Source organism: Sus scrofa, chromosome 5 (assembly GCF_000003025.6).
Source record: "Sus scrofa isolate TJ Tabasco breed Duroc chromosome 5, Sscrofa11.1, whole genome shotgun sequence".
Lineage (NCBI taxonomy): Eukaryota > Metazoa > Chordata > Mammalia > Artiodactyla > Suidae > Sus > Sus scrofa.
The window spans coordinates 66082120-66152722 of record NC_010447.5 but is presented as its reverse complement, the minus strand read 5'-3'; the positions used below and the strand labels follow the sequence as shown (position 1 = coordinate 66152722).

Below are 70603 nucleotides of genomic sequence, written 5' to 3'. Positions count from 1 at the left end.
CTCTTTCTTTAGTCAGTTTGTGGTAAAAAAAAAAAAAAAAAATCTCTTTACTGCTACAGCCATTTTGTGACCATGAGGCAAAAAGCCTAAGGGCAAAAATCAATGTGCTCAAGAGTGGAAAAGTGGAGGAATCTGGGTCTCTGATGATAGCGAGCCATCGAATTATCATCCAACTCCAGAAATGAGCCCAGGACTCCTCCTTCTGTGATGAGAAACGTCGTTCTATGTAACCCCATTGAATCAAGGTCTCTGTTCCTTACTGTACTATTTCAACCAAGACACCTGCTATGCAACCAGCTACATGACAGAGATGACAATACAGTGGAGTGCGCAGGAGGGGACAAAGCGAAGGAGAGGTCAGTGGTTGAGGAGAGAAAGGAGTGAGAGTCCAGGGACAGAGGAGGAGCACCATGAGGGGCAGGGGATAATTACAGCACCTACATCCTACAAGGGGGAGAGGCAGGAAAAAACACAGCGGAATTAGGATGAGACGTGTACAGATCCATGACAGCAGCGGCAGAAGGTGGTGGGAAGGTTGGCAGGGGGTGTCTCTGTCTGTGGATTGACTGACTGACTACCTTTGTGACGGATGGCTTGTTTGACGGCTACTCCATGGCGGTCAGGACGACCCCAGTGCCCAGGACTTGGGCAGCTCTGACCCTCAGGGTGAGAAAGAAGCACAGAAGCGAGAGCCACTTGCCCAGGGCCTCTGGGGCAGAGTCTTTACAGAATGCCCCCTATTGTCCGAAGGGGAGCCCTGACACCTGGTCCAGACCTATCTTCCGTAGACAGAACATGAAACAGAGCTGAGTTTATCAGCTGTAGTCACTTTGTTGCTTTCTTGTTACCAGCGCAGGGAGTTGCAGGAGCCTCCCGTTCCCTCCTCTCTCCTCCTTCCTTCCTTCCTCCTCAGCCCTTGGATGGTGCTGAGGATCCTGCGTGCTCCCTGCCTTTGATCACAGGGTCCCTTCAATGGTGGGATCCTTCTTTCCCATTGCCTCTCTGCTTGTTAGGGTCTCCTCTTGTCCTTCAAGACTGTCACCTCCTCCAGGAAGCCCTCCCCATTGCCCCCAAGTGGAAATTCTTTCTGGCATTCAGTGTTCCCATTGCCCTTGGCTTGAACCTCTGTTTTCCTAAGCTCGGCAGAGGGAGGCCCATATTTGGGGGGCCTTTGGGGGGGCTCCTGGGAAACAGGAACATAGATCCAGAAGGAAATTCACTGGTAATTCACAAGTAAACACCAGACCTGCACACAGTCTGTCCCATGTGTGAGCAGGGGGTGCGTCCAGCGGATGCAACAATGACCCACCCCCGCCCCCTTCCCTTCTCAGATGACCTCAAGGCAGAATGACCTTGGCCGAGTAGGATGTGCACCGCTAGTCCTCCCCACCTCCAGAGGGTAAGTGACCTCACCAGCCCCCAGATAAATGTCCACTTCCTTTCGGGCCACCTCACTCCACCGGCCTCGCCCCCGGCCTGGCCTCTCTCCTGCTCGGCAGCCTTCCCTCCCGGGCTCCAGGCCCAATGTCTAGCCGCGCTCCTTCTCTTTATCATCCTCCTTCTTTATCTGCGTTGTTTCTTTCTCCGTCTGCCCACCTCTGTCAGACGCTGTCCTTGTCCTTCCTCGCCCCCTCGGCCTCCCAGACTGAAACAAAGATCCTCCGAGAGGAGCAGGTCCCATCAGCTCCTGACACACAGGGTGGCTGGGAAACTGACCCGAAGGACAGGCGGCTTCGGGGTCTAGAACCAACCCCTAGAAACCATCCATGTTCACCAGACCTGACTGGACCTTGGAGGCGAGCCGCTGGTCAGGGTCCAAGAAGCCAGGGTCGGAGATGCAGCCGGTGGCCTTGCTAGCATCTGAAACTGGTGGCGTTAACTCTTTTGAGTGTGCGCCCTGATCAGTTTTTAAAATCGAGCAGTGCCTCAATATAAACATGCCTACCCTTCCAAGTCAGACAGCACATGAAATCGTTAATTGTGACAAAGAATGGCCTCTTCTTATCCGTTTTCCATTCATCTATGGTATTGAAACCCCTAAATTTTATTTTATTTATTTTATTTCATTTATTATTTTGTTGTTGTTGTTGTTGTTGTTTTTAGGGCCATGCTTGTAGCATATGGAAGTCCCAGGCTAGGGGTCCAATCAGAGCTCCAGCTGTCAGCCTACACCACAGCCACAGCAACGTGGGATCCAAGCCTCATCTGCAGCCCTCATCACAGCTTGTGGCAACACTGGTTGCTTAACCCACTGAGCGAGGCTGGCGATCGAACCTGCGTCCTCATGGATACTAGTCAAGTTTGTTTTCGCTGACCCACAATGGGAACGCCATGAACCCCCTAAATTTTAGCTGGACACATAGCCATCCAAGATGAAGACCATATTTTGCTTGCCTGAGAAGCTAGGTTTAACCATGGAGATTAAGTTCTGGCCAGTGGAACTGGAGGGGATGCGGGGTGTAAATTCTAGAAACTGCCCCTTCTCCCCACTTCCACCAGGCTGCCCCCCAGAGCACAGACTTGGTAGCAAGACACCTTGGACCCTGTGGAGAAGGATGAGATGGAACAAAGGCGAGGCAACAGGCGAGGTGGAGCCAGGGTCCTGGACTGCCTGGGGGAGCAGAGACCTCAGGCCAACCTGGGCCACCTGCCTCTGGACACCTCCATCTAATCTGCATCCCGCTGTCCTGCGGCTGAACCCACCATGCTGTACTTTGATAAAAAGGATGTGTACATCACTTTACACACACAACATCAAGACTAGGAAAAGGATGGTATTTTCAAATAAGCTTTTTTATTTTAGAAAAGTTTAGAAACTACAGAGAATTTGTAAAGATAGTTCCTAGAGTTCCCATTTATTCCCAAATTGTTAACATCTTCCATCACTATGATAGGTCTGTTGCAACTGATGAACTAATACTGATACATGATTTTTTTTTTTTTGTCTTTTTATCTTTTCTAGGGCCACGCCTGTGGCATGTGTAGGTTCCCAGGCTAGGGGTCAAATCGGAGCTGTAGCCGCCGGCCTCCACCACAGCCACAGCGACTCAGGAGCAGAGCTGCGCCTGCAACCCACATCACAGCTCACGGTAACGCTGGATCCTTAACTCACTGAGCAAGGCCAGGGATTGAACCTGCAACCTCGTGGTTCCTAGTTGGGTTGGTTAACCACTGAGCCACGATGGGAACTCCAGATTTTTTTTTTTTTTTTTTTTTAATGGCTGCATCTGAGGCCTAGGGAAGTTCCCAGGCCAGGGGTCAAATCAGAGCTGAATCTGCCAGCCTACACCACAGCCGCCGCAGCACTGTATCCGAGCCACATCTTTAACCTACACCAAAGCTTGCAGCAACAGTAGATCCTTAACCCACTGATTGAGGCCAGGGATCAAACTCGCATCCTCATGGTTACTAGTCAGGTTCTTAACTCGGTGAGCCACAGCGGGAACTCTGATACATGATTATTTTAAAGCCCCACTTTGTAACGGTAATTTTTAAAAATAAAAATTTTTGGAGTATAGTTGACTTAGAAGGTTGTGTTCGTTTCAGGCGCACAGCGTCTTAGTCCTCTCACTCGTCGCTTAGCTCAGGAATGAGGTCCTGAGAGGGGACACCCAGGGAAGGGAGGCCCTAGAGTGTGAGTACCGAGCAGAGGCTGAGAAATGGCTGAAGTCAGCAAGGATCAGTCCAGAAAGCTTCCTGGGTTTGATCGGGAAAGACAGGAATGATGGAGAGCAGCATCTGACCCGTCCAGCCCTTGTGCAGCCCCCAGGACTGGGCAGGGAGCAGAGGTGGAGGCGCTGGCAGTGAGGCGGAATTCAGCTTGTGACAGGAGCATGGGCTGGGAGGCAGCACAGAGCTGGGCTGAGTCAGGGAGGTGGGTGGTGGGCTTGTGCCCTGGGTCTGGGGTACTCTCCTTCTCCAAGAGCCGTCTGTGGTTTATTTATTTATTAATTTTTTTGAGTTCCGAGTCTCTGTCTTTCTGCTGAACTTGTGTGTCCTGGCTCTCTGTTAAAGAGTGGGGTTTTCCTTGACCCTTGGGAGCCTGGCCATGGATCTGGAGGGCGGCCACGATCTTGGAGAAAAATCCCAGCAAGACCCCCCCCCCTTTTCAGGACAGGCCAGGAGATAAGAGCTATGGGAGGCAGAGGGGGTGGTGGAATCAAGGGCTTTTCTGGACTCACTGCATATGCTGCACGTCCCTTACTGAGAGTTTCTGGTCAAATTCTGATTCCCAAGTCTTATGTGATGGGGCAGGGAGGATGCCTGTGGATTGAAGGAGGCTGGGAAGCAGGGCTCCTGGGGTCTTCTGCCTCTGAAGGGAAACGAGCCCACGGAGTTGTGCTGGGTCACCCAGCACCCTAGTCACCTCCTAGGTCTGGATGTAGAAACAGGCACAGGACAAAGTCTCGAGTAGTTGTGGGTGGAAGGAACATAAGGACACATGGTAATGATACTGAAATGACTTTTTTTTTTTTTTTTTCTTTTTAGGGCTGCATCTGCAGCATATGGAAGTTCCCAGGCCAGGGGTCAAATTGGAGCTACAGCTGTCGGCCTCTACCACAGCCACAGCAATGCAGGATCCCAGTCACATCTGAGACCTACACCACAGCTCACGGCAACGCCAGATCCTTAACCCACTGAGCGAGACCAGGGATCGAACCCACCTCCTCACAGACACTATATTGGGTCCTTAACCCACTGAGCCACGAGAGGAATTCCTGAAACAACTTCTTTATCTGTCTGGCCTAGAGCATCACTGCGGATGAGACTGGGTCTGTTCCTTCCGCATTTCCACATCCAGTTCAGGGCCTGGTGTGCAATATATGTGCCAAATGATGTGTCCATTCAAACACACCTCCTTCACCCGCAGGGGCCTGGGTAGCCTGAGCCATGGGCCCTGCTGTTCTTTTCGTGGCACCAAGTTACAGATTCCTCCTGGACCTCAGTTTGGCTGCTTTTTGGTTCTGCCAAGGCCTGGGGACAAGAAATGCCTAGTGTGAGGATTGGCTGGTTAATATTAAATATGACTGAACCGTGAATGTTTAGGGAGGTGGGTGATTAGAATAAGGGTTACAGTAAGAGTGTGGAAGCATTGGAGTTATGCGGGGGCGGGGGGGGGTCCATAAAAATGACGGAGGACATTAATTCCATCTTGAAGGCTTTGACTTTTATCCTCTGGGCACCATGGACGGGCTTAGTGTGATGGGTTTGAGTGGTACTGCTAGTCCTCGTGTGCGCCTTCCCTTCCACAGGAGGCTGCCTGGAGCCGGGGCTCAGCCAGGTCACAGCTGACCAGCCATGAGCGGTGGCTCTGTGGCTAGAGCTGTCTCCACTGGCCCCTCGTGCTTGCTCTTCAGCCCAGGTGAGCCACCAGAGGGCCTGGCATGGATGTACCTGGGACACAGGAATGATGCGGCTGGCGCCTCCTGATTCCCTGCCCACCTGCTGGGAGGTGATGAAGCCTATGCATCCTCTGCATCCCCGTGGCCCCATTTATTCCCCAGGGTCACATCTGGTTTTCTCTGCGTCTGTGTCCAGCAGGAGACTCTGAGCTGCAGGGAGCAAGGATGCTGGGACCTGAACAGAGATGGGGGGTGGGGGTGGTTCCCATCTCCACAAGGAACCAGGAGAAAATCACTGTGTATCTTGTGCTGAGGGTCGGGGACAGAAGGGCCAGCTCGCCCAGCAGACTTCTCTCTGTGTTGGAAGGGCAGAGCACCCCTTTTTGTCCACATGTCTAATCACATCATCCCAAATGGACCATCTCACCCTTGATCTAGGTGAGGCCATAGCTGTGTGCCGGAGGTGATGTGGGAGCTTGGGGACCAGGAGGTCAAGTACGGATGCTATGAATACGCTTGAGCCCTGGCGGGAGGATTAGACCCAGGAGGAGGAGTCGGCTTGGAGCTCCCACTAGGAGAAACCAGCTGGCTGCGTCCTTGGGAAAGGTCACCCAGATGGCCGAATGGGCAAGGGGACAGAGCTATGGGTTCCCAGGAGGTTCAGTGGACCCAGAGCAGGGGCGGGAGCGAGTCTGGAGCTGGCCCTGAACCCACTCGTCCCCTCTTCTCACTCCCACCTCCTCCCATCTCCCATTGCTCTGCTTTCCGGGCCACTAGAAAGAAGGGTCTGGGCGGGAGTGACAGCCTGAGGAAGAGGCTATGGGCAAGCTCAAGTGTCCCATTTCTGGAATCTCCTTCAACACCCTCGTAAAGATGGGCTCCAAAGCTCCGGCACGAAATTTTATTTTTAATCCAGAACAAAGCATAGCAAGTTAGCATCTTGGTAAGCCATGGCTACGTGGCACAAATACATGATTTGTCAAAGGAATGTTTAAAAGTGTTTCCTTTGTGGAAAGGTCTCTGCTCCCCACAGCAGACTGTGAGGATTCTCGTTAGGTCGCTGTCCTGTCAGTGTTGGGGACACCACCTCCCACCTGTCTACCTCTTCCCTCCTTGCAAGGTCTCCAGAGAAGCAGCCAGCAGCCCCCAGAAAGTCAGGGACCCTGGAGCTCAGCACAGCCAACTCCCATCAGCAGCCCTTTCCCAGCATCCTCCAGGCCACCCCCTCCCGCATCTCTTCTGGGCCTCTTTGCCCACATGCCGCTGGGATCCTCCGATGGAAGGCGCCTGGCAGCTCCATGGGTTTCCCAGGCAGCTGCTGCTCCCCAACTCCTAAGGGCTGCTAACCTTCACCCTGACGCAGCCATGACCCTTGGGCTTGGAACCAGAATCATCAAATTCGTTTTCCTCTTTTCCTTTGAAGGGGGATGGGATGGGCTAGTTTCTGGGAAGCAGCCAGGCAAAAGCAAGGAAGCAGCCTGGGGTTCAGCTCTCCCCGCTTCCCCGAGAAGGGCCAGCTCACTTGCCCGAGGAACATACCAGCTTTCCCTCTATCGCCCACCTATCAAAGCCTGGGGCATTGGCGCTATGGTAATAATTGGCCCCAATAATACAAAATCGCGAAGAACCCCAAATTCATTGTGTGGCTGTGGAGACCTGGATAATTCCTTTTTTTTTTTTTTTTTTTTTTTTTTTTTTGTCCTGCAGCTGACTTTCCTGAATCTTTTGAATATTAAAATCTATGCATCTCATGGACAGGACAGGAATGGGGGGAAGCTGGTTCCTGCTGAGACCTGGCCTCGAATAAGTCTCAGAACCACGTGGAAATGTTTGAACGGCTGGTCTCGAGAAATCTCTTTAAAAATCACAGGAACTGGGAGTTCCTCTGGTGGCACAGTGGGTTAGGAACCCAACACAGGGTCCATGAGAATGTGGGTTTGATCCCTGGCCTCTCTCAATGGGTTAAGGATCTGGCATTGCCACAAGATGTGGTGGAGGTCACAGATGTGGCGTGGATCTAGCGTTGCCATAGCTGTGGCTGTGGTGTAGGCTGGCAGCTGCAGCTCTGATTCGACCCCTGGCCCCGGAACTTCCATATGCTGCAAGTATGGCCCTAAAAAGAAAAAAATAAAAGTCACAGGAATTGAAGAGGGCCCATTGCTATGTGTGTTCTCTGCTTTGAAGACCAAACCAGAGTTATAAAGCAGTGAGGCTGGAAGGAGTCTTGAGACCATGGACTCCGAGTCCCAACCTACATACGAGGAAGCCAGAACCGACTGGGTAGGTAGGGGCAGCTTAACCTGACAGCCCGTCTGCTCCTCCTCATAAAAACTTTGAGTCATGTGCCCTTTTACCCAGAAACCAAGGTGCTCCCCCAGCTCCCCTCACCCCCCAGCAACTCGGCTCCACACACAGATTCCTGCCCAGCTGCTATTTTTCTGCACCTGCTGGGTGTGTCCTTTTGGTGTCATTCGGTACATTTTAATGACTTATTTCCCCTATTAACCTATAAGCTCGAAGAAATCAAGTCCTACGTGTTTCTTCTTGTAAATTCCACACTATTGCTTCATGACCTAGTGGCTTCAGACTAATGGCCCCCCAACAGCCATTAGGCTGCATTTGAGCCCCCATCCAGGGTTCAAATCCTGACTCTGCTACTTTCCAGCCACATGCCTCAGGCAAATGACTAAGTCCCTCTAGAAGTGGCACCGAGGGAAGGCTCCAGTCCTCGTAATTGCCAAAGGCACCCCAAAACACACAATGTGAAAAGTAAAAACAAGGCAGAGTGGAACGCAGCTTCAGGACAAATCTCCTGGCACCACTGCAACCATACATTGAAATGATTAAGATTGGGCAGCTAAGGGAATTCCCATTATGGCTCAGCGGTAATGAACCCAGCTAGTATCCATGAGGGCTTGGGTTCAATCCCTGGTCTTGCTCAGGGGGTTAGGGATCTGGCGTTGCATGAGCTGTTGGTATAGGTCACAGACGTGGCTCAGATCTGGCGTTGCTGTGGCTGTGGTGTACACCGGCAGCTGCAGCTCAAATTCAACCCCCTAACCCAGGACTTTCCATATGTAGTGTGTGCGGCCCTAACAAGACAAAAAAAAATTGGGCAGCTGCTATCTCTCCCCAGGCTCACCATCCTCATGTGTAAAAGGGAAAAAAATGACATCTTCTGAGTTGGGGGGAGGTTCCGTGAAGACAGTCCAGGTAAAGCCCTGACCACCCAGAAGACTGTCCAGTCCACGTTAGCTCACGTGCTGACTGGGGTTAGTATGATGACAGGCAAAACCTGGTCCCTGCCCTCAAATGCTCACAGATGCTGAGAGGAGGCAGACAGGTGGCTCCATGATGAAAAGATGGATGTCGCAACAGACAGCTGGAAGGGACAATGTCACCTCAAGCCCTTGGAGGAGGTCTGGGGAGATTTCACAGAGGGGAAGATGCTACAGCAAGACTGTGCAGCATGAATAGGAGTTTCCTGGGCAGACATGTGAGTATCACACTAGCCAGAAGGAACATCCTGTGACAAGCCAGAAGCTTTCCACCTAGCGCCTCCAAGGTGTGTGAGTAACTACACGAGCACAGCAAGTGGTGGCAGACACGGAGATGGCTCCAGAGCCAGCGAGGCTTGGGTTCTGCTCACGGCCCCATCCCTGACCAGCTGTATGAGCAAAAGCCTTTACCTCTCGGAGCCTCAGGTTCCTCATCTGTGAAAAAGACACAGTAAGGAATACCTGTCACTCGGCAGGTGGCACTGCTTGGTAACCTGTGCCCATGCCCCCCGAGCTCTCCCAACTGCCAGGGCTTTGACTGGAAGCTGTGAGATTTGGGGCTGCGCAGGTGCAGGCCTCAGAGCCACGTGGAAATAGGAATCCTTCAGGAAAACGTCCGGAGGGGCTGAACCCCTAAGAGCAGGGGAGGCGGCAGATGCCCACGAAAGGAGCTGGTCAGGAGAGTCTGTGAACTCGGAGACAACATCCACAGTTTGTGAAATTTAAATGAGGTGAGTGATGAGAATAGAGATGGAGGGTGCAGACTCTACCAACTAGATTTGCGCACGCGCGTGCGCGCGTGCACACGTGTTGATGTGTGTGTGTGTGTGTGTGTGTGTGTGTATCAAAGGAAATACATGGCATTCATACTCTTGTCCTTGCTGAGGTTTCCTTGTGGGCGGAAAACGGACCCAACCCTCTCCTTTCCAGGATGAATAACCTGAGGCCCAGAGGAGCAAAGCTGGACCCCAAGACCCCAGGCAGGAATGCGGCTGGGGTGCAAATGACCAGCAGAAGGGTCGAAACAAGTATTAGGGACTCCTGGGGCCAGTGAAGCCAACGACATTGGTCCCATGGCCCTAGGTAGACATTACTGAACTTTTGGGTTTTTATTTATTTATTTATTTATTGTCTTTTTGCATTTTCTAGGGCCGCTCCTGCAGCACATGGAGGGTCCCAGGCTAGGGGTTGAATGGGAGCTGTAGCCGCTGGCCTACACCACAGCCACAGCGACGCGGGATCTGAGCCATGTCTGTGACCCACACCACAGCTCACGGCAATGCTAGATCCTTAACCCACTGAGCAAGGCCAGGGATCGAACCCGCAACCTCAGGGTTCCTAGTCAGATTCGTTAACCACTGCGCCACGACGGGAACTCCTGAACATTTTGGTTTTAAAAGCCATATTATGTGCTATTTAAATGTCTTGAGATGCTGTATCCTGCAGAAGGGGACGTGGGCCCTTTTTTGAGAGGCTAGTTGATGTCAGGGTCCAGGTTCTAAAAACCACCACCCAGTGTCTAGGAGGGTAAAACTGTCCAGAGGGCTGACTGTGACCACCCAGAGTCCTCAGTGGCAGTGGTCACACCCCAGGCAGATGTTTCTGTCCACTCCACATCACCAACCTGCACCATGACCCATGTTCCTGGGACACTGTGAGGTTCCTGCTTGGCGGGGGGCGGGGGGGGCAGGTGCATGGAGAGTGGAGAACGGAGGGGAGAGAGAGAGCACTGCTAGAAACTAGAAAGTCTTCTCCAGTGGTACCCTCAGAAGGTGGACTCTGAGGGGGAGTGAGTGTGGGGGTGGTGGGAGTGGGGTATGGGTGTTGGGGTCCTTGTACACCGGGATCAGCAGGTGAGTCCACGATCTTCCATGGGATTCTAGCCAAGCCAGAAGCATCCTTCACTTGAGGAAGATGCAGCCAGGACAGTCAGGCTGGACCCCATCCCCCTTCTGGTCCCGGGGTACAGTGTGCACCTAGAGAGGCCCCGCACCTCTCCAGCATCCCACACACAGGCTCCCCGAGCCCCACCTGCCCCTGCTCAGAGTCCCCCACCTTGCCTGTGCTGAGAGCAGGCAGCAGTACCCGGGCCTGGCAGGGCTGGCAGAGCAGGACTCTGACCCACGCCCCCACCCCGCGCTCCCTACCCTCCAGCTGTCGCCCCCCCTCCAAGCCCACCATTTGGCAGAGTGCAGCCCCACCCCCAGCCCAGTCTGGTCCAGCAGGCGCGGCTTAAGTTTCCACAGAAAATCTGACTTTCCTGGGGTTTGGAGCTGGCCGGGCAGGGAGGGAGGCGGATGGTTTCGCTGCCACTGCCGCTGTTCCAACTACTGCTGGCTTTGGGACCCCCTTTCCTCCCACGGCTTCTGGCAGGGCACGTCCCTGCCACTACAGAGGCTTGGCAAGTCCTGGCAGGAGGGGGCGGGGTGGCCTGTTGCTGGATCCTATTTCTCATTCCCTGAAACTCAGAATAGCAAGCATCCCTCTTAAGGGTCACTTTCAACTTCTCAAAGAAGTTTCTAAATTTTATTTCACTCGATCCCCATGAGTTCCCCAGGAGGCAAGCGGGATAATTAAGATTAACTGCTTTCAGTCAAAGGAGAAGCACAGACCAGAGTGGGTGAAATGACCGGCCCAAGGTCTCATGGCTGGGTTGCTGGCATTCCCCAGGCCACGTTGCACTGCCACGCCCTCTCCAGGGGGCACAGAGGTCACAGCGGAAGTGTCTTTGCACTTTTCAGGGCTTCCCTTTGCATAAAAGAACCTGGAGGTGCCCCATGTGGGGAGTACATGGAGCAGTGGAGGAAAAGTAATTCACTCTTGAGCAGCCTCGCTACGTCCAGGCACCAGAAGCCGCCCTCCTCCCTTCTCGCCCCAACTTGCTGGAAACACATGCTCTGTGATGATTTCTGTGTCCTGGGCAAATCTTTTGATCGACATGGAAACCCAGAATGAAAGATGCTTTCTCTGTGTTTTTCCATAGGCGCGGTGGGAAGCTTCAGAGGGTAATGGAAATTAGAAAGTTTAGGGAGGATGAAGGCAGAGGAGGAGCAGACACGCACGTGTGAGCGCGAGACAGGAGTTCCTGGGCTTTGACCAGGACGTGCCTGCCTCTTGGCGGTTTCGTGTGTGGACTTAGTGACTTGATCCTGCTACAGGCTTGAGAGGAGCACCCTCCCAAGGTAACAGACAACTGCCCAGCCCTGAACCACAGGACCAAAGTCACTGGGTCCAGCCTGTCCCTGAACTCTCCCAGTGGTGAGCCTGAACCCTGGTCTTGCAGGTTTCCGGAGAAGGAGGGCCTTGATCCATCCTCAGGTCTCTAGGGTCTACTTTGAGTCTAGCCTAAGCCGTTCCTGCTGCATTTTCGAAAGACCTTTGGGTCTCCGTGGAGAGAGAGCAGGCAGGGTGCCAACAGGCAGGAAATGAAATCACGAGGCCGGTCATTTGCCTCTTTCTTTCCTCTCGCCCACCCCTCCTCCGTCCCCATCACCCTGCTGCCCTTGCCCATGGGGCTCCTCGTCTGATGTTTTCACCGTGATGAGCTTGGTGCCTTTATGTGCTATAGATTTTAGCCGTGAGCCTTCAGGCTTCTCTTTGCCGCCCTGACAAGGGAAATCCCGTAATGAAGGATTTCACGGAGCTCTGCAGGCTGGGAGAGGCTTTTCTTTCCATCTGTCATCTTACTTCACGCCTTGACCTTTCTGTTCCCCTGTGAGGCGGTACCAGGAAGATGCTTGGGCTGGAGAGTGAACGTCTGGGTTGGGCCATGGATGGGGTGGTGAATGAACCACAGCAAGCAGCCTGGGGTTGGGTGACGTTGAAACGGCACATTAAGGGCGAGAGCGCTCCCTTTAGAGTGTGGAAGGAGGTGGGTGGGGTTTAAAGCAAGGAGAGAGGCTCCAATGAGAAGGGGGTCCTGCATGAAGTGGGGACCACAGAACGGTCTAGGAGCCGCAGGGTGGCCAGACACTCACCTTTACCAAAGAAGCCGAGGCTTTGGGCTCCACCAGTCTGGGTTTAAATGCTGGCTCCACCCCTTGCTCGATACAACCTTGGGCATGATGTCCTCAGGTCCCTTGATGCCCTGAGCCTCAGTTTCCTCATTGGGAAGTCAAGGGTGGGGACACAGCGTCACTGGCTGCTCTGCGGATGGAACAGGCTACTGTCCGAGCCGCAGTCGTGCACCTGCAGGGGGGCAGCACATCACCAAGGACGCTGGGCACCTGTCAGGGCCGGGGAGTTTGGAAGATGACGGAAGCCAGAAAGCCCAGAAACCCCCCCATCAGGGTCTCAGCTCCGGACAAGCAGTTGTGGGAAAGCAGCTGGAGACTTCGATGGCCACGAAGAGCCACCTTCCAACCAACTTTCCCATGTCGAGTGGAGGGGGAAGCTGGAAAAAATGCCAGTCTCCAAGACTCCACCAGCAAATACCCGCCCGGCCCTGCTTTGCAAAGGCCAAAGCCTCCGAGATGCACAAGGATTGTGATTGTTTGAAATGCTGGTAACATTTCATCTTCCCAGAGACCTTGTTCATTTATCAGGGTTCTTAAAACCCTTTTGTTCATAAGCTCGTGGTGAGTACAAAAAACATTCTATCTAATATCAGAGCACAGCTGTTCCCCAACAGACAGACCTGGGGAGAAAGCCCTTAAAAGGGGGGGAGGGGGGCCCCCACCAAACATGAGAGAAGGCAGTCGGAGCAGCCGCCTGACAAGAATACCCTGTGTGGGGATGTGTGAGAAAGTCGCCCCAGCGGCAGTGCCCCCCCACCACCACCCCCCGAGAGGGAGGCTAGGCCCTGAGTCGGGGCTCCACCTCTCCATCGAGTTCTTGGCAGCTGCACTGAGGCCCCAGCCAGGGCCCCTAAAAATGTTTGAAGTAGGTGTGGAGTCTGGAGTAACATCTTCTTAAGGGCCAGTGTGGCTGGAAAAAAAAAAAAAAAAAAGCCTAGTGGAAAACTCTGTCCATCCAAGGCCACAGAAGACCAGGAAATATTTTCTAAAAAGGGCTTTGATTGCTCCTGAAAGCACAAGACAGAGTGAGCAGGGCCAGGCCAAGGCAGGGACTCGGTGACGCTGGCCATTGGCTGGGGGAGGTGGGGGCAGACAGGTCTGGAGTCTTGGATTTCTTTTCAGCTCTTAATTATTTTGTCGGAAATCGGGTAGAACTTCACAAGTTCGGATAAAGGAGAAGCTCATCTGTGTTTATGAAATACCTGGAGAGTGGAAATTGCTTTACAAGGAATTTTCTTTCACAATCGAGCCACATTCTAAAAGGGAAAACGTGATAAAGTGAACCGAGGTGCATTTTCGACACTGAAAATACAGTCCCCTTCTTATCGATGCTAGTACATTACCGAAGGTGTGATATGCTAGCATACGACACAGGTGGGGTTAAACGTGGTGCTGGGTGGCCCCGAGAAAATGTCTCAGCCCCTCTGTGCTGGGATCCCTCAGTGGAATGAGAAAGAGGGCACCTACTTCTTAGGGTTGCTGTGAAGGTTACGTGCACTTTTCTATGAAAAATGTTTCGAAGAGGCCGAGAACCTCTTGAGCCCCCCTAAAAGTAGAGGCCATACTTTTAATGAGATGGAGGATGTCACCAGGAAACAGGTGGTCCCACCTCGACTGCGAATTGGATCCCATAAGATCTCCAGGCCTTGGTTTCCTCTGTGGGAGGCAAATGACACCTGTCTGCTCCCTATGACATGAAAGCCATGGGTCAAAGAAACTTGGGAACTGGGATCTGTAATTGTTATTTATCTGTAATTTATGGTGTAATGAATTTCCTTTCCATCGGCAAATCTTCTCATGCAAGAACTTTGAATGAATAGCTAATCATTTTACCTGATACCTGAGACCCACCCTCCATCTGGATCCTTATTCCAACACAATCTATTGCAAAGGAGACACAGAGAGACAATCGGGGAAATTTGACATTAGGGAATCATCATTCATTTCTGTTATAAATATGTCCTTGTGGGAGAATTCTTACACGGGGACACAGGGAATGTTTCTAGATGAAATTGCATGACGTTTGGGTTTGCTTTAAAATCATCTGTGCGGGAGGGCTATTTGGGGATAGGTGTAGATAAAAGAAGATTGGCCATATGTTAATAATTGTAGAAGCTGGGCGAGGGCACATGGGAGTTATTTATGTTATATTCACTATCCTTATGTTTGAAAATTTGCCATAATAACAGGGAAAAAAAAATACCAAAAAAGTCCAGAAGGGGATCAACAATGAAACACCCACTGTGACAGCTGAGCACAAGGAAGAGGGTCCTTACCAGGGACGCTCGGGTAGTTGGGCTGCCAAGAAGATGCCTAGTTAAGGGAGAAAGCTGGAAAGTGGATGGCCTGCCGCAAACAAAGCTGAAGTGACCAAGTCACTTCATTTCTCCAGGCTGCTGTGTCATCTCCTATCAAGTGAGGAGAGAAGACTCCACTGCCCCTTTCAGCTTTAACATGATGTGACTTTCGAGGATTTCAAAAAACGAAGTCCACATCACCAGATTTTTCTAAATGGAATAGACAAATCTCACTTTCAAGTGAATGCTGCCATTTCAAATGTATCAGAAATTCTCTCAATTTGAAAAAGCACTGTGGGAGACTGTCTAGCCAAGCACAAATCTTTTGGTGAAGTGTGTACCCTCTTCCCCAATTTATTTGTGGTTTCTGATGTGCTTGTTACAGTAAAAGGTCAATGGACCAAAGCCTAAAGACTTTGGAGAAGTTCTTCCAAGCTCTATTTCTGTGAGCTGCATGATGATGTGAAAAGAATCCTTTATGTTTCAATTCTCATTACAAAAAAACAAAACAAAACAAAACTCTCAAAGCCAGGCATCCACTTTCCCAGCTCAGCAAGCACGGAGAAACAAATGTCACCTTCCTAGTGATCTTGGTGAGAGGCTTCTTCTGGCTTGAGGTCACTGCTGGGCTCCAGGTCTTACCACCCAGATGTAGACAGAAGGGGGTGTGATAAAGTCCAGTCTATGTGGTTGCCTGGGCATCTTTTGGAAGATGCATTTTCAACATCAGTCTTCATATGAGATGGTTTTAGCATCTATCGCCTACAAATGGAGGACAGAAGGACAAAAGAGCAGTGAATACAGTGTTTGGGATCAGCTGAGTTGGTCAACCACTGACACAGGCTGACTTCCTGCCCGTCTCAGGTTTCTCTGTGCCCACATGTTCATTCCTAGCACTTCTGACGCCAAATACGTGGGCTTCAGCCCCACACCAGTCAATACTCCCAATCTCTGGGTGTCCTACAATTCAATTCCGACACTAACCACCTGAGTGAGCACAGACTCCAAGGTTAAGGGCTCAGACACTTAAGACTGCAGATGCTAATCATAAGACCCAGGTTGCCACCAGTACTGCTGACCTAGCGGCTACAAGAGCGGGGGTTCCCACAGAGCCTTCTCAGGTTCCACCATGGCCAGGCTGGCTCAGAGAACTCAGGACGAGTTTCCTTGCCAGGATTATAAGGACCTTATAAAGGATACACATGAACAGCCAGAGGAAGAGGTACACAGGGTGAGGTCTGAAAGGATCCCAAGCACAGGACCTTCTGTCCCTGTGGAGCTGGGACCCCCCCACCTTCCCAGGTTCAGTTGATTAAATCATCAGCCACTGGTGGGAGTTCCCGTCATGGCGCAGTGGTTAACGAATCCGACTAGGAACCATGAGGTTGCAGGTTTGGTCCCTGCCCTTGCTCAGTGGGTTAACGATCCGGCGTTGCCATGAGCTGTGGTGTAGGTTGTAGACGCGGCTCGGATCCTGCGTTGCTGTGGCTCTGGCGTAGGCCAGTGGCTACAGCTCCGATTGGACCCCTAGCCTGGGAACCTCCATATGCCGCAGGATCGGCCCAAAGAAATAGCAAAAAGACAAAAAAAAAAAAAAAATCATCAGCCACTGGTAATTGACTCCATCTCCAGCCCCTCTTCCCTCCCAGGAGGTTGGGGGATGGGGCTCAAAGTTCCAACACTCTAACCATGCCTTGGGCAGTTGGGGTGACCAGCCCCCATCCTGAAGTTATCTAGGGACCCACCGGTGGGGCTCTTTAAAACAAAAGACACACCTTTTGCTCAGGAAATTCCAAGGGCTTTGGGAACTCCATGTTAGGAACCAGAGACAAAAACCAAATATATATTTTGTATGGGGGCACAGCTACCCCACAGACTTGGAATTACAATTTTCCAGGACAGGGTTGTTAATCTCTCACTTCTCCCAAGAAGTGCCTGGTTTGGTCTTAGCAAGAACTCAACACCAGTTTGTCCTCTCGAAAGCACCTGCACTCCCTGATCACCAAAAATGCAGACTAGACACATCTTTGAACAAATCCATAGGCAATACTCTGTGCAGGCGCGAGAGGAGGTACAGAGGAGCAAGAAGGTCCCCCACAGACGGGTCGGAGATAACCCCAGACTCTGATGCCCGCCCGCGGGTCTCCACATGACACTCCATCCAGTACCGGCTGGCTCCTTAGCTGCCAAAGATGGGGGCCCCCATTCCTTCTCTGTAACATGGTGATAATAACATCAACTCGTAGGGGTTTGGGGAGGATTAAATGAGATAATGCCTGGAAATAGCGCCTGGTACAGGCTAAGTGTTCCATAAATGTCTTGTGAGCGTCTGTGAGATATATTCATGCAAGAGACTGCTAGTGCCAGGGGATGCCACAGCAGACAGGTGGCAGGACATCAGATGCCCAAGGCCAAAAAGACAGTAGGGAAGGTACGTTTGCTGTAAGAACTGAGTTATTGGTGAGAGAGGTGTGGGACTGACTGGGCTGGCTTCCAGAGTGTCTGAGGCTTCCAACACCTGAACGTCTGGTCTGAGCCTCAGCCTGCTGGGGACCCCTTCCCTGAGTGAGCATGGACTGGCCCAGACATCAGAAAGCTCTGAATTCTATGGGGCCGAAGGGGATGGCCGGTCAGGGAGGGCTTCATGGAGGAGGTGACAGTGGAACCAAGGCTTCAAAGATGGATAGGGTTTCGGGAGGTTAGGGGGCAGGGACAATGAAGAGGGCAGCTTCAGGGTGGCCCACCTTCTCTCCTTAGAGGCCCCTCCTCTGGGCAGGGTCCGACGCCACCTCTACCAGGGCTGAGCAAGGAACACCGTTAGGGACGTGTCCTTTTTTTTCTTCCTGAGGTCCCACTGCTGCTGCCCAAACAGAAACCTACTTTTTCTTGCCTGGCTCTTGGGAGAGCTGCTACAGCCCATCTCAGCTCTGAGGGCTGAGGTCATGCCAGCCCTCCCCCTGGGCTCTCTCCTCTCCCGAGGACCATGTCCTACTGGTCTCCTAGAAGCCACAGCTCATCTTGGTGCGCTGCCCAGCTCGAGGGTGCCAACCCGCCAGCGGGTTCTGAGGCCTTCCCTGGCCAAATCCCAGGCTTGTGGCTGCCGCCTCATCACCCTCCCCACCCCCCTCCACCCCCAGAGCTGCAGGGATGCGGCCGCCCCTGGCACCCCTCACCAGCTGAGCTCAGAAACTTTATTCTCAGAGTCCTGACCTCCCACCCCGGGGCTAACACAGGAGATTTCAAAGGAAAGACAAAACCCAACCTGAGGGGTGCCTTCCTATTTCATCACAAGATGTAAGTAGTGAAACATAACCCAGCTCTTCGACTTATCAGCTGGGTGAGCCTGGGCAAATGCCATCCCCGGCCCCCCGTCTCGGTTTCCCACCTGTTAAACAGTGATGACCGTCCTGGAGTTCCCACTGTGGCTCAACAGTAACAAACCCACCTAGTATCCATGAGGACGTGGGTTCCATCCCTGGCCTCGCTCAGTGGGTTAAGAATCCGGCGTTGCCTTGAGCTGTGGTGTAGGTCGCAGACGTGGCTCAGCTCTGGTGTTGCTGTGGCTGTAGGGTGGGCCAGAGGATGCAGCTCCAATTTGACCCCTAGCCTGGGAACCTCCATATGCCTCGGGTGCAGCCCTAAAAAAAAAAAAAGAAAAGAAAAAAAAACAAACAGGGATGGCGGTCCCTGTATTAATCACCTACGTGGACTGAACCAGTCATTTATAAAAGAAGTATCTGAATGGTGCCTTGCGCAGAGGGAGGGCACGACTCGTATTACACTGTGGTTATGACTATGCTTACGGGGGCAGGGGACTGAATCAGACATCACTGGAGACATTGCTTAACCTCCGTGAGCTCCGGTTCCTGCATCTTCTTACAATGGGAAGAACCACTGCACCTACTTCATTGACCGTTGGAGGACAAAGAAGATGCTGCTGCCCAACGGTTTTGCGTCAGTGAGTCATGCTGTACTTGACATGTTCTTAAGTAAGACAAAGGTTTATAGCATACAAAAAAAAAAAAAAAAAGCACGTTGCCTGCCTGACCCCCAGGAAACCAGGAAGCAAAATGATTTCCTTTCAGGATTTCCTCTATCTGCACAACACACAGACCTCTGTCCACCCTCTGGGAGGGTGGCTGCTGTGGGTACCAAGAGGGCATGGACCTGCCACGTGGCTTTGAGGGTGAGATCAGGAGCCCGGGCTTTGCTTTTGAAAGACTGTGGTTCAAGTCCCAATTCTGCCACTTACCGGCTGTGGAATTTAAGTAAATTTCCTACTTCTTCCTAGCCTCAGTTTTCCTCCTTTCTAAAATGGGATCCCTGAACACACCTCACCACGGAGGAGTGAGAAGTAAGTGAAGTATTCATAAGATGCCCAGCACACTGTCTGGTAGATATTACATGCTGGATGAGTTTGAGCCATTCTTATCCACTCTGGGTTTCTCAAATCCCTTCTGAAGACCGCAGGGCACTCTGTTCAGGAAGTATTTTTAGGGCACAATCTGCTCTCCTCTTCATTTTTCAGGGGAAGAAGGGTGCGGCCCTGGCCTGAGCCCCAAAATGCCTCTGCCCAGTGCCAGCACTGCTGACGTGTGTATCCACCATCCATGCTGCTTGGGGTCATGATCCTCCTCTGGCTGCAGTCGTCATTCTCGTCCCCATCAACACCGCTGCTTCTGCAGAGCTGTGAGCACGCTGGCGCTGCTTCTTCTGGCCAATGGCTTCTCTCTCTGGCCTGTGATTGGTACCCCCGAGATTCCAGCCCAGCCCAGGCATGCCAGCTATGTCAGCGTGACTCCGGTTGTGTGCGTCTGACATCCACATGGCTCCGTAGAAGGCAGGCTCCAGCAAACGGTTATTTGGAATGCTGCAAATATTTGATGGCTGTCAGGTTATCTTTTTGGGGTTAGGCCATTAAAGTCGCATCTAATGTTTTAGGAAATGAAGGAGAATAAACTGCACGTGGAAATTCATGGGGCACAGAGAGAATTTTTATGGAGGCAGATGCAGAGGCAGGGACAAGGAGATTTTTTCTTTTCCCCCTGAAACTTTGTAGTTTTTCTTCCACGTGGCTATTTCACTTGAACTCAAAGCAGAGACAACCCCATAAGATGAAGCAGAGAGATGCCACAGTAACAGATTCAGTAAACCTGGGGCTGCTGGGTCACTTATAAGGCACGTGGCCCGACCTACCTGGTTCCCATCATCCCATCAGAGAGCCGTTTGCTCTGTCCTTAATCTCTACTCAACCTTCAGCACACATCCGGGAAGAAAAATCCTTTTCCAGGAGTTCCCACTGTGGCACAATGGGATCGGCGGGCATCTCTGCCACACTGGCTCGATCCGCAGCCTGGCATAACAGGTTAAAGGATCCGGCATTGCTGCAGCTGCAGTGTAGGTCGCAGCTGTGGCTCAGATCTGACCCCTGGCCTGGAAACTTCCATATGCTACGTGGCAGACAGAAAAGTAAAAAAAAGAAGAAGGAGAAAAGAAAAACACTTTTCCAGACAAAGCAAAATCCCACCTGTGTGCCTTTTAGTCCCCGCCTAATCCCTCCATCCCTGTGCTGTCCGAGGTGACCAGGACCCAGAGGTTCCAGCCACAGTGGTCAGTTCTTGGCCCTCTGAGAAACCATGAGCTTCCTCACTTTAGTTCCTGGGCTATATCTCCTTTGCTCAAAGCATCCTTCCTTCCCTTTCATACCCAACACCACTCACCCAAACAAATGGCCTAACGAAGAATCCAACCAAACGACAGGCACGCCGCCAGGCTGTGATGGGAAAATGGGCAGACCAAGCATCAGAGCCTTCCTTCCTCCACACCGGGACTCAGGTGCTGCCTCCTCCAGGCAGCCTTCCCAGGCCTCCACTCAAGTGAGCCCCCCTCAGCCTCCCTCTTCCTGTACTCCCATGACACTGAGACAATTCCTATCTTCCCAAAGCTACGTGTGTGTGTGTCTACTCCCCTGTAGAGAAGGCCGTTGAGGATTGGGACCGACCTCCAGGTGTTCATTTTCTGTCCTGGACCACTTTTGAGGCTGCAAAATCAAGACCGCAAGACTCTTCTCTTCCCTGAGCGGAGGAAGGATAAAGCAAGATGAAGCCTCGGAACATTGCAAAAAAGCAAAAAAAAAAAAAAAAAAAAAAGTGGTAAAGGGAGGCGCCCAAATGCCTGTTAATTATAGGAAGTGGTTAAATTATGATACATTCTAACTATTAAAAAAAAATTCTACACTTACAATGAAAGAAGCAGCTCTATACCCAGTGGCATAGAAAGACTTCCGGGCGGGGGTGAGGGGGAGCTTCAGGAACTGTAAGAATATCTCACGAGAGAGCCCCCTCACAACCAGATAATTGATGAGACAATGGACAACAAATAGTACAACCTGATTCTTTTACAGATAAAAAAAGGAATATATTTGAGCACATATATGAGGCCTGTAGCTAAAGTGCAAGCAGAGTGTCTGGTTAAACAGTCGGGGCTCAATATACCATATTTCTTATTTTTTGAAGTGACTTATCCAAGTTATCAGCAATTGGTTACTGACCAAAGAAGATGAGAATCCATGTCTTTTAACCACCAGTGTCATTCTTTCCATTACTCTTAGCTTTTTCTTCGATGGCAGATTCAAGATGAAGGATGCCAGATAACGGCTTAAAAAAGGTGGTAAGAAAGAAAGGCTATTTAGTCTCTCTCTCCCCCAAAGCCAGGAACCCTCCTTAGAACCCAAAGTGGGGGAAACACTCATAGAAGGAAACTGTTGGAATAAACACTAGACAAGGAATTTGCAAACCAAGATTATGGATGTTGGTCTACTATTCACCAGCTCAATGATCTAACCAGATTGAGTTTACTCATCTATAAAATTAGAGATTTGGGAAAAAAATCGTCTTTGTTTCCTTCCGACCCTGAAGTGCTATGAAAGTAGGTTCTGCTATTAGCGCTGCAGTAGATTTCTTTACAAGAGAACATAATTGAGTTCTAAGGAAACTTTTATAAGGCAAAGGGCACATAAAAATTGCAAGTAAGAAAAGACATGAGAATTGGCTTCATACATTTGGAAGACTCTCTAGTCACAGAGGGGTTAGACTTACTTTGTGAGGATCCAGAGGGCAGAAATAAGAACAGGGAGTAAAAACCAACACAGGCAGTTCCTACTCAAGTGGGACTTTCTTTTTTTTTTTTTTTTTTGTCTTTTTGCTATTTCTTAGGCCGCTCCCACGGCATATGGAGGTTCCCAGGCTTACACCACCACCGGCTTACACCAGAGCCACAGCAACACGGGATCCGAGCCGCGTCTGCAACCTACACCACAGCTCACGGCAATGCCGAATCGTTAACCCACTGAGCAAGGGCAGGGACCGAACCGGCAACCTCATGGTTCCTAGTCGGATTCCTTAACCACTGCGCCACGACGGGAACTCCCTAGTGGGACTTTCTTGTTTTGCTTTTTAGGGCCACACGTGCAGCGTGTGTAAGCTCCCAGACGAGGGATGGAATCGGAGCTGTAGCTGCTGGCCTAAGCCACAGCAAAGCCAGATCCAAGCCTGTCTGCGACCTACACCACAGCTCACGGAAACACCGAATCCTCAACCCACTGGGCGAGGCCAGGGTCGAACCCACATCCTCATGGACACTAGTCAGATTCTTAACCCCCTGAGCCACAACGGGAACTCCCCCAAAGACTTTTTTCCATGTATTTTGGGGGCTCATTTATTAGGGGCACATAATGTTTGTAATTGTTAGGTCTTCCAGATGAATTCACCCTTTTATCAAGTTCTTTTTTGTCTCTAGTAGCAAATCTGTCTTAAAGTCTATTTTGTCTGGTGTTAGTATAGCCACTTCTGCTCTCTTTTCATCAGTGTCTGCATGATATGCATATATATCTCTCCATCTTTTTAAATTTATTTATGTCTTTGAATTTAATGTTTTTGTCTCTTGTTGACAGCACATAGATGGATTGTGTTCTCTTTATCTATTCTACAACCACTTCCTTCTGATTGAACTGTTTAGTTCATTTGCACTTACTGCAATTACTGATAAGGTAGAATTTACATCTGCCATTTTGTTATTAGTTTTTCATATGTCTTCTGCCTTTTTTGTTATTCTGTTTTCCACTGATGGCTTGTTCTGTGTTAAATAGTATTGTCAAGAGTGCCACTTAAATTCTCTTATTGTTTCATTTCCCTTAAAAAAAATTTTTTTTTCTTGGCGGGTGTCCTGGGGCTTACAATTAACATCTTAATTTAAAACAATGGTTAACACCAACTTAATTTCAATAGCATACAGAAATTTTACTCTCACACAACATTGTTCCCATCTTATTCCTTTGCGCTGTCATGATCACACAAATCGTCTCCTTAAATGCTATAAGCGTATCAATAAAGTTTTATATTTATTGATTTATGCATTGGCTTTTAGATTAGACAGGAGAAGAAAACTGTTACCAAAAAAGAAACTGTATCTATCTTTTACATTAACCTATGTAGTTACACAGTGCTTTTCGTTCATGTAGATTTGGGTTACTATCTAGTGTCCTTTCATCTAAACCACAAGAGCTCCCTTTAGTGTTTATGATTAAAAAAAAAAAAAAATTCTGCCAGCCACAAACTATCTCAGTTAATTTGCTTATTTTAAAATGTCTTAATTGCTCCTTCATTTTCGAAGGATAATTTTGTCAGATATAGCTTTCTTGCTTGACAGTCTTGGTTTGAACTTCAAACATGTCATCTCATTGCCCTTTGGGGTCCATGGTTTCTGATGAGAAGTTAAAATTATTATGATCATTGGATGTGATACGTTGCTTTTTTCTTGCTGTTTTTAAGATTCTCTGTCATTTGAAAGTTTAACTATTATGTGTCTAGGTGTGACTATCCTTGAGTTTATTCTAGTTAAAGTTTGTTGAGCTTTTTGAATATGTAGACTAATGACTTAAAATAAACTGGGCAGGTTTTCAGCCATCATTCTTCAAATTCTTTTGCCACTTTCTCTCTTCCCGCTTCTTCTAGAACTCCCATCACATCTATTTTGGTATACTTGATGGTGTCCCACAGGTCTCTGAGATTGTTCATTTTTTTATCCTTTTTTTTTTTTCTTTCTGTTTTTCAGACTGGATAATCTCAATTGGTTCATTTTCAGGTTAGCTTATTCCTTCTGCTAGTTCACATCTGCTATGGCGCTCCCCTCAAAGTGAAATTTTCATTTCGTTACTACACCTTTTAACTCCAGGATTTATATTTTAATTCTCTTTAATAATTTGTCTCTTTATTGATATCCTCTATTTCCTATAATTTAATTATTGAGAGAGGGTTTCCCTACTGCTTTGAGCATATTTTTATTTAACTAACTGATTTAAAATATTTGTCTAGCAAGTGCAATACTTTCTATTGATTGCTTTTTTTTTTTTTTCCTGTGTATAAGCCATACTTTTCTGTCTCCCTCTGTGTTCCATAAATTTTTATGGAAAACTAGACGTTTTAAATAACATAAGGTAGTGACTCTGAAAATCAGATCCCCCCCCCACACACACACTCTCTCTCTCTGCAGGGTTTATTGTTTTTATTGCTGCTATTGTTGCTAATGTTTGCTTACTCAGTGACTTTCCTGAGCCAATTCTATAAAATCTGTGTTCTAGGTCATGTATAACACCTAAGTCTCCATTTAGTTTGCTTCATTGTCAGCTAATGATTAGACAGAGATTTCCTTAAATACCTTGAACCAGTATGTCCCCTAGCCTTTTCCCAGAGACCCAAAGTCTGTGTGGGGGCATGCCTTCAGCAACTGGCAGGAAGTTTAAAACTGTGACTTAACTATATCAGATTCTGTTGGCACAGAATCCCAGTGTCAGCTGGTGATAAGTAATTAGGTCTTTCTCGGGTCTTTTCCATGTACATGCAGAGCTCATGGGTATCACCTTCACAGGTAGTTGAAATCTTAAACAACTGCCGCTGATTGTTTTGGGCGAACATGCTGAGGATAAAGTTGTTCACAGAGAGCAAGCTTTAAGTCAAGTCAAATAATGACAAGCCCTGAGAAAGGAGCTTTCCAGAGAACTGTTAGATAAGACAAATAATGACATTTCTCTGTCTTAAAAAGGCAGCTTGGAAAAGTGACAGAACAAAAGGAAAACCTACTTTCAGAGGCAAAAGTAACAGACAGTGGTAGTTGGCTGAAAAGCAAGGCACCCAGTCCAAAAGTTCAAGGTAGGAAAAATCATTAAAACAGAAATGACCAATAAGAAGTATCTAAAGCAAGGGAGTTCCCATTGTGGCTCTGTGGGTTAAGAACCCAACATAGTGTCCATGAGGATGTGGGTTCAATCCCTGGCCTCACTCAGTGGGTTAAGGATTCAGCATTGCCACAAGCTATGGCATAGGTCACAGATGTGGCTCAGATCTGGTGTTGCTGTGGCTGTGGTGTAGGCCTGCAGCTGCAGCTCCAATTTGACCCCTACCCCTGGAAGCTTATATGCACCACAGTTTTGGCTTTAAAAAAAAAAAAAGGGGGGGAGTTCCCGTCGTGGCGCAGTGGTTAACGAATCCGACTAGGAACCATGGGGTTGCGGGTTCCATCCCTGCCCTTGCTCAGTGGGTTAAGGATCCGGTGTTGCCGTGAGCTGTGGTATAGGTTGCAGACGCGGCTCGGATCCTGCGTTGCTGTGGCTCTGGCGTAGGCTGGTGGCTACGGCTCCGATTCGACCCCTAGCCTGGGAATCTCCATATGTCTCGGAAGCGGCCCGAGAAATAGCAAAAAAAAAAAAAAAAAAAAAAAAAAAAAGGGCATCCAAAGCCATTCGGAATTCGGAAAACAGAATCCATCTGTCCATTTGTGAGCCACAATAAAATACTGATGGAAGAAATAAGAAGAATGGGTAAATCATAATAATATAGTTTAAATGAAAAGAATTCATGCAAAGTCTTAACTTCTTTAGTTTCAGAAGTGAGAGGTGCTATTTTAGTCCCAGACTGTCACTGACAGGCTGTGTGATTACGGGGTGAGATGCTCTCCCTTAGTTTCCTAAGGAAGAATTGGAGCTTGTTTCCAAAATTTTAATAATTTGCCTACAACCTCCCAGATTTTTAAAACTCATACCTATATGTTACTTCTTCAACTTATATAATTTTTAAAAAATGGATTCCTTTTTAAACTTAAATACTGTTACAGTATTTGCAAAACTGTGAGTTGGATATATGTTACATTTTTTCCCTCATACTCATTAAAATAAACCTCAAAGCCTTTGCATAGAAAATGTTGCTCCAGGGACCAACTACTTCCCTTTGGTAATCAATGGATTCGATGTGTAAGGTTCTTTTCACTTCTATGATTGTGCAGATGGGTTTTCTCTTGTCCCTTGCACAGGCTGGATGGTTCCCAAGGTTGGAAGATTACCTCGTAATACATGTCTCTCTGAGGATGAGGTAATAGGCAGTTTAGAATGGACTGATTTGAGATAAATACATTAATAATTCCATAGACTCCTAGAGCTGCACTGATTCTGAGAGAACACAACCCAGTAGAGTTTAACAATAATAATAACGACCCCACTTAGCTTTATCTCAGTGCCTACTGCATGCCAAGACACTGTGCTAAGCACACTACACGCTCAGCTAGGTAGATGTTATTCTCCCCATCTTATAGAGAAGGACATCTAGGTTCAGAGCCAATGAGTGACCCATCAACCCTCTGTAACATCCCTAATGAGTTACTACTCTAGGTCCTTTATGTGGTCACTGAAGGTAACCCTTGCTACATCGGGGTGGACTGCAGAGGCAGCTCCTTATATGAGCAGAAGTCTTCCTCCTTCTAATGTTTTATCAGAGTCACTAGCTTTGTTCCCTGGGGCCACAGAACATAGATAAGGTAAGATCATCCGTAGTTTAATTCACCCAATTTATAGTCAAGAAAATGTAGTGCAATATAGGGTTTCATTAATAAAACCAGCCTCCAAAAAATGGAACAATCATTTTCTCTTTCCTGTCTAGTGTGTCCTGTCCTCAGTGGGACCAGGAGAGTGGGGTAAGAGCGGTAAATAACGATCCATGGCCCTAGAATTTTTTTCTCTGTCCACCTTGACCATCTGCAGGCTTCTTTCTTTTTTTTTTTACTGCCACACCTGCAGCATATGGAAGTTCCTGGGCTAGGGGTCGAATCAGAGGCACAGCTGCCAACCTACACCACAGCCACAGCAACCTCAGATCCAAGCCACATCTACCTACACCACAGCTTGTAGCAATGCCAGATCCTTAACCCATGGAGCAAGGCCAGGGACCGAACCCACATCCTCATGGACACTATGTTGGGTTCTTTACCTACTGAGCCACAACGGGAACTCCAGCAGGTTTCTGAAGTTGTTCCAAGTTGCTCTTTCTCATTGGTGACACACTGCGAAAGACACCACGCTTTGAGACAGGTATCAGTGAACTAGTCAGGATCTAGAGGCAGAGAGACCACTAGTGAGGGGCCGGCACCCAGTGAAACAGCTGAAGAGAAGTGGATGAAGGGATGGCATCCTCAAATATCTGACCGACTGTGAGCCGAAACTAGAGAGATGGCTAGTCTTGCCTTGTTCCTGTGGTCAGAGACAGCCCTTGTTGGAAGAAATTGCCAAAAAGCAGGAACTTTGGGGCCCCTAACTAGCTATATGACCTTCAGTAAGTCATTTAACCTCTCTGTCCTTCAGGATTCTAATGGCACATGGTTCTTGGGAAGATCTTATAAGAAAAAGGATCTCGCTCAGGGCCCAGGCACTCACCAACGTTGCTACGTCTAGATGCTGATGACACCTCTTGCTCAACCAGAGAAAGAACATATAAACTTAGACAATGGAAATACCTTACAAGACAGGAGTTCCTCATCAGCAGAAATGTTTGAGCAGAAACATCATCTTTATCTGTCAGGGACTCTCTAAAAGGGTTCCTCTGTGACAGATACGGGTGTGGACTGGGAGACCTGTGGAGATCCCCTGTAACCTTAAATTGTTGTCATCCCGTAAGGGTCCTGCCCCAAGCTACACAGCTTGTGGCACCAGGGGGACTAGAACCCACCTCCTCCAACCCCAAGTCCAGTGCTTTCTCCACGATGCCATACTCCACATGTAAAACAAAACCAAAACCAAAACAAACAAACAAAAAAAACCCTATATAGAACACCACCCGGAAACTCTCACAAATGTAATTGTTTATTAATTACTAGCGTTTCTCTTTTTCGGTAGCCACACTTTTAAGAAGGGACCGTGTCTACAAACACATAATTTTCCAAAGCAAATAATTTACATCTCAGTGAATTTTACTGGCGTACAAAAAACCCCAATGACTGAAATTTCTCACGCGTTCAAAGCCACGCAAAGTGGGACAGAGCGGAAAGCTTTCCTCGCTTATTGCTAGCTGTTAGGACCTGCCAGAGAGCAAGGAGAGCTGTCTTGTCTAGAAATTGCAATGCTGGGAAATTTGCTTTGCTTCCTTTTCACTGAGGGAGCCACATGATGCTCCATGTGCACCATGTAGCCTAAAACAAGCCTCACAGAGGGGGCCCACAAGGCTCTGAGCTGTCACTTAAGCTACTTAAGGAAGGAGCTGCAAGTTAGGCTTTGCTCAAAACTCTATGTCATATGTGCCTTCATGGGGGCTGTGTTTGAGTTGTAGGAATAAGCACTTGGTTAATATAACTTTGTAACCTTTTTACAATGTTATGCCAATTTCTGCCATTTGCCAAGTGACCCAGTCATACAAACATATACATTCTTATTCTCATATTATCTTCCATTACGTTCTAATGTAACTTTTCAACTGGGCTTTCCTTAGGCACCCCGGAAGATGATGGATTTCACATATTTGTACATTCTATGTAGTCTGGAAGACTGCCATCCTACTGTACTGACTTAGGACAAAGAAAGCAGCCTTCTCCATCAGCTGACAACGTGCATCAAATGCTCACCTATGTAAGAAACTGAATTTAAAAGGGTTCAATCCAAGATGAGTCAACATCTCCCAAATACCTAAAGAGTGAGACTGCACATACCTAAACCCACAATTTAAGACTTTTTATGTAAAACATAAAATCCATAAACGATGCGATAAGATATGATTCCTACTTTGATGATGACGATGGTGAAGATAAAGCTGTGGGAACTTTAAAAATTAAGGGCTGAAAGGGAACTGGATAATCCCTTACTCCAGCTAGCCAATTTTGTAGATGAGGAAGAAACGTCAGAACTGGAAATATTTAAGCTATCCCCGGGTCACATTGCTGGCTGGTGGCAGAGTAGGCAGAACACACATGTCCTGATTTCTAGCTTAATGCCATTTCACCAACATGGTGCCAATGACAAGGACAACATCTTCTGCATCAATTTTAGGAGACATCGAGGTCATAATCAGAGGTCTACATGCTGCTGTCAACATCTGGGTGACTCAGGACAAGTAAATGAGCCACTCTGATCTCAACTTCCCTAATCAAAGGAGTAAAACACTAATCAATACTCTTTCAGATTCAGGGAGGGTGCATTGAGACGAGAAACAGATGCTCTGGGAAATAACAGCGATTCCAAGAAAGGACTGCTCACAGACTGGTGGACCAATGAAGGGACTCTAGCTTTGGCAACTTTAAAAGGACCAACCGAACCACAGACATATTATCCAGACATCCAACCAACTAATTCCAAAAGATTATTGAAATGAAGAACATAATTCAAGAATAATTTAAGAACATAATTAAAAAAAAACTATACAATCCAAGAAATAATTACTTTCCTAAACTGAGTTTTAAAGAAAAGTTGAATTTCCATGCCCCAGCTTTAAGATCGGTGCTTTAGGGTGGGTAAAACATAGCATCTCATTCTATGCCTTTTGTTCTGTATTTCGGTCATTTTTTTAAAGCATTCACCAATGGGAGGCTAATTCTTTCCCAGGCTCCATCCCTGGACAAGGTGCTTGTCCAGGACAGGGACTGTATCATTCAACTCTTTTTCCTTCCTGCCTATCTCATAAAACATTTGTTTCGAGCCCACTACACAACGGTGTGGCCCCCGGGGAAAGACTCCGTTTTTTATCAGTCAAATGAAAGAATAAAACACAAAAGCCAAAGCCATTCTCCAAAAGCACAGACACCTCCGCATATTTGACACTTCCATTAAAACCATTTAAACTCTACCTTACAGATCTGAAGCGTGCCCCTGACATGCTTTGCTGTATCTGTGCAGAGACCTGCGATGTTATCAGTTTAGCACATATGTGATTGCTCAGCATGAATAACCTGGATGAATACTATATAGAATTTCAGCTGCAGACTCCCAGACACAGAAGGCACATTCTACATGGGGCCAAATGTCATGAGGGTCCACAGCCTGTTCCCCTGTTTCCAAGCAAGACTGCATGTCATCTATAGCAGAGAGCCAAGCTGAAAGAGTTCCACTCAAGGAAACAGGCAGCCTAGGTAAAGTCCTAAGTATCTAAATAGAAGATCAGACCTTGATTCCTTGAGGTACTATGTGTTTTTCATCCCAAGTGTAGCAAATTTCACTGGAGTTCGATTACTGACTTACTTAAATCATTTGCTAGATGACATGAAATTGCTGGTAATTACACTACAAAGAGTAATTATCTGAACTTTTCTTGTACAGAGGCAAGGAAATTGGAGCCTTATTCTATATTCTGTCAGGGTAATTTTTAATTAGGTATATACCACTTTACTGAAAAGAGAGAAACATTGGAAGAATATATATTCAGAAGTGGGGGGGTTAAGAAAAACTTGCTATTTGCCACTTTATTGGAATTATACAATAGGCGGTTTGCATGTTGCTGCTGCTTCAAAGAACTAAGTTTCCTGAGTTTAAATGATTTCAGGAAGATCCCACACTAAACGGCCTGTACAGATCCAATGCGTGCTCTTAGATACCGCTCTCTCAAAATATTTCTTTAAAATAATATTTCACAAAAAGAAACAAAAAGGAATAACATAATATTTCACCATCCTGAAATGAGTGGTGCTGTAAGATGCCAGATGTAAGACATTTCATCCCAAACCTAAGGAAACCCCTGCCATTTCCTCCAGGACATCTTCCTTGACACCAGGAAAAACATTTGGTCCTGAATTTGCCTTTGCCCGGCTGCTCTCAAAAATGGAAACATACGTGGGCACGATGAAGGAAAGGATTTCGAAGTTAGACAAAGGACTTTTCCTATTCCTTTTAAACCCAGTGCATTTTTTTCTTCCCTTAAATGAGCGGTATATTAAATTTTGGTGACTTTCTATTTTCAAAAGAGAAAAATTGAATGCTTCTGGTGTTATTTCCCAGGACAAAAACTTCACTTTGGAATCCATAATTTCCTTACAATCTGATGACAATTTTTAAAGAAAAATAAAGCGAAGGCTCACACACACTCATGGAAAGAGGAGACAGAGGAATTATAATTATTCATCATCACCATCATTAAATAGAGCTTGAAGGAACGCACCTCTATACACCCCAGAGGAAAAATTATTTGGTTTAGAGCTGATGGGACCACAATGAAAATGTGATTTGAGACGGCTAACAGCAGAAGTAAATTAGGATTTTCTGTTCTAATTTCCCCTTCCACAGAAACTCCTCTGCTCTGGATTTGTGCTTTTCTAAGTTGTTTACACAATGCATAGGCTCAGACTTTGTTTCAAGTTCATGTAAGAGCAGATGCCCTTACTTCATTCAGGCTGAGCAAAGAGGAAATGCTTTCCTCCTAGGCGTCTAGATCCAACCTAGCTTGGATTGTCTAGCAAACTTATACAAACTGCCTGGTTTCAGGTCAATCCTAAAATAGAAAGGACATCTCTTTCCAGAGGTGCACATTTTTGAAGAGTATAAAACTTCTGAAACAATTTATTGCACATTTCAAATTAAAAATGCCAACAAAAGACCACCAAGAAAATAATTTTAGAAACATTTTCAATCTGCCTCCTGAAATTTGTCACCAACACACACACACACACACAACCCCAAAACAAAAAAACCAAAACCACAACAAGAAAACTGTTTCTCCAGTTTTTATTAATTAGTTATAAAAAGTTTGGAGAATATGAATTCAGTATGTTGTAGAATTATGCTATAAACTGTACTAACAAATGCTGGCAATCCTTGTGTTTAAAGATTGAAAAACAAAATATAAAATAAAGACTACTTATAAGAAATATTTTATATTGCTTCAATTTGGTTGAAACAGATACTTAGCTGAATAAAGCCACAAAATCGAAAGAATATTCAATCACACCAGGAAAGTGGACATTTTAAAGACAAATGAACATTTGGACTTGGGCAAAATTAAAATGTTTAGAAAACAAATAAAAATGACTATTGCTCAAAAAAATTTTTTTTCTGGTGAGGGTAGTCTTGACATTTTACTAAGATTTTAAATCTACAAAGTGCTCAATATGACCTCCTACAGCTTAAATGTCTAAAGTGAAGCAGGAGCAAAATTTAAAGGATATTTGTCTTTGGGGTTTTTTTAATACTTCTTTGGCTCTTTCCCCCCTTTTTTCCCCTTCAATAATTTATTCTATTTTTCTTCTTTTGTACACACAAACCAAGTGTCCATCAAATCAAGCACCAAAAAGCAGGAACTCTTAAACACAGTTCACTCAGATGGCTCCTCCATAGCAAGTACTGACATTTTCATTCATTTAAAACTTTTTTTTCCCTCCAGAAGAAACAAAACCAAGTCTTTTGGGTCAGATCAGCAAACATTAAACGAAAAAGAAAGAAATAAAAAGTTAAAAAGAGAGGGAATATGTTCAAACGAAGGAAGAAAGGTCAAAACCCAAGTCTGTCATCTTCGAAAAGAAACATTTCCACACTTCCTAACTGCTTCAAACAGAAAGCTTCTCCTTCACATTTGAAACAAGTAATTCTACCTCAAAAACACATTTTCAAAGAAGCCCCTAGCTTTCCGCCTCTGATTCCTGCAACAATCTCTATATACCTCATTGAAGTAAAAAGCAGTTTGCACTGACTCTTTTTCTCCCACAAGCTTCTAGTAAATTTCAGCAGAAACTCAGAATTGCCACTGTGGGTTTGAAAAATGGCACATTTCAGATCTCCCCCCCCTTCCCGCCCCCCCCGCCGCAAGATTGAAAGATTTGGAAGACTTTGTCCAAATGTAGGGGAAATGAAGATGCATGGGCTCAGTGCTTAGCTCTTTCTGGGAATCTAGAAGGTCCTCCACAAGCACGGCCACCATAGGGGTACCCAGCGAGTGGGAGGGGCGTCGCCCTAAACGCTTGCCCATCTATTTGTATAACGCTTTTGACAAGCGTATTTCTAGATATATTTGCTCCTAATACAGTAAAATTTGTCCTATGCATTTTCCACGTGTAATTTTCACAGCATCGGCCAACCCAGCCGGTACTGAAATAGTGGGGGTGGGGCGGGGAGGAATAAGTCGCGCGTGAAAAAACTCCTTGTGTGGAAGGAAGTGCAGAACTCATTACCAAGGAACAGAAAGCGCACCCACGTTTCCCCCACTGGAGAGCTAGGTGGCGGCGCGTCGCGACCAGCAATCGCGATATTCAATCTGCCATCGCCATCGAGTGCAACGGGACTGCAACCCAAAGAAATCAGCTTTTTTCCGGAGCCAAGAGCTGCTCGCGATTTCAAAGGGAGAAAATAAGCTTCTCCGGGTGAAAGATGCAGGGGCGGGCCGCGAAGGGTCCGGAAGGGTCGCCGCGGGGATACAAGCGGGCCTGAACAGCGGGTCCCAGCCGGCCAGCGGCCGGGGGCGCGCGGCTGGAGCGCCCCCCGCGAGGTGCCGGACAAGCCGCCGCTGCCGCCCGCCCCCTCCCCCGCCGCTTCCTCTTGCTCTCCCAGCCCCTTCCCCCACGTGTGGGTGACGTCAAAATTCCGCGAAAAAGCCGCGTGGTGGCTCCCCCAGCGGAGGCGCGATTCCGCCGCCCAGCGGGCCCCTCCCGGGCGCCGGGGGGAGGGCAAAGGAGTGCGGCGGCCGGTTCCCTTTCCTCCCCGAGGCGGGGCCCAGCCGACGCCGAGGGCCAGACGCCCCCCGCCCCAAATCGTACTGGAAAATTGACTTTTATAAAGCGAATGCATTTCCAAGGCTATTTTCGGCTGTGAGGCGTGTCCTGCAGCTGAATCAGACAGGAAGAGGGGGAAAGTTCGGGTCTTTTTATTCTTTATTTTTTTTCCATGAGAGGGGGGTAAGGTGCGAGGTGGGCGAACGGACGCCAGGCGTCCCGGACCCACGCCTGCCTCATCTGCTGCCTCAGGCACTCAGCCCAGGTCCAAGCTCCGACAGGTCCAAGCTCGGACGTCGAGAGGGCGGCTTGAGTGCTCTGGCCCGCCGGTCTCTGCCCCCGCTGGGTCTGGGCGCCCCAGGGCCGCCACGGGCGGGGGGCAGCAGTGCGGCGTCCCGGAAGCGCCCTCATACCCGCAGTCGCAGTGCCGGGCCTGGGGAGCCTCCCGGCGGCTCGCGCCCACCCGCCCTCCGCCCTATGGGCTCCACTTCCCGACCTGTCCCTTTTCCCTTCGCACATTTTTCGAGTTTCTACTCCCTTCCCGTTCCCTCCCAGGTCCTCCTTCTGCACTTCCTCCGGTTCCTTCTTGGTCCTCCCGGCGCCCAGAGCCGAGACTCGGACCCTCGGCCATCTGTTTTCAAGTACCGTCGGGTTTTCGGTTTTGATTGCCCATCCATCCCTAAGTGGAGAAACACACACACATAGCTCTGCTTTTTTTTTTGGTGGTGGGGGGGTGCTGAGTCTGAACTCAAATCTCTCCCCCCCCCCACCCGGCCAGAGCGCCCCTAGGAGCTCCAAGCTTCGCTGACGGCGGAATCACCTCGCTGGGCGGCATCCGCCAGGTGAGCTGGGGCGTATGTGTGTTTAGCCTTACAGGTTCCTGCAGAAATGTGCCTATAAACACCCTACACCTACAGGGTTTTGTACACTTTCCAACCGAAACTCCACAACGCGAGGGGTGGCTAGCCGACCGGGGAGGGAATAAAAGTCCAATAAAACTGACGTTTGCTAAAGGTTATCACTGATCCTATAAAGAATAGGAATTTTTTTCCCCCTTGAGGGGCGAAAAGGAATAGGGATCAGCCAACATCCCCCCCCGCCCCCACCCCACCCGCTACAGTGGCCAGTTTCGAGTTAAATGCCAGAGCACTGGAGCTTGGTTTCTTCCCTCTAAACCTAAATCTACACTCAAAGAAAATGCGCAGGTTTGCCCAGAAGGCAACGTGCTTTTCCCCGCGTGCGAGGTGGAGCGCTTTTTAACAAGCAAAATTAAAGTTTTAACACATGGTCGGAGTGGCGACCAAAAGGGAAAACTCAGTTTCCAGTCCAAGCCTCCCGGAGACATTCCTGCCAACCTCCGCACCCTCGCACGCCCCACCCCAGCGTTGGAGCCTAAACCACTGGGGGACGGATTCGCTGCGAGGTTGCTGTTTGGGAACAGTCGGTAATCGGAAGGGGAAGTGAATGGGGAACTTGAAGGGGCAGTCTGCCACGCGGGGAGCGCCCGAACTTGCGGGTCTGGGTGGTCAGAGAGGGCGGCGGGGAGAGGGGCGTCCCCCCGCGCGCCCCTCCCCTTCGCAGCCGCCTCTCCCCCACCCCTCCCCGCTGGAATTTCTTGGTAAAGCCAGACGGGGTTGGGGTTGGTGGGAGGGAAGGGGCGAGGGGGCCCCCGGCTCGCTCCGGAGACTTGAGGCCTCGCCACCCAGGCTTTTTCCCCAGGGTGGGCCGAGGCCCTGAGGACGACCACCCGCCTCTTCCCCGCCCCCGCTGCCCCTCTTTTGGGGACTTAGGGCTGGGGATGCTTTCCCCGCTGGGAGGTGGAGAAAAGACCCTGCTGGGTTAGTTATCAAGTGATGTCAAGAGGCTGGGAGCCCTCCCAGCTTCGGTCCTTGCCTGTTGGGGTAGGTTTATACTTTAAAAATACCTCTTTTGCACCTACTGCCGCCCTACCCCAGCAGCTTTCTTTGATCGCTCAAAGGTGACTGAGCTGAAGTTTAAGTAATTCCCTTAGGGGGTCTTAAAATATAAGTTAATGTATTTATCCGGAGGAACTCAAGGCCTGAGTCTGGAAGCCCACGTTGACTGAAATCAATAGGTGATTGTTAGGGACCCGCTCTGTTCGGAGGCACACCGTACTCAGCCCAAGTGTCATCCGCCGCACAGGGCTGTTTCATTTTGAGTTTGCAACTTGGGTTTTTCAGCGAGCTTTTTTTCTTCCCGAAAGCTAATGGCTTCCACAGCAATTAGACATTCTCCTCGCCCGCCCCTTCCCTCCCCTTTCTTTACATACAGTAGATTGGATACTAATTCCCGCGGCTATTGATAAGGTCGCAGGCACCCGGGCCTCTCCCCAGCCCTCGTCTGCCCCAGTCCCCGCTCTCCCTCCGCCCTCCCTTCCTTGGCTTCCTTTTGATGTAGCGGGGAACGCGTCCTACTAAAAAAAAAAAAAAAAAAAAAAAAAAAAAAAAAGTAATCTGCCCGGTAACAATCAGCGCGCAGTAGCAGGAGACCCAGAGCTATTGGCTATGCAAATAGAGGGAGGGGAGACGGCGCCCCAAACTCTTCCTCACCCTTTTAAAGCGATATCCCCCTTCCAGCCACCCACCCACCCCTTCCGCCCCACCCTCGTGGAAAGGGGCTGGCCCCCGGGCCGGAGTTAATCGCTCGCACCTCTGGTTTATGCACTCCCCGCCCTCTTTATTCCACCTCCCCCTCCTTTCAGGGAACCGAGTTCTCTGCTCACCCTGCCCGCCCCTTCCCCCCTCCCCCTCTGCGCCCCGGCTCGGGCCCCCTTTCCGAGCGAAGGAGGTACCGAGTTGACCTCGGTGTGTCCCCAAAGCACCAACCCACGCCGCGCTGGCCGCACTTGCCAGCTACGCCAGCACGCCGGGGGCGCCGGACTCCCCCTACCTCCCCTTCCTCCGAGTGAAATAGCACAGGCGGGCAGGGTAGGGGGTGGCGGGAGGAAGGAGGTGAAGAAACGCCACCCTGTCCCCCCTAAAAGTGGCTTTGACCCAAGGATGCATTGGAGCACGTGTCATAGCCGACCGCGCTGGCCGCGTCTCCACCGTAGTCCCGCTCCCAGGGAGAAAGCCCTGGCTGCGAGTGAGGCGTGAACCCAGAGGGTCGGTGAGGATGCAGGCGAAGGACCCAGGGTGGAACTCTTGGGCCTTGGAGGAAAGGAAGGGGTGGTGTCGCTTGCGCTCGGGGAGAGAGGGGGAGCCAAAATTACCCCTCTCTCGCCCCCTCCCCTCCCCCTCCCCCTCCCTGGCTAGTTCCTAGAAAGCTGTATCAGTGTGGCCACGCTCGGCGCAGACACCTCGGGCGGCTTGTCAGCAAATACAGGGCGAGGAAGCGGGTTTTTCCTGCGTGGCCTCTGGCTGCGGCAGAACCGCTGGTAGCCCTGCCCTCGGCCTGCGGCGGTTCGGGGCGCCTCCTCGCGTCTCCCAATGGCCCCTGCGGCGCCCCAAGAATGGAATGGTTTCTGCTCCAGGGTCGCAGAAGCGCCCCCTCCCTCCAGACACGCACCCCTCCCTCCTCTTCCTCTTCCTACACAGCTGCGGGCCGTGGGGTGGGGGAAGTAGTTCTGGTCCCTTTAATCAGGTTTTGGAAACAGCCTCAAAATGATCATGAACATGAATTTCAGGGACATAACCTTTTTCTCTGGGTATGCCAAGTAGCTCTTTTCTAAAATCGCCCTCCTTCTTTCTTACATCAGAGATCTATTTCTCAGTTGCCTGAGCCCACCTCATCTTCAAGTAATCCACCCGTCATTCTTGGATCTTAAATACATGGGCAAGAGTGTTAGGATCAGTTTTGAGGAAGCCAGAGTCAGAGGGTCGTATTTTGGCATGATGCACCTACAGAATGCTCGCAATTAGAAGGAATAAGAAGGAATTGGTGGGGGGGGGGTTCCCCTCTCTGGGGCCCCTGGCTTGTGAGGCTGGATAGAGAGAGAGGGCCTTGGAGAGCTAAGGGGAGGGTGGTGGGGGGAGGCGGGGGACCGCGTTTGAAGTTTGGTCGGGCCAGCTGCTGTTCTCCTTAATAACAAGAGGGAAAAGGAGGGAGGGAGAGACTGAAAGGAGGAGGGGAGAGCCGGGAGGGGAGGGAAGGGGAGGAGGAACCGGAGAGGGGGGTGAGGCGAGAGGGAGGAAAAGTAACTGCCCAGCCAGTTTGCGTCACTGCCCCGGAGAGCAGAGAGCGGAGCGAGCTGGGGAGAGCAGACAAGTTTGAAGGGGAGGGCAGGCAGAGTCAGCAGCCCTCGAGGCGCTCCTCTCCCACCGCCCATCCCTTTCCTCTCTTCTTCCCCAGCTTCTCTCTCAGCCTTTCACTCTTCCCCGAAAAACCCTTATTTAGCCAAAGGAAGGAGGTAAGGGGGAACCCTCTCCCCTACCCCCTTCAAAAACTCCCCAACTTTTCCAGTCCGGAGATCGCAGGGGAGCGAGTGGGCACCCAGCTGGCCATGGAGCTGCTGTGCTGCGAGGTGGACCCGGTCCGCAGGGCCGTGCCGGACGCCAACCTGCTCCACGACGACCGCGTGTTGCAGAACTTGCTGACCATCGAGGAGCGCTACCTTCCCCAGTGCTCCTACTTCAAGTGCGTGCAGAAGGATATCCAGCCCTACATGCGCAGGATGGTGGCCACCTGGATGCTGGAGGTAGGTCTGCAGCCAGGCGCTATGTCTGTCCCCACCTGGACTCCCACCCCCACGCAGGGACCCTGAACCTGGCAGAGGGCAGCCTCTGCGTCCGCCTCCCCGCTCCTGGGGGAGAGGTTACCCGGTGCCCTCTGAGAGACGCGTGGCTTCCTTTCAGTTCCTTGCGGGGTGCAGGATTCACGGGGGGAGGGGGAGAGAAGGGAGGAGGAAAATCTGGGAGAAGCGAGGCTGTCCCGGGGCGGGGGTGGGGGAGCATCCCGCGCGCGTGTGCCTGCATGTGGCTGCCTCCTCTTCCCCCCCCCCCACCCCGACCTGTCTTTGGCGAAGCCGAGACTGCTTTCGGTGCTTTGACGAAGGGAGTAGGAGCGGCACCCCAAAGTTAAAAAGCCTCCCCAAAGGCCAGGGCAAATTCATCCCAGCCTTAGGTCCCCGCATGTGGTCGCGACTCCGCGTTGGCACTTAAGGGGGGAGGGGGAGGGCGGAGAGAGGAGAAGAGAAACGGGGAATTCAGGAGCCCCGGAAGTCACATTGAAGCAACGTGTGTTTTCGGGGAACCCAAAAGAACCACTTCTTTCCCCTTGCCCCAAACCCTTGCCCAGCGAACTGTGTGCCCACGTCTGCACGGCTCCGGACCTGCCATGGTTTCGCCATGTTGCTTTGTAAACTCGGGGTGGAGAGGCTGGAATGCGCCGCCCGCTCCCCCTAGCCCCCCACTATCCCGACCCCCCACTTCTGATAGCGCCCTCGCCACCGACCCCCCACCCCCACCCCCGCCAAGGTTACTTACGGTTTGGCCTTCAGTTTCCTGGGTGCGGAGATCTGGGTGGGGTAGGAGGGGGGAGGAGGTGTGTTCAGGGGGGGGAATAGCGGGGGCCCCCCCCAAGGAGAGGCCGGAGCCCCCAACGCCTCTCCGGCGTCTCCTCGTCCTCATCTGTCCCCCAGCTGGTCCCCACCGTCCCCGGCCTCTGCCCTTGTGGGCCGCAGCCGGACACTCCCGCCGCCGCGCTCACCCCTGCAAGTTTCCCCTCGGGATCCAAAGCCCCAGGGGTCGCAGTCCAGACCTTCCCGGCACCCGAAATCTCCGCTGCGGGAAGCCTGGGTCCTCTCTGGGGTTTTCACGCCGAAAGGGCTTGTCTGGGATATTTTCTCGATTTTTAATTATTTTTTGAACCCGGCTCCCCTGCTCCGACTCCCGGCCGCCCAGGCTGCGCGGCGCTCGCTCCCTCCGCCCTCCCCCTCGCTTCCCCACCTCTCCCCACCCACCCCCCAAATGCGGCGCCTGGGCCGCGCGGACCCTCCCCGACAATTTTTTCAATTGTCGGGAATGATAGAGCAGGGTCTGGGGGTCCGGATGGGGCCAAGAACGAGACCCCTGGAGCCTCCAGAATATTTTTATTGATTTTTTGAAAAGATGACGAAATCCAAAAAAGAGAGCGAGTGGAGTGAGAGCGAGCGGAGTAGTGAGCGGCCCACGGGGGCGGCAGGGCCGGCGCCGCTGCGCTTTCGGCCTTGGCCGGTGGGTCCTTAACCCACCTCTCCTTTGAGTTTTCAGGCTCCCCAGGGAGCACCCCAGCAAGGAGGGCCATTTAGATTTACCCCAATTTACTGTCTTCGTTCTTATCACTTTCTACTCCCCTCCCCCTCCCCACACGCAAATTCAGGATTTTCTGTTGTTTCCAGAGATTGTGCGGCTCCCCTTTTTTACCCTTTGCCTCATACTATGCTTTCGCCCCCCGACCCCGACCCTTGCCCACTCGTCCCTGTCGTAGGTCTGTGAGGAGCAGAAGTGTGAAGAAGAGGTCTTCCCTCTGGCCATCAATTACCTGGACCGCTTCTTGGCCGGAGTCCCAACTCCGAAGACCCATCTGCAGCTTCTGGGGGCCGTGTGCATGTTCCTGGCGTCCAAGCTCAAAGAGACCATTCCGCTGACGGCTGAGAAGTTGTGCATTTACACCGACAACTCCATCAAGCCTCAGGAGCTGCTGGTAATGACTGTCTCCTTCCTCCCTGCCTTTCTGCTCTCCCTTCTCCCCCCACCCCCAGCCTAATGCGCTTCCAGCCACTGTTACCAGGACACATCCTTTGCCCACCGCCCCCAGTTACCCACCCCTGGAATTTTCCCGCTGCTGGGAACCCTCTCCTTTAGTATGGGACTTCTTGTGTCCCTACTGTGTGCTGGGCTCTATGCTAAGTACCAAGGCTACACCCATGAATAAGATCCTCACTTAGGGAGAGTTGTGTTAGTGAAATTCATTTTCTGTGTGTTGTGTTGTGTGTGTGTGTGTGTGTGTGTGTGTGTGTGTGTGTGTGTGAGGAGGCATGGAACAGAGCAATGATACTTAAATTCCAAATTTTCAATCACTGAATTCTGAAAGGGTACTCAACCCCTCACACAGGTAGGAATGTGTTGTAGTGTGTCTCCGAAAAACCTGGAGTTCCAAGGTAGGTCTTAAGCATCTTAAAGTCTCAAGATACCTGCACATAGTAGCTGTTCACTAAATACCAGCTCATTGGCTTTTGAGCAGAGTCACATTGGGCCCTTTGTCAGAGGATTCAGCAGCGCCTGTGATGCTCTGACCTCTGAACAGACGCAGGGGTGCTGTCTGGACTCTGGTTTTCTGCCAGCAAAACCTTTTTCCCACCTGAGGGGGGGACCCTTTGCCCCCTGCAGCTTCATCCTGAAGATCATGTGGAAGTATCTGGCTTTGGTAGAGGGCTCCAGAGGCCCACTTTCAGTGATCCGCACACCTATCTCCCAACTGTTGGGAAAAGATCCCGCACCTCTTACCGCCCCGGCTCCCTCTCCCCCCCTCCCCCCTCCTCCCCCCTCCCCCTCCCCCTCCTTACTGGCTGGGCCTGCTCGAAGTCCACTGGGCCTGGACTGGCTGCCTGAACTGAGCTCTTTGTGAGCGGCCTTCCTTCCTGGAGCTGTGCTGCCACCTAGCGACAGACATGTGCAAGGATGGGGAGGAATCTCCGAGAATGCGGAGGGGCCTGCATGACCTCACCTTTGAACAGCTGCCAGATTTCAGCTGCTTCTGGTTTGGTCCGAGAGGCCCAAAAAGGTGCTTTCTTCTGGGAGAACTGCTTCCTTTAATAATGGTACAAGTCGAGTGGTTTATACTCACATTCCCCGGTGAGAAGGAGAGCTGGAGTTTCAAGCCATCTTGGAAGACATGGGTTGTCTAGCAGCCTCTCTGTGATTTTACCCCCAACCTCCGTAAAAATCCAAGGCGGACTTTAAAGCCGGGAAAGAAGAACTGTTAGCATTTGGGATCCACTTATCTCTCTCGGGAGACCAGGAAAACTAATCTTCCTTTTGCTTCATTGTTTTGACCTGATGGTTGTTAACCATGGGGTTCAGGACACCCCAGTTTTTCTAGGACTTGCCAAATGGATTTATATTGCTACAGACACCCCTCCCTTTACCCATTCCTGTCTCTTAAAACAGAGGTTGAGGTCTGGAGGAGTCCTTCTATTTGATCAACGAGAAAAGCCGAAGCCAGGGAAGGGGTGGGTAGGGGATCAGCCTAGACCACACAGCCAGTGGGTGCTTTGGGTGGCAGAGTGGGGGTCTGGTGAGCGGCTTAGCAAAGCGGAAGACAACTGGGTTCTCAGGGTGAATGGGGGACCACACTGGCAGGCTGGTCTCTGCCTCTCCATCTCCTGATGCTGATTGGCCCATAGGCCTCTTTTCCTTCTGACTGCACATACTATGAAGGCTTTCTCTTGGGCTTGTCTCCATTTGAGCACCATCCCCCCCACCCCACCCCCAAAGTATCCCGATAAGGAGAGAAACTTAAGTTTTTCACTAGGTGGGCTGCTGGCAAGAGGCCCCCAAAAGAAGGGTTGCCTTGTGCCAGCCATTTGGGCTGCAGGGTTCTGTGACCTTGAACAAGCACCTTCACGCTGCCCTGAATCACCTCTAGCCACAAAATGGGGTTGCCAGGGACCATCCGGTCAGTCCTTGGTGACAAAGGCGTATGAAACCTTTAAGCGGAAGGGTATTCTGTGTCTGAGTATCACTTCCCTGAGGTTTCTGCATTATGTGTCCAGGGGAGAGTTTTAGCAGCAGAGGGGAGAATGGTGCTTTCTGGCACCAACTACAAGCAAGCTAATTGGCTGCCAAGGATTTGGGCCAAGGAACCTCATTTTGAACTTTATCTGTGTACATCATTTTTCCACAAGGATAGAGAAGACGATTCATCCAGCCATAGATATACAATAAGTTCCTACCAAAGGGCCGCAATGACCTCGGCGGTATCTCCCTATGCTCAGCAGCATCTCCTGGGAGTCAGAGGTGGGTGGGGGTGGGGGAGCTGGAGAGGCAAAGAGAAAGAAGAAAGTGCCATCTTGGCAACAGCTACCTGGCTCTCATTATTTTCAGTGGAGCCTGACATTTGAAGCCTAAGAAGAGCCTGTCGCCAACTTCAAAGCTTGAGGGCCACTTTGATAAATGGACGGGCCTTCCAATCCAGCAGCGTCTTAACGAGGCGTGTAGTTACGACAGGTCTGGATCCCAAGCCCCGGTCCTGGACACCAGGTCAGCCTGTGGGTTTTATACGCTTCCCTTTTTCCCTCCCTCCCTAGGAGTGGGAGCTGGTGGTGCTGGGCAAGTTGAAGTGGAACCTGGCGGCTGTCACCCCCCACGACTTCATCGAGCACATTCTTCGCAAGCTGCCTCAGCCCAATGAGAAGCTGTCTCTGATTCGCAAGCACGCGCAGACTTTCATCGCTCTGTGCGCCACTGGTAAGAGCAACTGGAGGCGTGTGTGTGTGTGTGTGTGTGTGTGTGTGTGTGTGTGTGTGTGTGTCGGGGGGGTGGGGGGCTTCGGGGGAGGAGTCAAGGGGAGGCAGACTTCCGCAGGTTGGGGGTTTAAGGGAGGGGGTTCTGAGTCATCTAGAGTCCAAGGTTTCACTCCTGGGCCGTTTTTCTCCTTCCTTTATCTCAGCTGGTATATTTTCTCTCTCTGCTAAACTCATAAATGGTTTATGAGGACAGGTGTGGTAAGGGGAAAAAAAAATAGCGCCTGTGAAAATATTCTTTATGTTGTCTGAAGTGCCCTTTGAAGATTATGTATACTGTTCTCTGGTTGTGTTTAAATCTTTAATCTCTGGAGGAAAAGGATGGCTTGCAGATAAGCCCAAGAGGAAATCTGGGGGGGGGGGGGCAAATACAGGTTAAAGGAACACCGTCAAGATAAATACCGCCTGCCCTGATAAGTGCTAAGGGAGGCCGGAGGAATTCTTTTTGCTGTGGGGCATTTATGGCCTTCCGGCTGCTCCCTCTGCTGGGTAGGGGTAGACCTGTGGCCTGGCTTCCCGAGCCCGGGCTGTCATTTCCCCCCCCCCCCCACGTGTCAGGGCTTTGATTTGGGCTGCTGTCCATGAGAACTCTCCAGCCACCATGTTGAGCCCACAATTGATACATAGTCTTTGTCTGCTGTGCAGTTTTCCTAATAAACTAAAGGCCGTGGCTTGATGCTGTCTCATCACACTGAACCTCAGCCAGTTTCTGCTGTTTTCTCCCCCTAAAGGTAGTGGCCGTGGGAAAGACTCTGGCCCCGTCATTGTCTAAGGGCAGAGGCAGGAGTTCATACTGCCACAATCGGAACTGTTCAGGAAAGACCTGTTAGGGAAGAACTCCCCCCTCCCCCCCACCCCCGCTCCCGGGGGCGGGGTGGGGTGGGGGGTGTTGGGGAGGGCAGAGTTCAGAACACATGTGCTAAGAGGATGTCCTTGACTTGCAGAGGGGGGTCTGGGGGTTGACTTCCCTCGTATGTTGTTACATGTGAGGGAGGAACCTGAGCCATCATTTGCAATAGTGTATATGCCCTGTTCACGGTCAAAAGGTCAGGTTTTGCTGCTTAGCACTGGGTGACCTCAGACCGCCGGCTTCACCTCGCTGACCCTCAGCTGCTTCTTCCGCAAAAGACTGTTGCTACACGGCGGCGGTTAGGTAAACGGACGTGCAGGGAAGCCCTTTGTCAGCCAGGCCACGTGCAGACAACGTGTATCCCCTGTAGCGACTGTGAACATGTCTCTGACTCTGACTCTTCCAGCTAAAGCGGATACAGGGGCTTTTCCATCCGAGTCCAGCAGGACACCATGCTCGGCCTTCGCCAGCTGGGATGCAGGGTCCAGCCACCCACGGTGGACGCGGGGCGGGCTCAGCCTCCCTGAGCTGTTGTAGCCCTGCCCTTCTAGATCCAGATTTTGGGGTGGGGGCAGGGGGAGCGCTTGTGGCGTGTCTGAGCCCTGGGCCCTTCCTGCAGCCCCGAGGGGACCATTCTTCCGCCGGAGGGTCCCTGTTGCCTTGCAAACAGCAGCCATTCTTTTGCATCCTTCCCTTCTCCTGCTGTCTGGCCCCAGGCCCTAGAGGTCAGCCCCTCATTGACTTGTCATTTTGTCTCCCAGGCCCGGCTGTCCCTTCTTCTCCGCTGCCATGATTCACTGTGGAGAAGGGGTCAACCGGCCCTTTTCTCTCTGGCTCTAGGACAGCTGACCCCCGACCTGTGCTCCCCCATTGCACAGCTGTTGGTAGCCAGAGCTCTGCTTTGACCTTGTCTCTTGATGGACGTACCTTTCGGGGTCTGTCTGCCCACTCCTGCCCTCCGGTCTCTTGAGTGGGGTCGGAGGGGGGCTGGAGGGACTCAGGAGCAGATCCCCAGACTCTCCAAAGGCCCATTCTCTAAAACTGGGGATCCCATCCCCCACTCCTGGCCTTTTTGGCCAGATCCTTGGGGGAGCTGCCAAGTTTGGGGCCAGAGTAGGGAGCCTGGGATTCAGGGACTGAGGACAGAGGTTCAAGGGGAGGCAGAGGAAGTCGCGAAGACTCCCTTTAGAGAGAGGAGCCAGCTTGGGGCAGGGGGTGGGGACCCACAGGAGAAAGAACAGCTCCAGCCCATTTAAACCGCGTGACAAGTACTCCGCCCCAGGTGTGGGCTGCTCAGCACAAGGAGGGTCCCAGACCCTTCCTGAGTCTAGAAGGGCTGAGCCGGTCTCCAAAGGCATTTCTTTCCCGCATCTGCCCTTGAGCACGTCTGAATCGCTGGGTCCCAGGGCCTCCCAGCACATGGGACTTGACAGCCTTCGGCCTGATGGTGCAAAAGCCAAGGGCTGCTTTTCTTGGAGGAAGCACCTTCCGGTTAGAAGAGATGCCACATTCTGGGGCCAGGGTGTGTTCCTGGGACGGGACAAATAGCCGGCGTGAGTCATCGCAGCGCAGGTGGATGGGCCCCCTGCAGCCTCCTCCTTCCCCACACCTGGATTCCGGATGCTCTGCCTTGATGCGGGAGGGGCCTGGCAGCAGGGGGCTGGGGTCCGGAGGAGGTGGTAGCCGGCCCCCGGGCTGTGTGGCTAGTTTAGGGGAAAAGCTGCTTGTGAAATTGCTGGCAGTGGTCCCGAGGCGGCGGAGAGCGCCTGTGTGTGAAAGGGGAAGAGGCGGGAAGGGTCCGAGTGTCCATCTTCCTTTAGGGGGCCTGAGGCTTAACGTGGTGGCCAGACAGAGAGGTGTCCTCTTGCCTCCTTTGCTCAGCCCTCAACAGCGTCTGGGGCGGAGACTCTGGCTGGTCCGCTTCAGAGGAGGGGATGGGGCGAGGGGGAGCGGCTCCCAGTGCTCCCTTCCCTGGCACTATGGCTGCTGGGCAGCAGACTGGACCTTGGCATCCCGCTCCCACCCCCGGTGTCGCTGTCATGGCAGAGCCCCCCAGGTCTGCCAACAAGAAGAGAGACCATTTGAGATGACTCAGGATCGCACGCCAGCGTCGGGAGATTCTTGACGCGTGATATCATCGTGCTCCACAGATGGTTCCAGTTAGTCTAGAAGAGCCAGTGGCATTGAGTTTGAACTTGGTGTGGGGCTGGGTGGAGGAGGTGCTTAACCTGCCTTACCCGTGGTGCCCGCATCCACCGCTTATTGCCGAGGAGGCCCCCACTTCAAGGTACTGCCTTCAGTTGCTGGGCGCCCCGTGGGTACCGCGTCCCCATCCTGGGGCCCGGGCCCTGGTGGCAGTGATACCCCAGGGCTTGTCTGGCCTCCTTGAGACGTCTGGTGACTCTTCATCACCCAGGTTAGAGCCAGACAGTGATGGCCAGAAAGGTTTGCCTGGGTCCAGAAAGGTTTGCCTGGGTGGTTGGGAGGCAGAATTGAAACCCCTTTCCAGCCGTGAGCCTCTGAGCTGCCTTCACCACCCAGAGGTCACAGGACTTCTGTGAGTGGGCCATCTAGCTCCCCATCGGGCGGCGAGGCAGGTGAGAAGCAGGCTGCTGGCCCTTATCCAGCCCCTTCCTCCCACTCAGGCCTCTGGGGCTAAATTGGCCATCGCGTGTCATGGCAGCCCAGCCCCACAAGGACAGGGTGCGCTGAACCTGTGCTGGGGGGGGGGGGGGGCGCCACGAGGTATGTGCTGCCCAGATCCTTAGGTGGCCATTGAGTGCCCTGGGTTCTTCGGACAGCAGGTAGGATTGAGGAAGGGGAGAGAAGGGTGTCCCTGGTTTGCCTTCCTGGGAGCGAGGATCTCTCGCCCCCTAGTGGTGAACAGACGCACGGTGGCCTCTTGCCAGTCAAGGCCTCCGCCACCTTAGTCAAAACAATCAGGGCAAAGCTACCCACTGGGCCGTGTCATCTGCGGTTTCAGAGCTGCTTGGCTCAGAACGCTTCCCTCCGGGGAATTTCACTGAGTTCACGGATGTGGGGCCCATCTCCTGTCCTTGCCCAGAATAACTGGCCTAGCGGGGCCCCAGGAGGCCCTGGAGAGCAGAGCATCTGCTGCAGGGTCCCACCATCCCTGGTGCTGCAGACACAGCACGTGCCCACCTCCTGGACTCCCGAGCTGGGACTCTCTCCTTTAGGCTTTCTGCTCCCTTCTGATGGGAATAGACGACCCTGTGTTCCTAGTGGGGTGTGGGAGGCGCCCTTTTGAGTTGCTCATCCATCACCTTCTGGGGAGTCATAAAGAGCCCTGCCTGCCGGGTCCAGGCAGTTCCATCTTCAGCCCAGGCCCAGCGTCAGACGTTGGACGTGTCGCTTAACTTCTCAAGATGTCACTAATTCCCCTGTAAAAGGAAGTGTCTTGAGACAGATGAGTTTTACCTTGTTTTTGTGCGGATACCTGGCCGAGTAAGCAAGCAGCAGGAGGGCCACCCAGGCTGGGGGGTGGAGCTGGGGTTCCCCTGAATGGAGGTCAGGTCAGGGGCCCGCTCTCGACTCTGGGTGAACCACACCGGAGTGAAGACAGTCCCGCTGCTCTTTCATTCCTCGAGTGCTTGTGACGATAGTGGGGCGGTGGCGGTGGTGGCTGACGGGGATTGCTCACCGTGGGCCGGGTGCCGTTCTCTTGGTTAAATCCTCACAACGACTGGACAGGAATTCTCCGCACATCATCTTTCTATCCTCCTCGTTCCCCCGTGTGGGTGTGTGTCTGTGCATTTCCACTTAATGGATGGATGGGCGTGATCTCTCTCTCTTTTTTTTTTTCTGGTTTCTTTAAGGCTGTACCCACTACATACGAAAGTTCCTGTGCTAGGGATCCATTCCGAGCTGCAGCAGCCGGCCTGTGCCACAGCTCACAGCAACACCAGATCCTTAGCCCACTGAACGAGGCCAGGGATCAAACCCACGTCCTCATGGATGCTAGTCAGGTGTCAGGTTCTCAACCTGCTGAGCCACAATGGGAGCTCCCTGGATGCTCGTGATCTTGATGATGGTTACACACTGATGAAGTCTGATTTTTTTCTTTTAAACCCCCCTCGACCAAGTAGATATGGTGACTATTTCTCAGTCCAGTTCCACAGCCAAAGTGTAAGCTTTCCAGAAGGGGCTGCACAGGCTGGGTGGAACTTTCGGCGGGTGAGCGTGGAAGTTCGCTACTGAGAGCGAGTACAAGGACGCCAGCCCTCAGATGTTTTCCTCCAGTGTTTCTCGACAGTTCCTCTCCCAGTCGGGGGGGTGGGGGTTTCGGAGGGCGGCCCCAGGGGCCTCTGTGTGGAGCAGCCTGATGGAGAGAGATGCCTGGTGACTTTGCTGCCTGGTGGAGGGAAGCGGTGTTATGTTCTGGTGTCTCTTCCTCACTCTTTTTCTTGGGGGTCCTTCTTACTCCAGAGCCTTAAGTGAAAGCCAGTTGAAAGGCTTCTGGGATTTCAGCCTTTGGACCTAGGCTGTAAAGGAAGAAACAGACTTTCTAGCACAACTCCAGTGAGCTGCCAGGGTACCTCAGTTCGATACAAAAGTTGCTCAATAGAGTATTCACTCCTCCGCTTCGCTGATGACTTCCTGATACTTTCTATTCTGTTTTGTTCAGTTCAGCAACAACAAGGACAAGTGCTGGTCACGACCCATGCATGACCTGGTGCTGAGCTGCAAGTGGAAGACAGAAAAACTAGTTAGTTAGTTGATAGTTAGTTGGCCACCCTCCTCTTGGACACCTGGGATCCAGGCAGTGGCGGAAGCCTGGGGGGGGGGGTGCGGTCAAAGGGAAAGTGACTTGCCCTGGGTCCCCCAGGCTGGACCTGGCTTTGGACCACTCAAGTCACCTCCTTTGGACCAACCCCAAGGAGAGCTGGGCAGTGGCCGGGGGCTGGCCTGGCTTCCACAGCCTCTGCTCCTCTTGGCTGCCATGTTCAGCCACTCCCCACCCCACGCCGTGAGCCCCAGTTCTGGGGCTACAGGGCACAGGGGTCCTGAGCATTTTCCTCACAAAACGAGAAGGGGGCTGTAGTTCTCTGGGCACCTCCAGTGCCTGCTGCTCCCCAGGACCATCCACACATGCCCCTGGCTTCTAGAAGTTAACTCACTTGCTCAAGGTTGAAGTTGGTTCTGCGGGCAGTGGGATACAGAGGTAGGCGTGTGGGGTATGCTTCCCAGGCCGAAGCGCGAGGCGGGCACCTCCTCCTGCCTTGTCCTGCCAGCTGCTCCCAGCTGGGCCTGGGTGGGCCCTGGGCCACGGGCTGGCTGGCTCCTCTGCATTATGAATGTCACAGGAGGGGCGCTAACGAGGTTATTGGGCAGAGAAACACTCCCCTGACCCCATGCGAAGAGACCTACAGCAGAGCAGGAGGCAAGGAGGCTGGCATTGCCATGGTCCAGGGGGCGGAGGAGGCTCTGAGTGGGTTAGTGGACAGCAGGCTTGGGTGGAACACCTAATATCCATCCCTCAAGAGGTGGAGATGGGGAGTGGGCTAAGAAGAGAAGGCCCAGGAGTCAGCCAGCCAACCAGCCAGGCCTGCCGTGTGCATGGGATCCAGCTGGGCAGGAAGAGGGCGGGAGTCTGGTTCAGCCACCCAGCGCTGTTTCTAAGGACACCACTGACTTTATGTGGACAGTGGGGTCCCCGACAAAAGTGCTTCTGTGAAATGCACTGATGTCATAGGAAGAAGGGGAAATAGTCGGCTGAACTGTTTCCGGAGGTTCAACATGATGCTTATGCTGAAATTTGAAGTGTGACCCGGGTCTTCCCTCCGCACTCCCAACCCTCCGTTTCTAGGTACGGTGACTTCCCTGGGGCGCCGGCCGAACTTGAGAGAGCCCTAAGGGGAAGGTTCTGTCCATCCCAGACTGCACTGAGAATGAGGGACAAAACTAAGCTCTGTCCCGCATTAGTTCTGGGCAGGGGGCAGGGCAGGGCGAGCCCAGAAGGCTCAGCCTCTTCATCCGCGGCAGGGGGGAAGGGATGGTGCACCTCACGTGGTGAACGCGTGGGCTACACGGGCTGTGGCGTTTCAGGTCCTGGGCAGGTGGGCACGTGGGAGCCGTGAGCGGCAGGAGTGGGGGTAAGAATGGGGGTCTTTCTCTCCCTTCCACGGTCAGCAGAGGCTCCCTTTGGGGGTGTTGGGGCTCCCAGGCTGGTACGGAAGAGCATCCTCTGTAGGTGCTCTTGGAGAAGCGGCAGAAGAGAAGGTTTGAGCCCCTGGACGTTACCCTCGTTTTCTCCTTCTCTCCAACAAACCGCTCTTTCTCTTTCCCAGCAAGAAAATGGGGTCTTCAGGCCCAAGAGCCATAAAATCTAAATAAACCCTGTCATCCATCTGATTAGGATGCGACAGCTCAGATTGGGCTCTGTTTGATTTCCTGTCCTCTCTCCTAATGTTCTGAGGGCCGTCGCATTGGGTCCAAGTGGGGAATTGTGTGAAACTGGCCGCCAGCTCTCCACCCGCCCTCCCTCCCACTTCCTTGCCTTGCCTTGCCTTTTCTTTCTTTCTTTTTTTTTTTTTTTAATCAAATCGTCTTTTTTGTTTGGAGCCTTGTGCGTCCCTGATGCCTATCCAGAGACTACGGCAAGGCCACATCAGCACCGTCATTCTTCCTAAGATTTTATCTGCTGTACTTCCCCCTCCTGCCAACCTCTGGAGCCCTTGGCATGTCTCACCTGTGGAGCAGCTGAGCCGTCTTACCTGGTCTGGTCTCAGGCCTCCCCACTCTGCTCAGTCTCCTCCTTTTGAATCTGAACCGTCACGCCGATGGCACAGGAAGGGGGTCTTGTGAGGGGCTTAGGAAGCATCTGTGGGCTTGGGGGCCCCTTGTGCAGCTGGCCCACTGCCCCCCTACTGCCAAGGGGCTTCAGGCTCGAGAGGCCGGGGGGTGGTGCCTGCCCCCCATCTTCGTCCTGTTCCCTGACCTCCGGCCTCTCGTTCTCGCAGACTTCAAGTTCGCCATGTACCCGCCGTCGATGATTGCAACTGGAAGTGTGGGGGCCGCCATCTGCGGGCTCCAGCAGGACGAGGACGTGAGCTCGCTCACGGGTGACGCCCTGGTGGACCTGCTGGCCAGGATCACCAACACCGACGTGGTAGGTGGCCCCATCCTCTTGGCTGGGGCGGGGGGTGGGGTGGGGGGGAGACAGTCGGTTTGATGAGGATGTGTCCAGGGTTCTCTGTCGTTGGTGGGCTTTGTTTTCTAAGATCAGTACCCAGAGTTGTACGAACTTCAGCAGGTAAAAAACCTCTCTTCGGGTTTCAGATGCCCGTGTGCTATCAAATCGAGAAAAGAACTTACCAAACCGAGACAAGAGGGGAGCTGGGGGTGTTTACTGGTTTCCTTTATGGCCCGGGCTTCCCCCTGGGTCTGAATTGTCGCTCGTTTCCATTTATGTACAATCCTCAGCCGGCCTCTTCTCGTCTGCCCACACGCACTGAGGCTGGAAGGCCCGGCCAGAGTGAGGATCTCCTGCCCCAGAGGGTGTGGGAGGCGGAGGGGCCCCGCTGTGGGCACAGCATCCACCGCCACAAACCTCTCAACCCCGCCGTCTCTCACTTCCCTTTAGTTCAATGTGACGATGGATTAAAAAGCCCTTTAAAAAGAGTAAGTGCCGTGCAAATGCACGAAACTATTCTTAGCTGTAGATTTTTCCATTCCGGGTACCCTGTAGACAGTTCGGAGGCTGTAGTTTCGGTTGCCAGAATTTGAAGCTCCTTAGAAGAAGAGGGGTTTGGGGACAGCCCAGGGTCAAGTGAGGCTCTGCTGAAGCTGGTTGGCAAGTGCAGGCCTTAGAAGGTCTGAGCCTTCTTGGATGGCAGAGAGGACGGAGGTCCCGGCCGGGGGACCAGGACCTGGAGGCCCTGACCCCCAGCCTGGGAACTCTGCATTCCTTCCTTGCGGCAGCTCCTGGGATCTTTTTGTTTGATAAAGGCCTTTGGTTTCAAGCCACTCGAGAGGGGTGTCAGCTCCGAGGCCCTCTCGAGTCACCATGGAGAGGCTCGAGAATGCAGGGGGGCTTCATGATGACCCCCTCTGGATGTTCCAGGAGGATTCTGAATGCCCTGCCGGGGACTCTATTGAGCAAAGGGATAATGTGGTTTCCAGGCCTGTGGCCGGTGCCTCCCCTGGAGATGCTGAACAGAGGTTAACCGTCAGAGCGCCTAAGGCTGCAGCTGGCTGCCTCCCCCCCCATACCCCCATATTTTGCCTTGGCCTCATTACCATCTCAAGGGCAGTGGCGCAGGGAGGGGTTCGCCCCTGAAACAGTTCTTAGATACGTGTTTTCAAATGCTGGCTGCAAACAGGCTTTTGAAACATGGTTTGCAAAATATAGATCGAAAAGATCCTCCAGTTCAGCTTCTCCAGGAAATGTGTTTTTCAAATCCTCTAGAGGCAGCTCTTGGGCGTTCCCATTGTGGTTCAGCAGTAACAAACCCAGCTAGTATCCATGAGGACACGGGTTTGATCCCGGGCCTCGCTCAGTGGGTTAAGGATCCGGCGTTGCCATGCGCTGTGGTGTAGGTCGCAGACATGGCTCAGATCCCACGTTGCTGTGGCTGTGGCGCAGGCCAGTGGCTACAGCTTCAATTGGACCCCTAGCCTGGGAACCTCTATATGCCGTGGGGGCAGCCCCAAGAAGATTTAAAAAAAAAACCTCTAGAGGCAAAATCTTGGGCAGAACTTAGCATTTATAGAAAGGATCCGCTTCCTTCCTTTTCTGCCTATCTCCTATTAAGGCTGCCTTGCAAAAAGGACTCCCAGCCAGCTTAAGACCAGCCCCTCCTCGACCCCCAGAGACAAAAATGTCAGTGACAAGAGCTTGACCACCCCCACCCACCTCAGCATTGTGACCGCCCGCAGGTATTTATAGACGTGTTCTGACGGGCCGATGGCCCCACCGGCTCTCCAGCTCTCTCCTGTATCTTTCTGTCAGTCTTTAGCGGCTTTGGATGGACAGAGGTGGCTCCCAGGTTCCCCTGGAGCTTCTGGGCTGTGCCTTGCTTTTCAAGACTGCAAACCAGCCTCTCCTTTCACACCGGAGAAACTGCCTGCCCTTTGCAGGCCATTCAAGTCGGCTGTCAGGCTGGGCTAACTGGATATAACACTGGCTTAGAGGCTCCTTCTAAACATGGCAGCTGTTGAATGGAGATGCCTGCTTGGGCCTCATTCTCCCCAGGGGGCCGGAGGTCAAACATTTTAATGTTAAAAACCAAGCATACACCTGCCAGTTCTTCCAAGAACCATTGGAGACCTCAGGAAGCTCCCGGTTTACCTCTGGTCCCCAGAGCCTCGCTCACGCTCTCCCAGGGGTGTCCTTGGTGGCAGGGCTGCCTGTGGGTGCCTGACCTCTGGGCCCTGAGTCTCCTCCCACCAGTTAGCCTGGGTTCTCTGAAGAGCGGAAGCTCAGAGTGAAGGGAAACAGAGGGACAGGGATTGAGAGCACATTCGCATTTGAGGAAAGGGTGCTTCCCGGGCCCTGTTTACTGCTGCACGAATCAGGAAGTGGTCTGCTTCAAGCACTTAACTCCCCCTTCACTTTGGGAAGTGCTTACTCAAGGCCCACGTGGTGCAGCCTGTCATTGTGAGCAGGGCATAGAGACGAGCAGGTGGGAGAAGTTGGGGCGAGGGGGTGGCACCTGTCTTCAGGGAACTTTGTGATTGTCAGCAGGAAAGCCCCGAAAACCCCAGCAAATGAAGGTCAGATGAGTGGACGCCAGCATGGTAGGCTTTAAGATGTGCGTTAGGAAATCAGCCCGCAGGAAGGAGCTCTCCAGGCTTCGTGTAAAATGCAGAGTAGAAGTGGCACTTTTTCATCTCTTGGTGATAGAAAGTGTCTTTGGGCTGGAAACGTGGGAGGTACCTGCAATGGAAGCTGCAACCTTAAATAGGCCAGGCAGAAAAGGACAAATATTATGTCACTGAAATGAGGTACCTGGAGTAGTCAGATGCACACAGACAGCCGTGGAATTGAGGTTCCCAAGGGCCCAGTGGGTGGGGGCAAGAGGGAGTGATTGCTTAATGGGTAGAGAGTTTCCTTTGGGGATGGAGAGTTCTGGAGACGGACGGCCATGGTCGCACAGCACAGTGAATGGACCGGATGCTGACTGTGTACACTAACCAGTGACAAAGATAGTCCGTGTTAGCGATGTCGAAACCCGCGTGGACATAGAATGTCCCCAGGCCACACTGCGAAGTGCCCAGGGGGGTGTCAAGTGCCCAGACCCCCTTCTGCACTACGTGCCCCAGTGAACAGACAGGCAGATAGGACTGGGGAGGTGCTGGCCTTTGACCCCAGAGTCCCTGCAGTCCTTTGCTGGTCCCTTGCACCTGGAAACATCATCATCAAACTGAAGGTGTCCTCGCCCCACAGATTGTCAGGGCTCAGACGGTGGCAAGAGTGTCCCCTTGGTTCCCCCGAAACAGCCAGGCTCGTCTCTCGGGCTTCCTGGCCGATGGCGGAGTTTGGTAGGAGGGAGCCACGCGGCCCTGAGAACCCCGGTCTCCCTGGCCCACTCTGGTTGCCAAAATAAACCGGAACGCTTCATTCCAAAGAGAAAGCTGAGTGAGAAGGCTGACAGTTTTACAGGGAATAAAAGTCTCAGAGGGTGGTGTATTTTAAGTACTCTTTCCTTCCACTCATAAGTGTTGCTAAAAACAGACACCAGCCAGAGAGGCTGTTCTGGCTCGGGGGGAACTTTTACCAGGGCTTCCGTTGCCAAGGGCCAGTTTTTGTGGGGGTGGGGGGGCGACTGAGCCACTTCCCTGGCAGAACCGGGGTTCCTTTTCCATTCCCCGGGATTCTGCGTGCGCCTGGCACCAGCGTTTATCTCACTGTTCACTTGTCTATAGACTCTTTTGAACAAGACCCAACTTTGACTCAGCCCTTTCTCCGGAGCCCCTGGCAGAGTCGTTGGGAATGATGCTGGTGGCGGGGAGGGTTTTGGGGGAAGGAAGGGAGGGGCAGGGGCCAGAGGGTGGACACGTGGGCTTTGGTCCCCCCGGGTGTCTCGGAAAGCTAGATAGGTCTTAACGTGAGGGATGTGTTGGAGTCGCCTGAGTCTTACCTGACTTGACTTAGAGCGAGGCATGTCCCTTTTATGTGACATGTGGCTGGGCCATGGAAATGATTGAAGCTGTTTAACAGAACAGTATAGCACCGAGTCATCTGGTCATCAGACCTATCCTTTTCTACCTGGATTGCGCCCAAACTCTCTGTCACATCCGTAAATATCTCCCTGAGTAGATTCTAGCGTGTCCCTCCCCTGGGTCATCCTGGCAGGTTTGGGTCCTGGTTGTTGGTGAGCTATTAAAACACAATCCGCAGGCCCTCGGAAAATAGGATTTTTCTTTTTTGGCTGAGGCATACGAAGTTCCTCAGCCAGGGAAGCAGATCGGAGCTGCAGTTGTGACCTACGCCGTAGCTGCCGTAACACAGGTTCTTTAACGCACTGCGCGGGGACAGGGATTGAACTCGTGTCCTGGCGCTGCAGAGATGCTGCGGATCCCATTGGGCCACAGTGGGAACTCCGGAAGGCTGGGTTTTGACTGCATATTATTCCTGGGGTCCCTGAGCCCTCACAGCCCACCTTCTCCCAAAGACCCCTGTGTTCCCCAGGCTGTCCTTTGGACAGGAGCCTCCAGAAGGGTCGCTGCGAGGAAAGCAGGGGGGCTGGGGGGGGGGGCGGAGGAAACAGAACCCGAGGCGGATGCTTCCTGCTCCTGCCTTATTTTTTTCGCCGGCCTCATTTGGTATTCAAGGAAATAAGCCAAACAGGCTGTGCAGAAAGGCAGAATGAGATAGTTTCCTAAGTTGTCTCTGCCTGAGTTGGCCGCGGGTCTGGGGCTCATTCAGCCCTTTGTCCCCCTGTTGAGTGCAGTGCGTGTGTGGTGACAATGCCCTGATGCAGTGACACTGGGGGCTGATGCTAGGAGTTCCGCAGCCCATTCATGGAGGCAGAGGAGGGTGCAGGGCCCGGAGCTGGAGCCAGCAAGCGGAGGAAGTCGGGCCCGGGGAAGGAGCCGGCCTCACAAACGCGGCTGTCAGGGCTCCGGGCCGGGGGCGGGCGGGGAGGGGGCTGCTCCCCGTCGGGGCTGGAGGCCTGCCCGACCTCCAGCGCTGCGGAGTGCCACCTGTCCGGGCCGACAGACGAGCATTATGGCTGTCCTTTTAATCAGCTTAATTCGGGGCAGCTCGACACAATGGCTGGTGCTTTGGGGGGCTGCGGGGGAGCAGAGGGGCCAGAGCGCGTAGCATCTTTTCACGGGAGGCTCCGGGGGGGTTCCAGGCCAGTGGGGTTGGGTCTCTCGTTCTTGGAGATGCACTGCGCTGTCTTAGAGCCCGGACGAAGCAGAGGCACACAGGCAAGAGCGTTCTGGGATGGGAGACTCACCCTTTGAAGGCCTTTTAACTAGATGTGACTGGGAGACGGGGCTGCTGCTTCAGTTCACCTCTCTGGCTGTGAAGAGGGGACATCTGGCTGTTTGATCTCCAAAAGCCCTGGGGAGCCCCCAGTTCTCAGACTCAGTGTGTTGCCTCAGACCTCGGCCCCGCAGACACACTGCCACACTGCCGCGCCACTCTGCTCCAGCTTTGCCTCCTGTTCCCTCCAGGCTGTGCAACTCCCCCCACCCTTCCCTCTCTGGGCTTGGCTGCCTCCTTCCTCCAGGTCACCGCCCCCACCCCACCCCACCCCACCTTGGTCCCAGGTACTCTCCCACCCTGGAGATTGGGAGCCCTGGGCTGGGTGGGGATGCGTGTCTGCTGCGGGTAAAGGCGACAGACAGCCCACCCTCCGTCTCCCTTCACTCTGCATCAGCGCACAGGAAATCCACACGCTCTTTGGAAATCCAGGGAGGGCTCCAGCGATGCTCAAGGAAGGTGTTAAAGTGCAGGGAGTGAGCTCTGTCTTGGGCAAGGGGGTGCCGATTACCCGCCGGCAGAGTGGAATATCCAACATCCTCTATCCAAGACCAACTCTTGTCCTTTTTCATCTAAGAGGGAGAGGACCCTGCAGAACTGATGACAGCTGAGCCGTGAAGCAGTGGCGCCAGAAGAGGGTTAGGGAAGACACTGAGTGCTTTCCATAGGTGGGGGACATGATTGACACCCCCCAGCGCTCAGGCTTCCTGCTCCGTCGCAGGGGAGCCCATGGGGTTCAGGGCCCCTCATTTCTGGGGAACTGCATCTCTTGAAGTGAAGGGTATCGAACGTGATGAGCCTGCCACAGTCAGGAATGATCTAGGTTGAAATTGCAATGGGACTGAAGAAAGGAGAGGTTTCTTTAATCTGAGACCTTCCTTGATTTTATTCAGGGAAGCCCATGGTGTGTTTTTGGAGGGAAGTTACATAAACATGATGCCTGTGTTATCTTGAATTCCGAGGACTCCCTGCTGGAGTTTCTCAGAACTGTTCCTTTAGGGTCTCGGGTTGCTGGGAGGGAAGCCTGAACACTGGGAACAGTAGGAACATCCGAGGGGGACTCTGAGGCTACAACTCAAGCTCTTCAGCTCTTTGGAGCCCCCCCTCCCCTTGGGAGCACCATCTGTCTCTGATGCGGCCTAAGCTGCCTAAGGCAGTGATGATCACGGCATCCTGAGCTGGGCAGGGTAGTGGGGTGGCAGGTGTGCTGCCCCGGGTTACCCCTCCACGGGGCCAGAATTAGCCTCTCAAGGAAGGACAGTTGGACAGAATCGGCCAGGAGCTTCCTAGGGGGGCGATCCAGAGGAGTTTTGTCTCTTGTCATTTTTTGCCTTGTTAACTTTTAAGATGAATTGTTTTCTTCGCTTGTAAGGCTTTCGAGTGCTCAGATATTTTGTGCTAAGATGCAGGTGCCCTTAGAAGCATCGCCACCTTAGCCTTCAGTGCCTGGTACCTCATGAGTAGTGAGCAACCAGGAGCCTGGCCATGGGCAGAGCCAGGGGCTGGTGAGGCTTCAGCTTTGTAATCACCAGCTGGGGGTCAGGCAGGTTTGAGGACATGACCAGGCGAGGCCACAGGAAAGCTTGAGAAATGTCGCCACTGGGCTCGGTGGCCAGTCCCTGGCCCTTCCTCTGCTTGTTCGGGGTGGACGGAGAGCTTGGTGGCCAGGGTGCACCTGCCCCACTGGATACTCCTCCCGGGGGCCTATCGCAGTGCCCGCCTCACCTGTCCTGAGCAGATGTTCCATCCGTCGTACCTCGTTTCAGAGAACTCTCAGGAATTCTTTCAGCTTCCCGGACTGACTTGTTATTCATAATAAATGATTGCCGTGTGTTGAACTTAGCACTTCACCTGATGAGCTCCGTCAGTGCTCCCTCTGTGAGCGCTTCCTTAGCCTTATTTTACAAGTGGGCACACTGGGGTCAGGGAAGGAAAGTAACTTTGCCCAAAAGGCTGGTGGTCTGATAGCAAAACACCACCTCCCTCTCTTCACTCTTCCTCATTCCGGGTGCTGTTTCATCTCTGCCCTCAGTGCTGGGTTGGCTGTTGTCCCTAATCTTAATTTTCATAAAAAGCTGTAGTTTGAAATGTGGAATGGATGAGAGATAAGAAAGGAAAATGTTTTGGGGGGTCTGCAAATGTGCTCCTAGTAATTAACTTCAACTGTATTGATTTTGGCTGCACCCGCAGCACATGGACGTCCCCGGTCCAGGGGTTGAATCCGAGCCACCACTTCAGCCTACACCACAGCTGCGACCATGCTGGGCCCTTAACCCAGTGTGCCACAGTGGGAACTCTCTAACTTTATTTTAGATCTTTGGAAAATAAAGACAATGTTTTGTGCTTGGCCAGCAACAACTACTGGGCCGTGAAAGATTGCAAGGTGAAGCAAGCAAAAGGGGAAAATATGCAAAACTGGAACGACCCAGGCGGAGTGGATTATTGTCTGTGTGTACATGCTGCTTGGGAGAGCCCTTCAAGCTGATGCCCCGCTTGCTAGTGTCAGCCACAGTCCCTCCCTGGTGACACCCATGAATTGCCATTGTGTCCCATGTCCCTCAGCTCCTAGAAGCTTCTGCGTGGGGCCAACCCACTCCAAATTTTCTCTACCAAATATAGACTAATATCAAAGCAGTGCTGCAAATTTTTTTGCCTATTCCCAAATTAGAGAGCTCAAGGGCACAGACTCCTAAACGGTCTGTGTTGTGTTGTCATGCAAGTTCAACAGTTAGTAAGCAGAAAAGCAGACTGTGCCTGTTTTTAAGCATTTCCGCAGTTGCTCTCGCTCTCAGTCCATTGTCTTATCTGTCCCTCAGGGGCCACGTTGATCTGGTGCCTTCACACAGTCTCCAGGGCTGGCTTCCCCTTTTCCCTCTCACCGCCCAGCATCTCCAGGAAGGAAGCATCACTGGCCCTTTGATTACCAGGCGCAGCACGGTCATCGCTGCCCTGATTCTCTTGTGCATCCGATTCACCTGGGCTTCTGCTAAAATGCAGATTCTGATTAGACTGGTCCCGAGAGGGCTGAGGGTCTGCATTTCTAACGAGCCCCAAGGTGGCGGTGGTCCTGATGCTACTGGTCCAGGGACACCACGCCCCCATGCCCCGCCACGGAGTGGGGAGGTTCCACGGCACCAGGAGGACCCATCTCCTGTGCTTTCTGACTCCTGTGCTTTTCTACTAGAAAACAAGTGTGGGCCTAGATGAGGCTCGAACTGTGTGTGCGTTCTGCGTCTTGCTGCCCTTGCTAACAGCTCTGGTCTCTGGACCGTTCTCCTTCCAGGATTGCCTCAAAGCCTGCCAGGAGCAGATTGAGGTCGTGCTGCTCAACAGCCTGCAGCAGTACCGTCAGGACCAGGACGGATCCAAGTCGGAGGACGAGCTGGACCAAGCCAGCACCCCTACAGACGTGCGGGATATTGACCTGTGAGGATGCCGGGTGGCCCCGACGGGTCCAATCGGCTCTCTCCTTCCTTCTCTCTGGTTGTGTTTTGTTCTCTTATGTTTTAGAATGAAACTTTAAAACAAACAAAAAAACACACACACAAAAAAAACGAAAAACAAATTCTGCTCCCACCTAGATCATATTTGAAAGATCTTTTAGAAGTGAGAGATAAAGGTTCTGTAAAAACGGAATAATGCAAAGCATCTGGTGCCTATTTGAAGTACAACACAAGGGAATCTCTTAGATATGCGAACAGTTCCTGCTTGACGATGTTAAAAGTCATGGTAAAATGCTTACAGGAAAACCTACAGAGTAGCTAGGAAAATGTACGCCTGCACTATGGGAACAAATTAGAGACTTGTTTTTCATGTTATGGACTAGCACGTATACACCCCTTGTAGGATAATCTCTAGGAACGGCCGATGCCTTTTATGGCAAGATTCGATTTCAAAGCAATGAACTCGAGAAAGAATTAAGAAATAAGGAGGGGCAGGATGGGGGAGGGGGGTTGCCAAATAGTCCCCACGCAATCGAACCATTTTGGACGGAGAAGCGCCCTGGCTCCTGACCTGTTCGGTACTGAGTCGGGAGCTCTGCGGGTCACTAGTGACAACTCTTGCTGTCTACAGTAGCTGCTACCTAAAAGAGATGTTCTGCTTTGCCCATTGGACACGGGTGATTGGATCCGGGGTTTCACGGTTTTCGACATCTTGCTTCTTCCTCCAACCGTGGTTCGTTGCGGACACCGTCCGATTTTTATCCTTAGAGGCAATCTAGCCACGGGCCGGCCCCCAGGCTCCTCGGAGCTGGAGACAGACAGAGCCCGGGGGAGGGGTGGGATCTGGAGTGGAACCTTTTCTCCTGATGTGTTCAAGAGAGCCGTGTGGCCCTGGCATCCCGCATTAGGAAACAGACGAATTTTTTTGGTGCTTGATCTGGCATGGGTGGTCCACAGGTGGGCGTTGTTATAAACCATTCCATTCGAAAAGCACTTTGAAAAATTGTTCCCGAGGCGTAGATGGGATGGTTTATGCAAATCGTGCAGAGTAGACGCCCCCCGCCCCTTGTCCTGTGCCCCCTCCCCTCCTGCTCCCTGTCAGGTCGCTGTCCTGTATCTGACATTCTCTGGCCTCCCCACCGGGACTCTCAAGACACACCCTTTCCGCTGAAACTCCCATCACAACATTCCTAAAAACAGAGCTCTGCTACCATCTCGATGGCACAGAAGGATCTTCATTCCCACCTCTGTACTTCTCCTCTGGACAGGGAAAGAAACGTGACTGCTGATGCAGAGACAGATAGCGGGGTCATCAGAATGTGGCATTTCCCTCCCTTTTCCGTTTTTTTGTTGATTTCATTGCCAAGTTGCCTTCAGTGTACTTGAATTATCTTCCTCTCCACGTCTTAGAGGCATTCAGTTAGCAGAGAGGCTGGAGCACCAACTTTTTTTTTTTTTTTTTTTGCACAATTATAATTGACAGGTAATGAAGCTATTAAAATATTTGCCTTTTTTAAGTAAAAAAAAAATCAGAACAGGGCTACTTGGAAGAATTATTTTATACACAGATTCTGCCTTGTTTCATAGTATGAGGGTTTAAGATGGAGAAAAAAATCTAAGGGTCTCTTATTTTTCATTTTATTATGTTCAGTTTTTTTATTATTTTTTTTTTTGCGCTGCTAAGAAGCTCATTCATCATTATTCACATTAACAGTACCTAGCTGTAATGTTTCACCGAGTGTGCTGCTATTTTATAAACATTTTTATAATATATTATTTTACTGCTTAAATTCCAAGTCCCGAAGTAGATGGTTGAGATAGGAGTTCTTCGTACTGGAAAAGCCCTTCCATACATACTTTGTTTTCTTCTGGTAGCGTATTCATGGGTGGTTTTTTTTTTGTTTTTTTTTTTTTGTTTTTTTTTTTTTGGTTTGTTTTTTGTTTTGGTTTGGTTTTTTTTCCTCTCTGATCACATTCTTCAAAGACAGAACATTCTTTACCTCAGGTTTACTGGACAAAATCAATAGCTACGAAAGAATGGTTCACATTTTTGTTCTCATAATACCTCACAGCCGTACAGTTTCTGCTCGGGAGCCCATTAAGTCAGGGAAGGCAAAGGGGGGAGGAGGCGGCAGCCTCTCCCAGGTGGGAGGTGGGGGCTGTGGCCCCAGGGCCCCACGCCCCATCAAGAAGGTCATCAGGCTTCCACATTGACTCCGGTGTCCTCTTCATGATGGAAAAAATGCAATTGAACCCCAAGGGGTCTCTCCCCGCCCCCCCAAGGCCGGCATTCAGCACAGAGGTTGACGCCCTGGACCCTGGACCTGGACCAGGAAGTCACAGTTTGCGCTTGCGTCCCAGGCATCAAGAGACAGGCTCAGAGGATTCCTGCAGGCTCTTCTGAGAGCCTCTCCTTGCAGCCCTTTCTAAAGCCAGGCTCTCATCTGCTTCGGGGCCTTTCATCTGGAAAGTCCCCCCCCCCCCCGCTTCTCTGGCCCCTTCCCATCCCCGTTCAGGATGATCTCAGAGGGTTCTTAGGTCTGAACCTGCAGAGTGCAGGGTTGTCAGGGCAACTGCACCCATCGGGGCCCGAGGCAGGCAAGCACCCGCGAGGCCGAGGCCGGGGCCAGGTCCTCTGCTCAGTGGAACTAAAGGGTCCTCAGGTTTTAAATCGTGCATCGAATTGGCATGATTGGAAAAACGGGTCTGATGAGTATTGGCTTGGTAGTCGAAGGGAGAGAGGAAGGCTGTGGTTCCAGAGGAGTGGGTCGCCCCTGAAGTGTGCTAGGCCCGTTAGGACCTGGTGGGTTATTTCATGACCTTAAAATTCTAGGGATTTCTGGTGGACCAGAGGGTGGTGAATTCTGAGGTTTTGGAGAGGAAGGCTGCACAAGCCCAAGTTTTCTGAAAGCTCACTTTGCCAGGCTGCTCTTCTGGGCCCTGAGGGGTTCCCCAGAATGGAGGAGGCACGGGCCCCAGAGTTCTTGGGCCACATGGATTCCTTTAGCAGTGACCAGCCCTTACGCTCTCACAGGAGCAGCAAATGAGAGAAGCCGACCCGCTGTAACTCTCCCCATCTCCTGGCGTCCCAGGAGCCTCTGGGGCCTTCTAGCTTTTTCTCCTTCACACCCTCCAGGCCTAGCTGCCATATGGGCAGTGCAGGGAGCGTGCAAGCTGGCTGAGCTTTTCTGCCTGCCCCTCCTTACACAGGAAGGAACCCTGGCTTTGCTGAATTGGGTGATACCTTCTTCCTTGAATCTTCGTTTCCTTGGTAGGCGCTTCTGCCCCGCACCAGTTAGTTCTCTTTCTCTCCTCCCATAAAGGGGCACCAGACCTATTCTGGTCTTTTTCTACCTTGTTGTCTGGTCTCTTCTCTACTTCCTCCTCTTTATGGGATTTCTTTTTTTCTTTTTTGGGTTCGTTGTTTGTTTATTTGTTTTTCTCCATCAGCGGGGGCTAACTTGTTCCCCTAGCCTGCCAAATCTTGTCCCATCCCCTATTTTGGCCAAATCCCGGGGCAGGGGAGGGAGGGAATCCTTATATGCCAAAAAAATATATGCTAAGCATAATTCCGTTCCATGTGGGTTCAAAACAGCAGAGAAGCCTACAGGTGGAGGCAGGGGACAGAGCCCATGCCCCCCACCCCCGAAGGTCCCCCAATGCCAAGAGGAGGGGCTTCTGTCCAAGGAGGCTGCCCTCTGGAACTGCCCTGGCCCCACTGAGCAGCCCACTGTGTCCCCCAGCCAGGTCCCCGTTAGTCTGCGTGCAGTCCCGAGGCCCTGTCCTGCCTCCTTCACCACCCAGCTGGGGCGTGTGAGGCTGGGGGAAGCAGCCTGGCCGCAGGCGGCGAGGGCTTCCCTTCTGAGGCTGCATCTGTGCCGGGAGGCCTGGGACTGCCAGGTTAGGACAGTAGCAGGATCTGGTGACTTTCTCAAAGAGGGCCGGTGAGTTTTCTCTCCATGGGCCCCAGGGGGCAGGGCTGGGAGGAGACATCGACTTGCACCTTAGAGCATGTAAATAATGGGTTTCTAGTTCAAGAAGATAATATTGGTAGAGGGGGATGAGCGGCAGGACTGGGGAGGCAGTCCGAGTAAGCCAGCTGGCTTCGAAGCCAAAAGGATTCCTCTGTTTATCTCTGAGACAGTCCAACCCTGAGAATAGCTTTAAAAGGGAACTTAGTGCTGAGACGGTCAAGTCCCCTTCACCCTGCTGGCCGCTGCCCGCTGCCCGGTCGCTGTAGGATGGGTGCAGCCTCCTACCACGTGGGCGCCACACAGCCCACCAGCGCTGCTCACGCCGTCATCATTTGTGCAAAATAGGGCAGGAAGATTCGAGAGGATGTTTATGGCTTCCTCATCCACGTGGCTTTGCATGATTCTGGATTCTAAACAACCCAGATCGGTCCCTTCAGCCAGAACCACTCTTCTTCCTCTGTGCGTCTCTGCTTTTAGACTTGGCTGGGCTGTCAGACCCGATTCTTGGCTCAGGTTTCCAGAAGCCATCGGCAAACATACACGCGCTTGCTGTGGCTGCCACATTTATTCCTTTGCCTGCAGCCTACTTTGGGGAAAAAAGTGCCTTACTGACTGTAGCTATTGCAGTAGCCAGTGTGTTTTGACAGGTGCCTACCCTTTAAGAAAAAAAAAGTGTTCGTGTTTTTCTTTTAATTGGTTTTATTTCTTACTGCCGACCAGCTCTTAACTCCCCAGCAAATCACTGGCCATTGGATTTTTTCCATTATGTTCATTACCCTTGTACCACGTACCTCAGATCTCTCTCTCTCTCTCAGTTTCTCGCCTTGGACTTTCTTTTGTTATTATTATAATTTTTTTTTTTTTTTTTTTTTTTTTTTTTTTTTTTTTTTTTTTTTGCTTTAAAACGAGTGTGACGCCATATCAAGTCAATGTTATTCTCTCACAGTGTACTCTCTAAGAGGTGTGGGTGTTCGGTCGGGATGTTAGCAGGTGCTAAAGTAGCATGATCAGTGTACATGAAAGGTTTTTAGGAAGTATGGAAAAAAATGTTTTGTTGGCTCTGATGGTGAAATGGTAAAGTCAGCCGCCTTTTAAGAGGCCCTATATGTTCAGTGTTAAGTGACTTTTTTTAAAAATAATAACCTGTTTTTCTGACTAGCTTAAAGATGGATTTGAAAATGGTTTTGGATGCAATTAGGTTATGCTGTTTGGACAATAAACTCACCTTGACCTAAATGCTCTGGCTCTCATGACTTATTTCTAGAACAACCATTCTCAGAATGCAGCATGACTTTCTCACGGCAGAACTCCGTTGGCAGCGGTTGGTGTGGGGGTAGAATACCAGCCCTAACCTGGGAGGTCTCCTGCGTGTGTTACTGCAGTACAAACAACTGATGGCAGGCTTTTCTTGCTTTGGGGTCACCTGCACAACCATCTTGTCAACCAGCAGCCTCAGGCCACCTTGGGAAGGTGAATCAGCCACTGCGGTCATCACTGGGCCTCAAAGGCTGGCCCCCTGACTACTGCTAGCTACTCGCTCTTGGGTGTAGGGAGTGTCTCCTGGCATCTGAGGTGCCAGCAGCTCCCAGGGCCGTTGCTAGATGCGGGGAGTTGGGGGGGAGGCAGAACCCCAGGAAAGGGTGGGATGGTCCACACTTAAAGCAACTGCCAGGCCCGGGTCCTGGCTGCTCCCTCCCCGACCTCAGCAACTCCGACCAGCTTCTTTCCCCAGGGGTGCCCCGAGATGCAAAAGGCAAGGGCTTAAGAGCCCTTTTGATGGTATGAGAAAAATTCATTTTCTTCAGTGTTCCCCGCCTCTTTCAAAGCCACTGAAGACTGGTTTCCAGTTGAATTCAGACGCGGGCTGCAAGCAGGAAGGTTCGTACTGGTCACGGTGGGAAAGTCCAGATGAAGACATTCCCTGCCTCTCCCAAGTAACTCCACTTAACAGGGTGTCTCCGCTTACAGGGACTCTCGAACTTCCCCTTTGTCTCCGTCCCCCATTGATTTCCACTCTTCTTGGAGAAAAGCAGGGATGACTTTTTTTCTTGGGTTTCTGCCTAGTGGAGTCGGCGGGGCCTCTTGGGAGTTTCCAAGGCCTCCGGTTGCCACTCTTAACCATCCTTGGAATCCTCTTCTGCCTGATCCGCTGTCCAACCAGGTCCCTCCCTCCCTCCCCGCCCCCATCCGCTTGCCCTGCAGTGCTGGTGCCCTGCCTGTTAAGACCACTCCTCCCCAATCATCCGACCCAGGTTTTCCCATCCAGAGCTCTGGGTGTTTTAAGGTGGGAAGGAAGCGGATCGAGTGCTCCATTCCACACGGCTGGCTCGGGAATCCAGCAGTGCCTCCGCAGGAGCGCCCAGACCCAATTCACCTTACAGCTGGGTAATGAACTTGAGCCAGGGCCCCTTCTGCACATGGAAGTTAGTGATGGGGCGAAGCCTGCGAAATCCCAGTTTGTGCTCCAGTACTTTTCTAATGACTTTCCGGAGATCTGGGACCTCAAATCAGTACACAGAGGTGACACTAAAATGAGACGTTCCCGTTGGCTTAGTAACACCAATGAAGCAGGCGTTCAGAGCTGAGTATCACAACAGATCGTTTCTCCCCCAATCGTACAGCAACAGTGGCAGAAAAATGCTGGTGACGGTGGCATGAAGGCTCAGCATGTCACAGAGAGCTGACCCACAGCCATCATGTGTGTGCAGGGCCTACCCCGGGCCTCCAGGGAAGAGCAGAGCAAACACAACCCTGGTTGAAGAGGCTTTCCATGGAAAACAAAACACACAGGCCCCCAAGGCTCCATAGGACTCAGCGCACGCCACCCGTGCCCAGGGTGCGGGTGGGGGGACTTCCTGACGAGATGGGGGTGGGTTTCCTCGAGTAAATGAGTTTTAGGAAAGCACCCTTGGGAGTTCCTGTCGCGGCTCAGTGGAAACGAATCTGACCAGCATCCATGAGGAGGCAGATTTGATCCCTGGCCTCACTCAGTGGGTTAAGGATCCAGCATTGCCGTAAGCTGTGGTGTAGGTCGCAGACACGTCTTGGATCTGCTTTGCTGTGGCTGTGGCGTAGGCCAGTGGCTACAGCTCCAATCTGACCCCTAGCCTGGGAACATCCATAGGCCTCGGGTGTGGCCCTAAAAAGACAAAAAGAAAAAAAAAAGAAGAAAAAAAGAAAAGAAAAACAAAGAGAAACAGAAAAGGAAAAAAAAAACACTTTTGGTACAATGCAGAGTTGGGAAACAGAGTTCAACCTTTTCCAAAAATAAGGGGATGGGAAGTGATCTTAAAAAAGAAGGGAAAATAGTCCCATAGCTTGAAGAGTATGCATAATGTGGTGGATTTCAAACACCACAGACATATAGATATTAGCCTTAGGAAACAGGACAAACTGAGCCACAAACCACAGGCTGGGAGTCCCAGGTACCTAATTTCACCTGAGCCTTTAAGGAGTGAGGTTGGCTGTTCTGAGATAAGAGGCTGGCTTCCGGGCCCCCTGCTGCTCTGAAGGGGCAGATGCCATCAGCTCTGAGCGCAGGCAAGCATGTTGGCCTGGGTGGGAGAGGGCACGGCAGGACAGCTGGCTGATTTCCCTCGGACCCTGCCTGAGCATCCTGTGGGAGCTTGCCATTCATGCTTATCCAAAACATGGCCTCCATTTCCTTTGTGGTCTCACTGGCTTTGGCTCTCGTTTTTTGCTAGTTGCCCTGGTCCCCCCACTCCTTGGCCTTTAGTGAACATCAACATGGAGCACTTCCTGAGAAGTCCAGTAGGTGGCACTAATGCTACGGGCGGAAGCAACTTAGATGGAGCACTAGCATAGCCAGGTGTAGCCTGCATCCCTCCCGAAGGTGAGAGGGATGGGCAGCATCTCCCAGCATGGCCACTTTCTGACTCCACCTGGGAGTGACTGGTGCCGTTCATGACTCTAGCCATGCTTTTCTGTGTCTCGTTCAAGGATGGAAACGGGCAGCCTGTAGACCAAATCCAACCTGGCCGCATGTCTAGTCTGGCCCCCATCATGACTTAACTAGCTGCTCTGAGATGAGCGCTTTCCTGTAAAAGTAAGGATTTTAACTACTCTGGGGAAATACACATTCTGGCAAAGACAGGCCTGCAAGGCAATAATAGGGGCTGCTGCTGAGCACCCATAGAACCTGCTTCCCTTGCCTATGTCAGCTGCCTGTCCCCTGAGGAGTCTGCAGTTCTACAGTCTGCCCTACCTCTGGCTGTGCAGTAGAACCCCTATAAGCCCCAGGTGGAGCAGAGCAGGCTTGGGATCCTCCCTTTACTTTCCTACCCCAAATAAAAAAGACCTGCCTCCCTCATCAGGCTTTGTCATCTCTGCTCTGTCATCTCTTCATAGATTCTTAGTTATCAGGTAACCCAGAGCTGGGCCAGATTTATGAAATCCCTTTGAGACCTCAGTGTCCGCCCACCCTGCGGTCTGCAGGTGGGCCAGGTCCAAGATCAACTTTTTCTCTGTTGCTTGTCTGTTTTTGGAGTTGTTTTCAGTTTTCCTGCCACCATAGTGACTCCACGAGGAGACAAACCTATGTGATTTTTAGATCTGCTGGAAAAGTACAAATCCTGAGGCCATGTCTCAATCATGCCACCTATTGGAAAGGATGACTTCGCATCATTCCCTCTCACAAGTGGGCTCTTGGGCATTGCTTGTTCATTCAATGAGCGAGCGCTGGTCACAGGCCAGGCACCCTGCTCGAGACACCCCATTCAACAAATGTTTCTCTGGCACCTAGGCTTCCAGGTACCATGTCCCCACACTTCCGGCAGTGACAGATAAGGAGACACAATGAACAGGTGCCATTCGGTGCAATGGTAAGAAACACAGTGCTGCTCTGGAACCCCTTCTGCCATCTCCCCGGCCACCTGCTAGCTATGCGAGACTCAGGGTTCTTCACCTGTGAAATGGGGTTCAACACTCGCAGCATCTCCTGAGTTATTCATTTTAGCGTGTCCACGTGGCCTGGCACAAAGTCAGAGCTTGATAAGTGTTAGCCATGGTCAAGGCTACAGCAGAGTGTGAGACAGGCACCTGGTCTTTACAAAATGTACAAAATGAAGTGTCCAGATAGGCACTGATGGTTCAGCCCCTCAGCTACCGCCAGCTTAGGCACTGAGATAAGAGACTTTTTAACCACTAAAAGCAATTTTTAACCACTAAAAGCAATTTTAAAAGTGCTTTTACAAGCATTTCCTGTGACTCGCCCAACCCCTGGTGAATCTGACACCTTGTTTTGGAGTCGAGTGCCTTGAGGGACACACAGCTCTCAGGAAGGAGTCAGGATGGGGACTCAGAGGTGGCCCCCTTCTGATGCCCCACCTCTTCTGCCACCCTGTGGGAAAGGCTCCTTTCTCCAGGTAAATGTTCCAAAGGTGAGGTCTTCCTTTCAGAGGCAGCAGAGAGCCACCAGCAGGGCCCCCAAACCCATGGCCTGATGGAGGGTCATTAGAGAGACGAGGCTCAGCTGGCAGCGCCCTGGGGTGCAGGCCAGAGTCCCTAGACCCTTCATTCCTCATCTGGAGAGAGGGGGTGTCTCTAAGATGTCTAAGCTGATGCACCCGGTTTCACCGAGGCCCGTGTTGAACTTGTGTTGCACGTGCTGCCATTTTCACTGACAAAAATCTCATTTCTGAAATTGAAGATGCTAATTCACGTGTCCCTTCCAATCAAGACACAGATGACGGACGTTCCCAGGGGCTGTGGTTTTCCTGCTTAGGACACCAGCGCGCCATCCTTAGAGTGGACCTTCTTGATGAGAATGTGTTCTAGAGTGAATGTGCCCTCCCCGAGGTCATACGTCTCAACCTCATTCCCGGTGAGATGGTATTTGGAGGTGGGGCCTTTGGGGGGTAATTAGATCATGAGGGTGGAGCCCCCATGAATGGGATCAGGGCCCTTATACATGGTCTCTTCTCTGATGTGTAAGGGGACAAAGAGAAGCCAGTGGTCTGCGGGCAGCAGATGGCTCTCCCCAGAACCTGACCATGCTAACACCCTGATCTCCAACCTCCAGCCTCCAGAAGCATGAGAAATAAATGTTTTCCGGAGTTCCCGTCGTGGCGCAGTGGTTAATGAATCCGACTAGGAACCATGAGGTTGCAGGTTCGATCCCTGCCCCTTCTCAGTGGGTTAACGATCCTGCGTTGCCGTGAGCTGTGGTGTGGGTCGCAGACACGGCTCGGATCCCACGTTGCTGTGGCTCTGGCGTAGGCTGGCAGCTCAGTTCCGATTAGACCCCTAACCTGGGAACCTCCATATGCTGTGGGAGTGGCCCAAGAAATGGCAGAAAGACAAAAAAAAAAAAAAAAAAAAAAAGAAAGAAATGTTTTCTGCTGAAACTCCCCAGTCTGTGGTCTTCTCTAACAGCAGTGCCGGACAATGAAGACAGAATGGTTGTAGCATCTGGTTGTAACTTACCTAAATCACACAGATAGACTGCATCTTCTGAATTATTTTAAAGATA

The 70603-nt window shown here is 51.6% G+C and overlaps 1 protein-coding gene and 1 long non-coding RNA gene across 2 annotated transcripts; one reads left to right on the top strand and one right to left on the bottom strand.

Moving 5' to 3' along the window:
- On the bottom strand, positions 14551-40346 carry LOC106507534. The gene is made up of 3 exons (XR_002344133.1): positions 39594-40346; positions 39371-39402; positions 14551-15695 (listed from the first exon to the last, which is right to left on the bottom strand). It is a non-coding gene; the product is annotated as an uncharacterized LOC106507534 (long non-coding RNA).
- On the top strand, positions 38148-60240 carry CCND2 (cyclin D2). The gene is given in 5 exon segments (NM_214088.1): positions 38148-38583; positions 40353-40568; positions 43174-43333; positions 51220-51368; positions 59980-60240. Coding segments are annotated over 5 exon segments (867 nt in total). The 5' UTR covers positions 38148-38388; the 3' UTR covers positions 60127-60240.